This window comes from Etheostoma spectabile, chromosome 10, assembly GCF_008692095.1.
Source record: "Etheostoma spectabile isolate EspeVRDwgs_2016 chromosome 10, UIUC_Espe_1.0, whole genome shotgun sequence".
NCBI lineage: Eukaryota > Metazoa > Chordata > Actinopteri > Perciformes > Percidae > Etheostoma > Etheostoma spectabile.
Window position 1 is genome coordinate 65493 of NC_045742.1, and position 72089 is coordinate 137581.

The 72089-nt window shown below is 43.3% G+C and overlaps 2 protein-coding genes across 3 annotated transcripts; both read right to left on the reverse strand.

The window, feature by feature from the left end:
* Positions 1-7841: 7841 nt before the first annotated feature.
* On the reverse strand, positions 7842-58066 carry LOC116697284 (transcription factor COE1). Its single transcript, XM_032528622.1, has 17 exons — positions 57243-58066; positions 56282-56438; positions 55236-55276; positions 54477-54555; positions 53160-53233; positions 51609-51677; positions 29483-29564; positions 28369-28510; positions 28011-28066; positions 24307-24622; positions 17201-17289; positions 13699-13764; positions 12959-13121; positions 11631-11810; positions 9442-9639; positions 9094-9162; positions 7842-7911 (listed from the first exon to the last, which is right to left on the reverse strand). Exons 1-16 carry the CDS (start codon positions 57374-57376, stop codon positions 9095-9097), a joined length of 1914 nt encoding a protein of 637 aa, XP_032384513.1. The 5' UTR covers positions 57377-58066; the 3' UTR covers positions 7842-7911; position 9094.
* Positions 58067-64318: 6252 nt separating this feature from the next.
* il12ba (interleukin 12Ba) lies at positions 64319-67468 on the reverse strand. 2 transcript variants are annotated; one of them, XM_032528567.1, is made up of 8 exons: positions 67290-67468; positions 66620-66710; positions 66260-66544; positions 66041-66146; positions 65489-65721; positions 65180-65352; positions 64902-65023; positions 64319-64399 (listed from the first exon to the last, which is right to left on the reverse strand). In XM_032528567.1, exons 1-8 carry the CDS (start codon positions 67341-67343, stop codon positions 64354-64356), a joined length of 1110 nt encoding a protein of 369 aa, XP_032384458.1. In that variant the 5' UTR covers positions 67344-67468; the 3' UTR covers positions 64319-64353. The 2 variants fall into 2 exon arrangements, with proteins under 2 accessions (XP_032384458.1, XP_032384456.1); XM_032528565.1 differs by lacking the exon at positions 64319-64399 and having other exon boundaries at positions 64436-65023.
* Positions 67469-72089: the final 4621 nt, after the last annotated feature.

The window sequence follows — 72089 nt, forward strand, 5'->3', positions numbered from 1 at the left end:
AGTGAGAATTGACAGTGTGTGCCAGAGTGAGAGCAAGAGGTAGGGGGCCTGTTTTAGTTCCACTGTGTTTGTAAGGTCACTCAGAGTACATCTGTATGGAGTGGGAACTCACTCGCTTTCACTGTCACAACCACTCACAACAGCCATCTGTAATGCTGTTATGTGGAGCACTGTGTCCCTTTGTCCCTTACACACACACAGACACACACACAGACACACACACACACACACACACCACACACACACACACACACACACACACACACACACACAATAACTTATGCACCCTCCCACGTATATGGGCACATACATGTGCATGCAGACACACTCCAACCTGCACACATTTGCGTGGCGTCACCGTTCACACAACAACAAATGAACCAGTGCACACACACATTGACATTGTGCTAGGTTCTAATTGGTAGCGCATGTGTTTCTAATGAAAAAGTTGTTTTAGGGTTTTATTCCGTCCGACTGTCAAACAATTTACCAGTGTTTTGAAATATAATTGTGGGGACCGTAAGAGTTTCGAAACCAAACCAAAACATTGCTGCAATCCTGGTTTCTAATGTTTCTAATTTGTTAAAATATGCTGAGTGAATGACAAAAGTAGAAGCCTAACCTGCCAAGAAAAACATATCAGAGGTAGGGCCATGTGGAAATACAGAGTCTCTTTTAGAAACATGATCAATGTGACCTTTGTTACAGGAAGGAGAGGGAGAGAGAGGAGAAGGGGAGGCAAGGAGACAACCTACAGAGACAGTAGGTTCATGTTTGTGTACATGCTTATTTATCTCTATATCCAAATTGCATACAGTAAAAACAAGCAAGGGGACAGTTTTATTCTGCTTAGGCATGTGGCACATACATGCACGTACATGCATTTTTGTGGATGATTTCCTGTCAAACGCTAAGGGGAAGCAAAGAAGGATTTAATCATTTACAGATGGGAAGTATATCTTTAACTTCTCATTTATGCTCATTCTCTCTCAGGCTGGACTGAGGAGGACGTGTATCCCCCCCCCCTTCATCCCACACAATTCCAACCCAAAACTAACATACAGCCTGAAGGTGGGCTGACGGGTGTGTATGTGTGTGTTGGTGAGACGGAAAAATTTATATGGTTGCAGACTTGCAGAGCATCCTCCCACTGCTCTCTGCCTCTCTTTCTCTCTCTGCCTCCCCTTCCCTCCCCACATATCTGTTCCTCCGAAGAATAACATACAAACCCTCCGTGAAAGGATTCATGGTTTATTAAACCAGAGGTCCTTTTCCTGTTTCAACACTGAGAAGAAAAAAATAAATACCACAGTTTGTTTTTTCTCCCCTCTAGCTTGGTCTTCTATCTCTCTATCTGTTTTCATACATCTCTTTTTCTAATTTCTTTTTCTATCATCATGGTTGTGTCCGTCAAACTTTTGGTTTTTTGTTTTCAGTATGTTTTCCACCTGAACTTTCCATACTCTAACACTGTGTCTACTTCAAGTTTCTTTTTTGTCTTGGACACCAATCAGCCACACAGCCCATTAACGCAGAGTGTGTGACTGCTGAATGGGTCCCACTAGTTTGTTTGTGTGTGTGTGTATGTGTGTGTGTGTGTGTGTGTGTGTGTTTCAAGGAGGCAGGCTAGGATAACTCAGGGTAATGTATTGTCCTGGGCGTGCACCCTGACAGTTCCCCCTGCTGGTGCCTGGTCATTCATTACTCCTAATTTGACATGTTTACGGACCCCCTCCTAACATTACATACTTAAGGCAATCGACTGACCTTAAATGGAAACACCTACAGCCGTGTGGCATGTCAATACCAGACGAGGATGTTGTGTGTGTGTGTGTGTGTGTGTGTGTCTTTCATGTGTGTTTGTACCTGCAAAGCAGTGCATCAATACTGAGTTAGCGGTTAATCTCAAGGAGCAGGTGAGTTATGTCTGCAGAGAAGGTTTCCAGCATTATCAGAGTAAGTGTGTGTAATGCGGCTAAAAGGTGAACAATTCAGAGTAATGCAGGAAGTGTGTGTGTGTGTGTGTGTGTGTGTGTGTGTGTAAAGCGGGAGTGAAAAAGCCAGGTGGTGTGTGAAGCCAAGAGAGAGTAAACCTTTAAGAGCAAATATCGGTTTTGATATCAATCCCAGCTTCTCTAATCACCCCCCCCGCCCCACAACCGTTTGTGTTTTTACATATTCAGCACTTAAATACAGTGTTGTGTCATTAAATGGCCAATCTTGCATTGTCTCTCACTGATACACAACATTAATCACCAATTAGCTTGTCCAGCGACTGGCCACCTCTTTCATCAGAATATGATAGAATATAATGGTACTTAATGATGCTTAGGCAACATAATTAAATGACTGAGCTGTAGAACATGTGGAGGAACCGCGCTGCATCAATCAAAGACAACCCTGTCAATCCAGCGCTCGTCAAGAGCGCACAGAGAGTAAAGACAGAGAGTAGTTGTGTGTGCAAAAAACTGCTGGCCTCTATCATGACCTCATTAGGGTGAAATGAAGGGTGGACGTGTCCCCATCACAAGATAGCACTGGTGCTTCAAAGTGTGAATGACATTAATATGTGACTGTCTCTGCCTCTGCCTGAATGTCAGTTGTTCTATCTGAGAAAAAAAGCCTTTCTCTCTGAGGTATCTGCTTCAAGCTCTAATTAGCATGTGAATAAATGGAATAAATAATCTATATTATTCATGGATTTTCTTTTATCATTAATCAACATAACAAAAAGCTTGTCTAATGTGCTGGCTGCAGTCGCCACTGTACTGTACTGTCAGCTGAGGGGAGGAAGAGAGAGAGAGAGGGAAAGTAGAACGGTGGGGCAATAGCTTATCTTTTGTGTTATTTTTTTTCATTTTTGTAGAACAATAAAGATAAGTGTTCTACATGCTTGCTTAACCCACACAGTTTGCCAGCCTCCTCCCTTATTCATCCCTCTCCGCCAGCAGTGATGAAATCCATTTCTCTATCGCTATCTCTCTAACATCCATTACATACCCCAGCCCCTCACCTCCCTACTCATTAGGCCAACGCACAGTAAATTAGCAGCAGCAATTATAGGGAATATAAAGCATGGGCTCCCTCTGACAGGTACCACACAGATCATGGACAGACAACCACAGTCGTCTGGGTAATTACTGTGGGAAACGACCACACACCCTCGTAAGCGAGAGCGCAAACCTAAATGTGAGTGCACACTAGTTCCAGGTATGCCTGCACTCAAATATGCTCCGTCTTACTGGCAGGCGTGTTCATGCATACACGGATGCAGAATGTGAGCACACACACGCGCACACACACACACACACATACACACATACACACATACACACACACACACACACACAACACACACACACACACACACACACACACACACACACACACACACTAAGTTAGGCCGGGAACTTGCTTCCCATTGCTTCTCTTCATCTCTTATGTTGTCCATTGTGACTATTTTCCATCACAGAATATTATTAATATTCATTCCTCCTCTCCTCCCTGTCTAGGTCTACCCCCCCCTTCTTCTTCACTCCCATCCTCTCTCCTCTCCATTTCTTTCCTTTCCTTTCTTTATCTGGGATCCCCATGGGGACTCCTGTTATTCTTTCAAACACGCCTCTCCGCTCTTCCTCCCTTCATGTGCCCATGCAGGGAGGAGAATGAGGAAAAGAAGCAGGGGGAGAACGAGATGGTGAGGAACATGGGCTTTAATATATTTCATTAGGATACTACTACTTGCACAGAAGCTCCAGAACAGCACCTCTCTTGATGTGTGAAGGCTCTGCCGGGTGTATCCAGAGCAGTAGTTCTCCAGGAATAGTGTCTAATGTTATGTGTCCAGAGAGCTCCATGCTGCCCTCGGCCTCCCACTCCTATTGTGTCCTCCTCCCACACTGACCAGTCTATAAAGCTGCTGGAAGTATAGAGCAAAATGGGTTCACCTTTGTCTATGTGTATTTATGATTTATGTGTGTGTGTGTGTGGGTTGTACTGAAAGCTGCATATTGGGGGAGCGGAATCCCTGGAGTCGTGTGGTGAAACTTAGCAGTGGTGCTTTGCTCGCTAATCAAAAATATTAGGCTCCAGGACTCATTTTCCCCAGCACTGAGTGTGTAGCCTCCATAATTCAATATCCCACCTCTTACTGCTAAATCATGCACACTACAACCCACTTTACTGTTTGTCAGTAAACTATCAACTCTGTTATTTAATATATGGGAGAAAAAGCCCTGTGCAGTTACAAACCTTTGGGCAATTAAGGAGGCCAACACACACACACACACACACCACACACACACACACACACACACACACACACACACACACACACACACACACACTCAGTGTTTACAAATCCTTATGTCATCAGTATACTTCCAGGTCGTCCTACCATCCCCCCATGGCGTTGCGGAAGACTCCAGTTACCGTGGAGACCCTGGAACAGTTTGCGGTCAGCAGAATCCTGGGTTCTGCTATTTTCACAAGCTAATCCAATCGCAGCTCCCTAAATTAGATATGCAAAAAATTAAAAAAATAATTATTTTCTGCTGATGACCGGGTATGCAAATGATGACTCAATTATGGTGGGATGGTGCGTTTGCAATTAATAACCTTGGAATCATCATTAACTAATATGTTTAGGAGGAAACTTGTCAGGCTAACCATGTTCACCATGCCATCAGTAATGCATTAATGAATTAGATTCATTAGAGAAAGGAGCCCAGCGGGGGAGGGGATGCAAGGGCCTGTTTCTGACCGGTGGAATTAGTTTCCACCAGTTTGTCTCTATTCTTAGTCAACCGCCTGTCACCTATTTGGATTTGATGTTTTCAGTCACAAAGAGAGCAAAGTCACAAAGCAAACCCTCTTTCTTGATTTTTCATGAGTTGACTGAACCAAATCCTGTTTGGTGATCGTGTCATAGATATCCAATACGTGGCAAATTCCAAAATAACAAAATGACAACTGACAAAATCACAGACAAGAGGGAACTTTAATTAAACATTGTGAGAGTCCAAAAAGTTATCTTACAGCTCAATTTTCATCAAAAACAATAACAATCTATACAGTAGAATTGTTTTCTTCCCTTATATGGTAGAGCTGTTCAGTGTATTTGCAGTCAAGGACTAAACAGAGGGAAAAATAGACACCAGCTATTTGGTTTGCATCTTTTTTGTTTGTTTGTTTGTTACCTAAATACAAAACGTTGTCACCAATTACCAATATTCATAATCAGGATGAAACTCTGCTTACAAAGAAGCCATTGTATGACAACAGACCTCTGTAGTTCATTTAAAACAGATATGGTGTGGCCCCTCCCGGCCTGGCCCCGATCAGCACAGGCCCACAAGTGCCTGAAAAACACTCGTCTGTCAGCAGGCGCCTCTGTTAAAACGATCCTTTCTACCCACTTAACAACACCAGGCTTTAGACAAGAAAAGCAAATAGAAAAGCCCTATTCTCTGTCCAGCAACAGCTTGAAGACTCACGGCAGACACAAAGAAAAGACTACAGTAATGGCTGATGGGCCAAGGAGCTCCCTTTCATGCTTCCTCACTTGTTCTTGTTCTGTTTAGCTTGTAATAAAGCTGTATTGTCGAAAGGCTAATGCATGGAGAGGACTGGGGGATTGACTGTCAGATACTGAAGTTCGACCGATGACTCCATGTGTGAGATTTTAAATGTGCTGGGACAGTGCTCACATTCACTGTGCGCACCTTTGTACTATACTTGAAACAGCTCTGTTTTGCCATACTGTTGTGATCCTGTGGTTAATGAGAAATATTGTCAACATGCGGTTGAAATTATTTCATTAATCTGGAAAAAAAGCTACATAATTGCTACAAAAAAATGACAAAGTGTTTCTGTGAACACTAAAGTGCAATGAGCACAGCAGAGACAGGCCTCTCGGAGTCGACCGTCCTTCAAAGCGTGCCATTGCTGTAGTATTATAGTACATGGGGGGGGGGGGGGAGGGGAATTGTTGAGTTATGGCTCTTTGTATTCTAGTCTGGCTTCACCACCAAACACAGCGGGTTTGTGCTTTGTCCCCAAGTTCCCATGAATTCCTCTGTGGCAATAGACAATTGTGGTGAGGGTAGAAAACTGTACACGTGATTGAATGAAGAATGGGTTTGCATTGTTAAGGCATCTAGACTGCTGGTAAAGATTACAGTGACAGAAAAAACAAAGAGTATATAGATACAGTATGTAAGCAGGCAGCAATAAAAAAGGAAAAGAAAGAAGAGGAACTTAAAGAAAGAAAAACAGCAATTTCTTAGTTCTCTTGGTTTCCACACACACAAAAGTGTCACTCAAGAGAAGAACCCATGCATATTATCAGTTCAAGAACAGTATCAATCTGAAAGCCTAAAAAAAGATATAGATTTACAGTATATATTAATGTGTGTATATATTCTTAAAAAATCTACTTCAACCAAATACTCTGAATAAGATGCTACTTTTTTGCCATACAATAAACATTTTCAAAAGCAAACAAACTGACTTTTTTTATTAACTTACAAATAATACAAAAATAGACAATGGCATGTTCAAATGAAATCAACATCAACAAACGAAAGCATGATACACCAAAGCAAAACAGTCAACATACAAAACAAAAAAGATAAAAAAGTCACATTTAAATAGTGAGACAACAGGAAATAATGAAACAAACCACCATGAAATATGTTCACTTACTGTATTAAACTTACACAACACAACTAAACGAGGGTCAGAGGCAATGTACAAATAAGGGATAAGGGATAAATACATTATTTATAGGACATTTTACAGAATCCCCTTTTTGTATCCAAATTTATGTTTGTCATGTTTTGCAGATGAGATATTGACAACACACAGTAAATCTATTTTCTGTACTGAGAAGCTGCCTTAAGACATTTAATGTTTACATTTCAAACTATAGCTATTGCAAAAAAGGAAAAAAATGTAAAATGAAAAATGTAACTTTTTTTATATACAAAAATATATCACATATATCACGCATTTATTCTAATTTGATATTTGCTAGGCTCCTTCAGTACAGTGCTGGCTGGACGCACACATCCTCTGGCTTTTCAAGTTTTCACTAAAATCTCAGACAAAATGTTAATTTTGGCTAAATCATCACCTTTTCTTCACGTGACAAGCAGAAAAGCATATTGCAAACAGCTCAGTCCTCACAGTTTTATTAAATTTCAAATAAACAACTGAAGAAAAATAAAAAGAAAGGCATGTTTTCTGATGAATAAGCAACGGGTAATTTTGTAATGCCATTTTTAGATTTATGGGATACATAGCAGCAAAGTTGAGGGTCGATTTTGTTCTGTTCTGTATTTCTTTGTTTCAGTGTGTCGTTGACCTTACTTCCTCTTGGCTAGTGTGCTCTATGGTTTGAGTAAGCGGACTGAGCTAAGGAAAGCATCCTCTATTGTGACAGAGGTTACATAAACTTCATGGTCAAACCAACACTTATCGAGTTATGAATTGCAAGACAGCATGGGGCCTCCAGTAATCAAACCCAAACCTTACATGCATAAACACAAAGATAAATAAATGCTCTTTTCATGAGGTCAGTGTCACACTGTGGATAAACTATCAGTCTCTATACACTCCATCCAACGCTGTTGTTAGAGAAGCTACACTAATTCAACCAAGAGGTAAATAACATCACAAAGGTTTGTATTGTTCCTTTTTTTCTCCTCCCTTATCCCTTCAGATGAAATCCCAGTGGAAAGGCCTGAGTTTAACCGAGTCCTGTGTCTTATCTTGACTTCCTTCAGTTCAGCTCCGGAGCCCACCAGAGACTCGCCAGACTCTGCTACTGTGTCTTTTTCCTCTCAACATCCCCAAACTGCCAGCTATCCTAGACCCTCTACATGGGTGGAACGATCATCCCGGGAATCGCTGTTTTGTGGGAAAAGAGGGGGAGGAAGATGGTGAGGGGGGGTAAAGAAAGAAAGAAAGAAAGAAAAAGAGAGAGAGAGAGAGAGGTCAGTCATGTGATTGCTGGGTTTGATCTGTCATCACAACAGTCACATAACAGAAATGTGCTCCAGCATCTGGCGAACAAAGAGACTCCCCCTCATTAGCTCTTCATTCCAAGGCCCCCAAAATCAAAACATTTTTCTCTGCTGCGCCGCTAACTTGGCGCGCATCAACATCATCATTCAACTTTTCGCAGGCTTTCAGAATAGCTTCATGCAATAGCTGCCACTGGTAATTGTTAGTAGTTACATTGTGCAAAGCCCATTGTGCATCGTGGAGCATAATTCAAACGAGAGCGAGAGACACAGTGACGTGGGATGACAGAGGTGATGAAATTACCCTCAACACTTGAACATGGAAATGGAAGCCATGGGCTTATTTTACATTTTTACCTTATTATATCATGTTCTGCCTTCCACCAGCTCCAACAATTTCACCTCCTCAATCCCACCTCCCCCTGACCCCTTCCACCCCCCCCCCTTTTTTTTTACACAAAACTATCACAGGGAGGATTTTTCATGTAACATATTGGCTCCCTATTGATTCCCCTCTCTCTTCAATCCACTAATTCCCTGGTTATTTCCTAAGTGTCTCCGGCATGTTGAGATTAACAGAATGGCGAGTGTGTGTGTGTGTGCATGTGTCAGTGTGATCAGCACGCAGTGGCCAATGGCTCTCTGGGTCACAGTGGTCAGCACTCATCAACACTGTCAGAGGAAGTGCGGAAGTGCTTAGCTTGGGACTCTGATAAAGATTCCCATCCATCATTTCTCTCTCTCGTGATCTCAACACCATACAACATCCTGCCCAGACGAACAGACCCTGCGCTGCTTTTGATGGAAATGGGAGAACAGAATGACCCGTTGTGGCAAAATAACCCCCCACTACCGCCTCCCTACAGAAACACCCACAGAAGCTCAGGCAGGAAGCAGGAAGTGAAAACAGGAAATGGAACACATATGGCGTGACGTGCTGTCCCTCTGACAAGTCAAGAGTGACAAGTAAAAACAGAAAAAGAGAAGGAAGGGCTGGGCAGGATGAGCTGGTGGCGCAAACGAGCGGTGTGGGATAGTGTGGTATGGAAGGAAACAGTTAACATACTTCAGGAGAAGGCCAGGCCCTGCAGAGAGTTGTTTGATGAATACTTGCTAGAGTCCACAAAAGACTGATCTAAAGTGAGGAAGGAGAGTGGATGGGTTCAGGGAAGGTAAAGGAAGGAAAAACAAGGAGTGAAGAGGAGGCAGAAAGGGAAAATTAGAGCAAGAAGTGGGAGTAAAAGTGAGAAATTGTCATTATAAAAAGGTGAGAAAGAGCAGGATTAATGCTTGAGGAAGAGGTATACAGTAATGCTATCTTGAAAATAAACTTTTGCTAAATCACATAATGACAGTAGTTCTGAATTGATTACATGTAAATGCATGCTAGATGGCTACCTGCTCAGCAGCTTACCTTGCAGGCTGTTAGAATTACCGCTGGTGCACGTGGGCGGAGGGGAGTTCTGGGGTCGCACGACAGGGGCAAAGGCGCTCTTCTGTTTGACGGCAGCGGACACCATGTTGGCTGGAGAGAAGGAGAAGATGCCGGAGGAGCTGCTGCAGTTGGAGGGCAGGCTGGTCGACGAGGCCATGGTGGGGCTTGACGGGACGACTGAGAGAACAGAGACGGGTAGGAAAGGGGGTTAGGGGGGTTGTAGGGAGCACATTGGGGATGAAGGACAGGAAGGAAAGATGCAGATGGAAAGGGTAGAGAGGAGGTTAGAGAGAGGGCCGAGGGCAGAGGACGGGCAGACGAGATGAACAGAAAGGGACTGGTCAATGGATGATGGGTGTGGGGGGGGGGGGGGGGGGGGGGGGGATATTTTGGACTCAGATCAACTGGCTCAGACTTTTTTTGCAATTTATTTTAGTTGTTAAGCAATTACCTGGCAATTACATATTCCATAGCTAAGACAAAAATGTGTTTAGTTGGAAACTTGCACCAAAAAACAGCTTAAAGCATTTCCCCCTTCTGATCAGTCTGTTTTGATGACTCATGCTATTGCTCAAGGGGTGCAACGGCTTGATAAACATCTCCTCGCTAACTCGGGGTACTGTAGCCGCAATTTGTTTTCAAACAAGACTCTCCCAGATCACCTTCATCACAGATAATTACGCTAAATATTTGAATGAACAGCCAGAGCAAAATCTAACACATGGGTTGATAACATCAGCTTGACAACAAATACTGCTTCCTTGTGTTTCCTTGCTATCTCCTTAACAATGGCGTAATCAGTTGTTGGCCATATGTTCAACCTCATCATAACCGGTGTTATAATGTAAAGCTTAAAGGCCGCGGTCACACCAGAAAGTTGTTGGCAAGCTACTGTAGGGTTAGCCAGCTGTTGTAGCTTGATAGTTAATTTTAGAGAGAGTTGATTTAATTAAAATTTAAAGGGAAGAAAAGATGTTCAAGTTGACATTTGTGCAAACTGTAAGTGCAACTGTTCTGTGTAACGGTACAGTTAGTACACACAGTTTTTGTTTATGTACCATATGCACCACTACTGTCTGTAAACCATGACCTTGTTGTAAAAAAGTTTATACTTTGCTATTAAATGATAGCTTTCTCCATTTTGGATTACCCGGCTAACCGTTCTTTCAGAGGTTGGCACTGTCAAGACACCTTGCTATTGGGTTGGCACATTCACAGGGCAAAGCTGCACTGAAATCTTACTGTTATAAATGCTGGTGCAACCAGTCCTTAATGCTTTACATTTGTGAACATTGTCACTTGAGCTCTGGGTTAAATGTTGTGAAGATTTCCAACATAAGACAGCAAATCAGTATTTTAAAAAAAGCTTCAAGCTGAAATCTTGTGACATTTTTGACTTTGTACAAGATAGCCGTTGGCAGGATTTTGGCGTTACACTTGTCCTCAAACAAAAATAATGGTAAGGTTACAAACCGAATCCTGCTTCCCTTTGACATCATCCCATCCATCCTCCTGGCTTTGTCTTTTGTCTGCTAATACACTAAGAGCATTTTCCCCCTCAGTGATTTTACAATCAACCGAGTCGTATTTCACCTGCCCTCTGATATCTGCTTCTGGCTTTATTGTTGTTATTATCCAACACTTAGCTTTTATGGCTCTTCCTGACAAATCCTTGCAATAAAGTCATAATCCATTTATGAAGGGGCCTAACTAATCAATTAATGAAAATTGGACCTACAAAGGCAGGCCGAGGGGCCATTGATTGAAAGTGTCTGTGTGGGGCCGATGAGCCTGTTAAAATACTTGTTAACACCCAGGAATCAAAGAGCTGAAATGGAATTGCTTCTCTAGCAATTAGTTTATTGATTTAATCAAGGGTCTTTAATGTAGAGGGTGAATGTGTGTGCGTGTGTGAGCAGAGGTGGTGTGTCGGGGTGGTGGGACTAGGTGATCTGCTCCCCTGGCCAATAAAGCAGGGATTTGCGTTTGACTCTGTTCTTAAAGAAACAGATGAGCCAGCTGAACTGTATGGCTTTTCTCTTGTGTGTAACCTCCCTTAGACTGTCAACTACTTATTCTTTAATGTTTCATCTTTTTTTAACTTTCTGTGCCTTGATTATGTCACCCCCTCTTGATTTCAAGGTCCATGATGTGGTGTATTTACTCACTGGCATAGGGTGAGTTGCCTGCAGATCCATTGAGGAAGTTGGGCGAGGTGCCCAAGGTTGCCATGCCAGAGTTAGCGTAGCCATTCATGCTAGTGGAGACGGAGCTGTAGCCACTCTGCTGGGGAGTGGAGCTGGGCACATAACCATGAGGGGACACACTGCTTGTGTTCCTATTGAAACCTACGGGGAGGGAAAGAGAGGGAGAAGGAGAGACAATATGTGTTAGGGGTATAACACATGGCACACAAAGCAGAACGAGAAACATAATGCTGCCAAGTACTCTTTTCCCTACATGGCTAATGGACATCATAATGAAAGCCAAAAATAATTCTCAAAAACTCTTGGACTGCATATGGCAGAGCGAGAAAGCAGAGGAAGAAGGTTGTGACAGGGAACTAGCTGCATGCAAGTACTGAAACAAGAGGCCTTTAAACTTACTGGCTCCTCTCCAAATTAGATATATTGATAAGGCAATTAGCACTAAAAGGCCTCTGCAGCTCTCCTGTAATTTATAAAGAATGAAGCCAGTTTTTCTGACAGAACCTCTCTCTACTTTATGCTTTACAGGGGTAGTGAACAGAAAAAAGATGAAAGGAGACTAAAAATATACATTTCAGGTGCGCTGATACCGGAGAAAAAAAATACAGCTGGAATTGAACATCAGGAATTTCTGCTCTCTAGTGCAACATGGTTGCACTTCTGTACTACAGCAGCCTCTTTCTTGATAATAAGGTACCACCAATTCCCCATCCTCATCTGTTATGAGTTGGAAACTGTAGGCCAGAAGTCACTCAGTTGATATCTGTTGTTTTCTACACATCTGAGCATGTTTCCAGATGAAGATGAAGGATAGAGGAAGCTCATTGGAAGTATTGAAACATATCCAGAGGCTGGTCCATCCACCCTCCTCTACTTCCCCTGATACACGTGATGAATCACCACTGACGGCATCCACATCTCTCTCTGTCAGACAGGGGCCAACCCCAGTCTAATATACACACCCCTAGGACCCACTCATATTTCTCCATCCAACTCCATCCATGGCTCTCTTTTTATACATTCTTCAATCTCTTACCTTTGTTCTTTCCTAGACTCCAATTTCTTACTGTCGCCTCCTCCTCCTGTCCTCCTTTTTCAGAATCTTCCTTATTTGCTGTGCACACTTAAATCACTCTGTCTGAATTTCCCACATGAAAAATAAAAATCTCTCTATCACACTACTACATCTTTACTATCCATCCCTCTTTCAACAAAGAGAAAAATGTTAAATAAACCCCCACCACTTTTCCCAGGATAATAACCAATTGTTTCCTGTTGACTTTGCTCACCCTGATTGGCTGTTTGTGCCACTTCTGACCCAGTGAAGGAGTTTACGGACATCATGCCAGCATGGACGGTGCCGCTGCCAAGGCTTGCTAGCTGATTGTGCCCTCGTGGCACAGTTGTGTAGAGGGCCTCTGCGATATCCGCTGCTCGTTTCAGAATCATCTCCTATGCATTGAGGAAGAAAAAGGTAGAGCTGTGGTCAGCAGTAGAGGCAGGAGGGAAGAAAAAGAGAACATATGACCTCGATGCAGGCTATAAGCACAAACAAGAATGCTAGACCTGCACTTGAGATATTGCCCATGTAAACCTAGTAGGCTGAGTGTTTTTTTTTTTATCAGTGGTCACTGGGAGAGGTAGGATTGGTTCCAGTAAATAGAGGAAAGCCTCATTACCAGACTCATCAAATCTTTAGCCTGCCTCTTCCTCTCTTCGACCCAGTCCTTAATCCCATTCCTCTTTCTCCTTATCTGCTTATGTTCTCTTCCTATTCTCCTCTCCTCCTTATACATTCAGTTAGCCTTGTAAATCTCCGATCCTCCTCAAAAAACAAGCTGATGAATGCACTAACTTATTCCCATATGTGTGTGTGGGTCCCAGATCAGATCTTGTATGAACCATGGCAAGATGCTGCGGGGGCCAGCAGAGACACCACCTTTGGTGCTGCGACAAGTGGTACGGACCACAAACATAATTCGAGGAAAAGATATTGATGTTTGTGTACTTATGTTTGTGCGAATGTTACCTGGTTATTGTGAGGCATCCCGTACAAGGCCTCCACCAGGTCTGCTGCTCTCTTTAAGATCACCTCCTACCATCAAGCGCAGAAAGAGGAAGGGGCTTGATCAAGAGTGTGAGTTCAGTCACTTTTATTACATTTCACATCTTACATCATGCTGTGAATGCAGAACAAAGAGTGCAGGAGAGAGGAAGGAGGCAGACAGAGAAATGGAGAGGAAGAGAAATGGGCCTGTCCCGGCACTTTGTTACCAGCAGGGCAGTTTGGGAGAGCAGAGGTAAAGATACTGTTATCTGTGAATAAAACATGAGCCTATATCTCTCTATCAGTCAGCCATCTTCTACTTCTTCTGCTCCCTACTGTCAACACCAGATCATGAATCACATGATCACACATCAATCTCATTTAACACAACATATCATCAGGTTGACGGCTATACAAGTCCCCTCGTCAGCGGGGACACACCCGTCTCCTGCCCTTCATTAACCCTGGTAATGATCCAAGTGAATAGCCCTGTATCCACTTTGTGTGATAAATGTCGAATATCACTGCTAGGGTGAAAACTGGCGAGTGGAATTTCCCACATCAAACATTTATCCTTCGGTAGTGTTCGCCGTTTCTCCGAGCTCATTTTACACCGCTTATCCTTCTTTCTCTCCTCTCATTGTCTTTATTCTTTTCCCCTCCCTGAGTGTATGAGTGTGTGACTCCAGGCAGTCGTTATATGTGTGTGATGTAGACACCTACAGCCCTTTGAAACCCTTTTTAAAAGTTAATGTGCCAGGGCCAGGATATATGCTGGAGGCGCGACAACCAGAAAATTGCAGCCCCCTCCCCTCCAACCTTCCCCTCGTTTCTTTTTCCCCCTGCCTCTCTCCCACTCGCGCACACACACGCTGCGCGCTATACTCTCCTGAGTGTATCCCTCACTGTGAACAAGCCCTGGAGCATGTGTGCTCTCTGTTCCGTGACACACCGCCTTTCAATCAGAGCTCATATCACAGACACATACGCACACAGGTGCAACCGCACACTCAGCCACGCACATGTGGAGGCTGTCGAGCACGGCCAGGACATGACGAGAGGGTCAGCAAAGCAATAAAGATTGTAGAGCGCTGTCCAAGGTGCTAAATTCACTCAATAATGGGAGCGCTGCCTCTGTGTTAACCTCCCATTACTAGCACTATCTGGGGAGCAGAGAGGGATGCGGGGGGGGGGAGGGGGGGGGGGGCGGAAAAGAGGGGAGACCAGAGAGGAGGCCTGCTCGGTGTGATTGAGAGATGTAGAGGCCCTAGGAAGGTAAGTGGTTCTTTAGTATGTATGCACCGCTCCTCGCTTCCTTCTTTCTGCTTTTCCTTGACACACCATGCCACCCAGGGATTGCTAGATAGGTAGATGGATGGATGGATGGATAGATGAAGAGAGGGAGTGGAGACCAGGGGGAGGAAGAGAGAGAGGAGGAGGGGAAATGAGGGACATGTGAGGCATTAGGACACAAACAGATCCGCAGTTGGAGTGTAACGGTGTTCAGCGAGGATATGTGAAACCTCAAGTCACTTCATTTAAAAAATTGTTTTGCTTCTCTCTGCACCAGCCATGAGTTTCATAAACATTCAGCCCTCTCTCCTCAGGAACTCCTGTCTGTCTGTGCATCTCCATCACTTAACTCCCCATGCACTCTCTCTTCACCTGCGTCTCCAAACTACTTTCTCTTGTCTTCTTCTTCTTCTTCTTCTTCTTCTTCTTCTTCTTCTTCTCTTCTTCTTCTTCTTCTTCTCCTCCCATTCTTTCTATTAATCACTCTCTGGTCTTGCCCTGTCTGTACCTATCAGTCTCTTGTTAGCAAAGGGATCTGTCCAGTAGCTAAACTCAATTAGGCGGCGCTCCAGAGTCATTCTGATAAACAGATAAATGTGGTTAGCGCTGTGCTGGCTCCCTAGCTCTGCTGCTGTAAGGGGAGACCATTTCCTGGGCGCAGGGTTTCTTCCCGTAAAGTCAGGCCCACAGAGACATCAACAGGAAGGGGAACCTGATCCAGAGCAGTGCCTGGCCCCGTCTGGCAGGGCGGTCACTCATTAGCCAGCCCCAGACCCCCAGCTCCGCCACAGCCTCAGCTAAACACCCTGCAGTCTGGCTGCGCCTGAGCTACCCAGCACTCCCTCCTCACTTTGACTGCCTGACTATTAGCTCAAGCACAGCGTGGAGGCTCTTTTCAGCTGGACACAGGATCATTACCATAACCCACAGAGGTAGAACAGGCATTGGCAGATATCCTGCTTCTTCCCTACTCATGGTGTGTGTTCATTAAGAATCCCACCAAAAAGGTGCCACTAGGCCGGAATACATTATATTCCTAATCAATTTTATCTGGATTAAAAATTGACAGAACAACAAAGAGGATTTTGCTAAGCTAACCATGAATAGATATTTCTAGCACAAGAAGTTGCCAGTGTGTGCCCCTCTCTCTGATGATTGAGGCCAACAGTTGAGAGAAGTGCGGTCAACAAACAGTTATTACCTCAATAAAGGCACAAATCAATAGAGCTGAAATGAACAACCAGGCCTGCCAGCTACCAGTGTTCATTTGGAAGAAAAAGAGACACCACAGAGCAAGGGAGGAAGAGAAGAGAAGAGATGGATGGATACAAAGATATTTAGAGAGAAACAGGGGGTTGATAGGCTAAAGACCAGAACTCCCCAGGACAAGCCTTGTATCCACCAGACATGACACACAGCGAGGACAAGTGATTTCTCTATCTTCCTTCTGCATCTAGCTGGGCTCTCCATCTCTGCCTCATGGTGACTTCCCGCCACTGAATGTATGTATGTGTGTGTGTGTGTGTGTGTGTGTGTGTGTGTGTGTGTGTGTGTGTGTGTGTGTGTGTATATGTGTGTGCACACATACATACACAGAGAAGTGTATGTATGCCTTTCTGTGTCTGTGTGTGTGTGTGTGTGTGTGTGTGTGTGTGTGTGTGTGCTCGAAGTAATAAAGTCCACCCGGGGTTGACTTCGATCCACTGACCCAGCAGGAGGTAAGACTGGACAGCTATGATGGATCACCTAACCTGCTTCTGCCTCTCTCTTTCTCTCTCTCCCCTCAACCTCCTTTCCTGCTTCTCTTCCTCTCTTCCTCCCTCCATCCTTCCTTTTCCGCTCCCACTTTGCCAGTCTAAATGACCTTATACTTAGTGGAAGGATGAATAGAGTTGCTTGTGCATTTACTGCGCAAATAAAGTGTTTGTTTGAGCAGAAAATTACCATGAATATAAGATCAAAATGTTTCTGTGCATACTGCATAGTGTCATGTATAGCCTACTGTCTATAGCACACAGTCACTCCTATGCATCATGATGCCCTTGTGCCATGTCCATCCATACATGCTTTAGAACTCTAGAAATTGTCAATTTGTTTCTGTACCAGTGTTACCAAGACATTTTCCTATAAAATAATTGCATATGGCGACCAGCATAAGCACAGACCCATGAGAGGAATGGATACACTGTACCTTGGGTAATCTCTCTTGGTCTCCAGGGTGTCTCGGGATGACTTTCTGTAACCTCTGGAAGCCGTAGTCTATGGTTGGCTCATTCAGAGCTAATCACAAACAGAAAGAGAGACAGAAAGAGAAAAAAAAACTTTTAATGCTTGATCTTTTATAACGAAAATACTTACTGTTCGACTGCAACTGATAGATACAGCAGTAGAAGCAACTGATTCTCTCCAACGGAAGAAGTGACTGAACTAAGCACGGTTTTGCATGAGTATTTCAACATTAAACTAAACATGCTGAAAATGTGGGTGTTCTCCATTAAGTCTGGTGTGTGTCTTTGTTTGCCTGTGATGTAATGTATCTCTCCCTGTCGCCTGCTTTGGTGGTTAATAAAAAGACTGTCAGGAATCTGGCAGTGTGTTTGTGTTTGTGTGCATGCATGCGTGTGTGTGTGTGTGTGTGTGTCCTGTGGTCTTGCGTTGATCAGCGACTAATATAAGCAATTACAGAGACTTGTTCCAATATAACAAAGGCTTGATCGCTCCGGGGAACAAGCTAAACACACACACACACAGAGAAAGACACACACACACACACACACACACACACACACACAAACACACACACACATAGAGTCAGAGCATTCAAGCAGCAGGGAGAAAGTACTCTCCAGGCATGCTGTGGTCGTGCTACGGTAATTGAATATGAGAAGATTTACCATGAATATTTAAACATTAGAATAAATACAATGAAGATCTGGGGCTTATTGTACAAACACTTCAGAGAAGGATTGTTGGATAAGTGCTCTCTCCACATAATTCATTGCTAATGTACTCTCTCTCTCTCTCTCTCTTCTCTGTCTTTTAGCCTCCTCCTCTCTGTGTCTCTTAGTGGTTTGCCTGGGGAGTCAATGCACATACATGGACAACATTCTGGACTACTTGTATGGGCTATAGCTTATAAAAGATACTGCTACTCTTTGTGGCTGTAACATGTATGTATTTGTATTTGTATGTGTGTAAAAAGTGCCCCTAAGAAGAGCCATTATGCGTGAGGGTTGCCTTTATGTGTTTGTGCCGCCCGTCTGTTTCCCCTGTGGGTCGCAGCTTGGACGTTTCCTCAGGGCTGAAGCCCTGCTTGCCTCACATCTGAGCAGCCAGGCTGACTGGCCCCCAGAAAAAGGCCCCTAGAGGCTATGAGTACAAGCTGTCCTGCTGGACCTATAGTGACTTTACCATGGTTCCCCCTGAGCCGCTTGCTCAAACACACCCACCAGAAAACAACAAGGGAGAAACAATCGCTGTTGCTGTGTTTTGGCAACACAAACGTATTAGGACAGCTCTCCCAGCGGACTGTTCCAGTAATCCATAAGAGTGAGAGGAAGGAAAGGTGAACAGCTAGAAGCAAAGACACAGTGCACAAAGAAGAAAATATGGAGATGCCAGAGGAAGGCTCAACTTCTGAAGAATGACACACATTGCAGGCTAGCTGGTCCACTGATAAAATAAGCCAAAACAATGAGATGAACACATGCAACAAATAAAGTATGAATTATTTCTGAGGACAAATATTTGACATTACTTCCCTATTCTCTGATCTCTCTAAAGCCTTAAGGAGGATTTGCCCTGGATTAGGCCTGCAGTCTGAGGAGGGGATTGTTCCGACAACATCCTTTCTTTCGTCTCAAAGGCTTTTGTTTTTATGATGAGTTTTTTATCAGTTCTCCACAATGTGGCAAATGAGCCTTGAGTGAACAATAGCATAAAAACCCCAAGACATACATAGATACCCCCTGTTACAAATAAAGAGACAATTTTGGTAATTGAGAGAGGAATTGATATTGTCTCTGCTCATTTTCAAGGACCATAAACCCGAATATGTGGGGGACAACGCACACCACTAACTACCTGGCTGAGTCTCTTAGGGGATTATCTTGGCATTTTATGCTGTTATACTCATGCTCAATATCTCTCATTTTACAACAAGAATTAGTGCTGGAAGAGGAAAAAAACTCTCCTGCCTCGAAAGAGTGTTCTGCCGGTACACTCCAGGATTCAGAGCACACTCTCCTATACAGGTATATTTATAATCTTTAGCTGTCGCTCTCCAGAAGAGCAAATCAAAGCCAGTAAAACCTAACTGCCATAAATAAATGAATAGATGAGCAACGCCCTGGACTGGAGGGATTCACATAGCAATCACCCACATCAGATCAGATCAATGCTCATGGAAATTTCATGAAGCCTAGATTCCACACCGCTTCATATTTCACTATAATAACCCACAGAGCCGCAGGGGGAGTGTGTATGAATGGGTGGGGGGTAGGAGAAGGAGGAGAGGAGGCAAGGGTGGATGTATGTGCTTCTACGGGAGGAATACGGGGGGGGGGGGGGGGGTTGGGGTGCAAAGAGTGGGGGGGTGAGGGATAATTGGAGGTCAGACGGTGGAAGTCGTTCTGGAAACACAAGAGAGGAGGAGGGGAAAATACAGTAAGTCTCCAGTAGGCTTTCTCTTCCCGTCCATTGTCACACTGGGGGGTGTGTGTGTGAGTGTGTGTGTGGGGGGGTACTTGCAAGGTTAGGTAATTGGCTCTGAGGCTTGATGTTAACACCTTAACAGGCCCTTAGACAGTGGGTAAGGAGCTGATCATATCACAACCGTCTGTTTCTCTCTCCTTCTCACTCTCCACTCCTCAGTCTCTCCTCTTCCCCCCCCCCCTCCCCTCTGCATCTCCAGTGCTCAGGTGTGATCTCATAAGCGCTGCCTTGCGACGATGCGCTAGTGGCAGGGGGTTCAATAGCCCTGAATTACGGCTTCATTTCTCCCCCACCCTCACACAGATGAGAGGTCCCCCCAAACACCCCCCCCACCACCACCACCACCCACCACCCACAGGGTTAACAACACCCTCACCAACTACTCACAATCCAGATCAATACCTTACAATCTAATTTTTATCCATTTTTCCATAAACCAAGAGATTGTGTTTATTTGCAGAATCCGACAAGCTAAATAAAGCATCACTTGAACATGTCAGGGAGACTAATGCATGGCTGGAAATTCATACACAGAAAACAGATGAGTAGAGCTTTTTGCTCCTAAAGGAAAGGAGAGGCCAAGGAAGAAGGAGATGCAGGAGAGGATAGAGGAAAGGAGAAGCTAAGAGATTCCACAAATCAATGGAGGTGTGGCTGCTGCTAAAACCTAAGCTCTAATTATCTATTGAAAAAGGTGCATGTCGACAGTTAACAATACCTGACAGCACGGAACCTAACTGGGAGAATGCCAATTCTGAAAAATCTGGAGGAAAACATAAGAAATTATTCCCCCCCGGTGAACGCCGCTCATTTCAGCACGGTATAAAATAATTTTCATTCGAAATTCATTTACATCATCATCAGGGACCAGATGCTCCTGTTATAAGAACGGAGCACGCTAAAGAGGGAAGACAAGCCACATGGTGCAGAAAATTAATCTCAATCTCAAATAGAGGTGTGAATTTCCTCACTGATAAGACTGTGTGCAGTAAATGTGAGTGTGTGCAGCTATCTCAGCTGGCCTGTCTCCAGCTGGAGACCAGCCGTTTTAATCAACAGCAGGCGTCCACCCAAGATCAATAAAAGACAGCATTCACAAATAGGAGCAAGACAAGTAATTGACCAGCTCGTGGTTGCACCCCACTTTTATTGCCAGATGACTGCATGCTGCAATTGTGTGCAAGTGGTGTGTGGATAGACTTGTGCACGATTGCAGGTGTCTCACATGTGCATATGAATGTGAAATACATCTGTAAATCTATGTTAACAACATATTTTATCACTGATTCAGCAAATTGCACCAACATGATGATATCCACACAATCAGCATCATATATATTATTTATTAATTTAAGTGCTCAGGCACCATCTGTGCAAAACTGTACAGAGCAAGCTAATGTTTACAAGACTTGACTATGGCATCATCTGCATTTCAATCTTGTGTCTGTATTGAATAGAATGACAGACAACTGGCAGTCCTTCCTCCACTCCTAAAACTAATTTGGAGCACAGTGAGAAACGGAGAGAGATTTCAGCAGCATCTCGGCTGGTTTAAATTCGGTTCTTGACTTTTGTCTTTTACCTCATGTTTCCTGCTCCTCATCACGACAACTGAGTGATGTTTCCTACACACCCTAATCTGCACTCAGCGCTGAAAAACTACCCCTAATGTTTGTGCGTGCATGTGTGCGGATGCGTGTCGGTGTGCATGGTGCAGGCCTTAATGTGAGCCAGCAGAGCCTTTTAATATCAGCAGAAGCCGTGGTGGAAGCACTAAGCAGACAAGGCTGCATACTGAGGAGGGAGGGATTGCCTTTTGAACGACAAGATGATTCATCAACTCCACCAATCTATGGCCGGTATTCCTTTGTCGCACACACACACACACACACACACATACACACACACTCACACACGGGCCATAGTGGCAGAGAGCATTATCACTCTATATCGCATAGAGAATGGAAAAGGGAGAGCATCTCTGATGAATGTTACAAAGATAGCAATCCAGTAACAGGTGATAGACAACCAAACATGGTGATGCATTTATAGAGGGGAGACAGGGGAGAGGAGGGTGGGCAATGACCATATAATAGAGAGAGAGAGAGATGAGAGAGAGAGAGAGAAGAGAGAGAGAGTAGAGAGAGAGAGGAGAGAGGAGAGAGAAGAGAGAGAGAGTAGAGAGAGAGAGAGAGAGAGAGAGAGAGAGAGAGAGAGAGAGAGAGCGAGCTCTCAGCCCCCAGAGGTGGGTAAGGCAGAGGGCAGAGAAAGGAACAGAAGGGGGATAAGGGGATAAAAAGACAGAGGAAGAGCAGAGAATGAAAAAAAACATTCTTTATTCTTATCAGTGGAGAGCTTAATTGCCTTTGATGATTCTAATTGGAGCTTTCTGAAGTCTAATGGCAGAGGAGTCCTCAGAGACAGCAGAGGACACATTACTGTAATAGCTTCTCTCCGATCTCCCCTGCACCAGAAGTCCCTTGCTTGTCTCCTCTGTCCTGGACTACAGCTGAATTTTTTTTCCATTCAGCACTGGCTGGTTGTGAAGTATCAGTGATAAGACAGAGGAGGGCGGAGGGGGGTGAACCTATAGAAGGGTTGTGTTTGTTTGTTTGTTTGTGCGCGTGTGTGTGTGTTTGTGTTTGTGTTGGGTATGTTTTCAAAGTAGCGGTAGCAGCAGTATTGGGTACGTGTTGACTTAATTAGGTCTGTGAGCCGCTCGCTTTCCTCTCCTCAGCTGAAGTTGATTAGCAATGCCAGCTGTCCCCAATGTAATTCAGCAAGAGCATGTGTGTGTGTGTGTTCATGCACGCACATGTAATATATGAGTATATACATGTCCTGGAGTGTGGGGCTGTGTTGATGTGTGTGCGTGCTAGCTGCCAGCTGCCACGCAGTGCTGCCAATCCTCCATGATTAGTACCCACTGGCAACTGGGCTCAAACTGGTGCCAAATAGACCCAGGAGGGCAACATGGCCCATGGAAATCCTGCATCCCTCTCTCCGATCCTTCTCCTCTCTTTCCTTTCCCCATCCACCTCTCTCCACTCTCATCAATTGCTTTTTTAATGCTCCAAATGCTCTGCTTATCCTCTTGTTGTTCTCTGCCTCACATTCAGGATACCAAAGCAGGTTCTTCCTTGCTAGCAGAACATGAAGTTATGAAAGAGCTATAAAGGAGCTGTGGGAGAGGTACAAAATACCCGCAGAGCCGTGGCTGAAGTGAAGTGTGTGAAGAGTAGAAGTGGGATCTATGCCTTGACACGGTTGACTATGTCACTGTGAAGATGCCAGCGCTTGGCAAGCAGCAGCCCAGTGTGTGTGTTCAGCTCCCATCAGATGACCTCTTGCTTCCCCTCACCTGTTGAGACTCTTCAATGTGCCTCCATGGAAGCCAAGAGGCAGAGACAGGGGAGGAATTCATCCAAAGAAGCAAGTTTTGAATAAGTGAATGTGACAAGGGGAAAGCGTGGAGGGCTGGGAAGAGATAGGGCATTTATAAATACAGTTCCAACATGTCTGGCACATTAAAAGACTGCACGCACAAATGCACACATCTACACACACTTATATACACACAGCTCTATGAGTTTGGCAGGGTGCGGGCTGTTGGACAGCTCTGGCATGGCAAAGGCTGCCCACCCATCTGCCCTCTGTCTTAGTAATGCAGTTATTTGTCAATGTGCACGTGTGTGCTTGAAGTACATTCACACATACGTACAAACAAACACAGGCTGCTTACTGCAGCCTTTTCCGCAAGTACACAAACACGGAGTCATAATTATGACACATGGTCATGGATTTTGTCCAAGCACAGTAATTAGGACACACACAACATGCAGCGGTGATGTGACGCACACGCTCAAGCTCAATTGTGATTTTGTCAAATGTTGGCAAGTCCAGCCGGGGCTTATAGCCTAAGTCTATCAGTGGTTGAGATTACAGACAGATTTATGTGATTCACAACCTCCCCGGGGACCTGTGGCCTCGCATTGGTTAATCACCGCTTTACATTCACTCTCTCTGCCTCTCTTTTCACTGCGCGGCTATAACTCTGCACCGATATGCTCTGATGCAACACTTGAGTTATTCATACCCCTGCACTCACCGTCAAAAATCACAACATCCTCATGGAGCTCTTCCTTTGTGAACAGCGCCTTCGACAGGGTTAAATCTCAATAATACCACTAATCAAAAGGTTAAACCTCCTCCTGACCTTCACCTGATTCATAAAAAGAGGGCAAACATTTGTCCATCTCTAATCATGAGGCTTTTGCACTGTGGTGAGTGGTGAGTGGTGTTATTGAATTTGTAAAAATATTTCTCACAGAAACAGTGAAGAGAAAATGACCTGTACCAGGTTACATTTACCAGATATTGCATATAGTCCTAATAAAACCTAAAGTCTGTGAAGCTTTTTACAATACATGATTTTTTAACATTACTCTAAAGAAAAGTTGTTTGTAGAAAATGAAAGAATCCAGGGTTAGGAGAAACTGACATGAAGAAGTTAAGCAGATAGGTAGATTGGGGCTACATTATCTCTGTTAATTAATGTCATTAGTAAGTGTTAGGGGGCAGTACCTGTGTAGATAAAGCGTCCAGGTGTGCCTTTGCAGAACTGTTTGGATTTGTAGGACAGCGTGACTTCCACCACCCCAGGGATGTGTCTGGGTGGAGTTTGCACACGAATGGCATGGGGAGTGATCAGCTGCAGAGAGGCAGACAGGGCAGAAGGATTAATGCAATGAAACTTCATATCCAAACATGTGCTGAAGGGACTCTTCTCGGATCGCCTCAGACCTTTCCTTTGCAGCTTTTGACTTTCTTTCTTTGTATAATCAACCTGAAAATGATGTGTTAGCGCTAAAACCCTCAGGTGGCCTCGTAGCCCGAGGCAATGTCACTCTGAAGCTTAGGATGGTTATCAGTGCTGACATGGACTCTGTAAGACGGGTTCAAAAACAGTTATCGGTTTATGAATAAAACACACCTTCCTCTGCATACATCAATTACACAGTATAAGTAAACGTATAATATGCTCGTCTCTAATGCCCCTGTCTCTGTGTCTGTCAGCTGGGGCTGTCTAGCTGACGTTAGCCACATTAAAGCACCACTGTGTCTTAAACAGGCTCACTTAGTGTGGTTGATGAGCCTATTCACCGTGTGTGTGTGTGTGTGTGTGTGTCTGTGTGTGTGTGCGTGTGTGTGTGTATGATGAAGGGTCTTTGAAAGAAAACGGTAACAAGACAAAACACAGATGAGACCTCACTGAGTGCTCGTTTTCTGCACACTATAGTCAACTAGCAGTCAAAGCTAGCAGTGCTCAAAAGCTATCAATGCCTCTGCCAGCAGCTATCGTGTGTGTGTGTGTTTCTGTGTTGTTCTAACTGTCCCTTTCATTGCTCACTTAGCTACGCTTTCATTCCACCATTGTCTGGCCCCACTCACCTCTCAGCAAGATAATATAGGAGCTTTTTATAGAATTATTCCTTTACTAAAGAGAAATCTGTTTAGCTGCGCTGCTCACTGACCTTCAATTTCACACATACACTGCATTTACATTTCAGTCATGTGGCAGATGCTCCTTACAAAGAGATTCAGACTGTAAGTTGTGCACATATTCCAAGAAGGCAGATACTAACATAATAAAAGACAGGTATAGAGCTGAGAAGAGATACAACAAAAATAAGATCTGCTACAGAGAGAAATGAGAATGCAGGCTGCTTATATTGTAAAATATGTTTAATATGGGTTTACAGTAAGGCTGCGATTAATAATCATCATCATTGTTCATTAGTCAATTTATTATATATTTTTTTAGTCAGCCTGACTTTGACAGGCCACAAAAGAAGCAATGCCATTTGAAAGCCAAACTAATTTAATATCGATTTAGCATAGTTTTTACAGCAGAGTTCCCAACCGGGTGAACCCCCCCACCCCTCAGGGGTCCAAAAAATTTTTAAAAAATTTTTATGGATGAAAAAAAAAAAGATGGTGAGTAAAAAATTTTAAAAATTTCACATTTTTGCATACACCACTGTTCCACATGCATTTCCATGTAATATGCAATTTTTTATTTTTAAGAAAATATCAAAGTGATCAAAAAAACAAACCGAGAAGTCAAAAGTTGTTAAAGCCCTGTGACAGGGATCTCAAAAAAGAAATTGCTTTTTACAAAAGGTGGGAACCATGTCTAAGTAAAACCTTGTTTGATTTTGTGGTCAGGGTCCCAAAAATACACACACCAAACACACACACGGGGCTTTTACTCACTCCAGCCAGCATGGTTCCAAAGATGACCCACCCTCAAAGAATTTTTCCCCGATGATGTACAGTAGGCCCCTGGGTCCGCCTCATGGGGAGGGTTTTTAAAGTGGGGGTTGTCAAGGGTCCCCAAATAAAAAAAAGATTAAATGCAACTAAAAAAGACGCTCATACTGTAAATTTTTTGCATTGGCAAATGTACGCCCTTTTTCTTTCAACTCCCCTTTTCACTCACCATCACCCTTTTCCCCTTTTCCCAAAGGGGTCGGGGGGGGAAGGAATAAATAAGAGGATCAAGCCCCCCTTATAAAAAAAAAAACCCTGCCCTGTTGTGAGGGCAGCGGCGGGGCGCTGTTTTATCCATGGGAAAGCGGCGGGGTTAAATGTGGTTGTGGTGCTGATCAAAGGCCGCGCGGGGAAAAGCAGACCAAAAAAGTTTTCTCCCGAAAACGCCGTTTATTAAAACCCAAAACCTAGTCCTTTTCCCCGGGGATTTCATATTTGTGTTAGTACAGTTGCTACGCCCGGAAAAAAAAGATGTAATGATCACAACGGCTCAGTCTCGGATATTTTAATGTTGGTCAGCCTTTGTGTTTTTTTTTAAAAAAATTTTCTTTATTCTTAAAGACAAAATACAGGGGTTTTAACAAAAAAAAAACACATTGTCAAAAAGGGTTCATGTGGCTTTTGACCTAACAGTATCGTGGGATTTTGGAATTACAGATTACTGGATGTGATTGAAGAAAAGAACAGCATTGGGAAAATACATGTTTATACAAGCTAAACCTCCTCTCCTTAACAGATATGCAGCTTGTCAGACATGCTGTAATTCTGTAAAGCAGCATAATCCACTTTAGACTAGGCTGACTTTTTCCCTGCAGCCTAGCCTTTGCTCTTTGCCTGACTCCCTGTTCTGTTGATCCTCCCCAACAAGCTGGAATGATATTTAGCCCCCCGATACGCCTGCAGAGATCAACATTCACCAAGCAGCAATCTGGGGCTGTAATCATGGCCTAAGATGCCTCTTTTTCACAGCCGCTGATATTATGTGCGCTCCATGTGCATGTGTGCGTTTGTGTGTGTGTGGATTAACCAGATGGTGGAACGTGAAGCCATGTGATAGGATTACACTTTGGGGTGTTCCTCTGTGCCATCTGTTCAACTTTTTGCACTGCTCATCTATTTCCGCATTAAATGGGCCCCCAAAGTTGTGTATACAAACTCCATACACACAAAAAAAAAGAAACCGTTGTCTTCCTTCTTATCATTTCTTTATACTACCATACACTTTTACCCCTTTCTCTCATCCTTCTCACCCCCTGCCACCACACACACACAGCCCCAGCCCCACCCTGCCCCCCAGCCTGTTATTTACTTCCTGTTGTTACTCCTTCCAAGCGCCGTCATCAAGAGAGCAGAAAATCAGAGAAGAGGAAATTCCCAAACAAATCTCTCTGACACAAGGGACATCTGTTAGCATACTGTGTGTGCTGTCTTTTCTGTGTAAGATCCCGGTCTCGCTGACGTCTCCAATATGCCCCGTCTTTGTGAACTTTTCAAATCGTCTGTGAGACCAGTTGCAGGGACAAGTGGCCCACCTTTCTCTCTGGAGAATGGTCATTAGAAAGACTAAACCATAGCATTCAATCTTAATGCAATCCACTGTAGGCCGTCATGTAAATCCCTTCTTAGGTTTTTGTCATTATCATCCCTGAGGTTGACTTTCCTCAAAGAAAAAAATATGTTTCTCTTATTCAATGTCTGGGAAATCGAAATGAGAAAATAACTGGATTAGGGACTTGGGAATCAGTGCGGGCTCCTAAATCATGTGCACATGTCATTATGAAGTATTAAAGGTTTGGGTCCTACTGTGCATGCGGGGGTGTGTATGTGTGTGTATGGGCTTTTGTGTGTGTGTGCGTGAATGGGTAAACCTGCGGGATGGGGAGTGATGGAGGGTTGGAGGATAAAAGCAGGTCTCGGAGGAAATAAAGCCAGTGTTGGCTTTAAGCAGAACAGACCTCATAAGACACATAGTGCTTATGTGAGGCAGAGTAGAAGGCCCAGAGGCAGAGACCTGAGGGGAGCAAGCCACAAGGGAGACACTCACTAGCTACCACTCTCTCCTCTCTTAGCTAGAGTTTGAAACCCTACAAGGGGGGAAAGTGAGAATGGAGGAGGAAGCAGGAATGAGATAAGAAAGACAGCATGAGAGCAGGTTTGAGAGGGATAGAGCACAGACATGAGAGGGCTGAGTGCCGAGCCAGACAGAGGGGGAAGGGGGTGAGAAAGGGAGGGAGAGGAGTTGAACAGCAAGAAAGGAAGACAAAGAAAGCTCGAAGAGAGAGCCTGGGTGTTTTGGTCCCTGCTTTTTATTACCGTGTTCCAGGTAGGACGGTGTTCCTTCCGATGGGTCCAATCTTCGAGCTCGGCGTCCGTGTTTGGAGTTATTGTGCACAAACATGTTGTCGGAGACGGCCAGGACGTGACCCTCCACGCTCACCGTAGTTGACACAACCACCTAAGGAAAGGGAAAGACAGATGGAAAGTATGAAACTACAATACGCCTCACTTTGCTATGACATATACATAGTAGTGTGTGTGTGTTGTTGATCTAAATTATGAACAGAGCGTAATAAATTCCTGTAAAATCTTATGTGGATTGCAGACTTTTATTTTGAAGGGAACATGTTAACACCGCCATTGTTATATTTCATATTTTTCCTTAGCCTCCTAAAAAGTTGTTACTGTAGTTTTATGGGAGTAGATATTTTTTGATGTAGCATCAGTACTCAGGAAGTAAAGTTGTACTTTTTTACCGTGTCTGTTGTATTTTGGCTAGCGTTACTTTTTGCTCTCTTTGCTTGCACTTTTGGTGTTTTTGCTATACGTGCAATGTTGAATTATTATGAACCTACAATAACACAGTGGCTACAGCAGAAAACAAGCTGTGAACACAAAACCTACATATTATGCTTTATATAGTTGATATGGCAAACTCGTTAGCAAGCTGTTGCCTATTTACACATCCAGTAGACAGAGAGCAACATTAGCATGCATTTGGTATTTCTGGCCTAAGTCCAATATTAACTCTCCTTTTAGCTCTACTTTTGCTCTCCACTGACTCCTGAGGGGGATTTTTGGGTATTTAGCTGCTAAATGCTTCACTGTTTGCCTCCTAGCTGCCAACTCTGGCTGTTTGGCACTGGGTAGGTAATGTACAGTGGGGTTTTTATAGCTTTTTTCACTGAAAACAGCTGCTGTAAATGACTGTGAGAGCAGTCAAAGTGAACCAAAATGGTAAAAGGTTATCTTATAAGGATTAAGAAATATTTGTCATTTTGTAATGTTAGTGCATACTATGCTCTCTTTTCTCTCTGGATTCCCATGTCTGGTGCATTGCATAAAAAGTTATGAAAGACATTCCTAGTCAAATGTTGCCGTGGTCCTCTATACAGCACAAACTGTAGGCACGCAGGCAACCACAACTCACCTGAAAACGCCTCATGTCTCGAGGGTTCCCTGCATTCTTCAGGCAGTTCTGGTTACACTTCAGGAAGAACTTGAGGAAGAACCTGCATATGCAGAGAAATAGAGATGGAGAGAAAGAAACAAATGAGTTAGTGAAAGAACAGCTGCCTGTCACTGAAAGTACAGAATGAGCCACACAAATAAAACTAATAAAACAGCAGTGGCAGACAAGGCATACATACCACTATCCATCAGTTGTTTATGCCAAAGGGACTTTTCTATGAAAAAAAAGCTGGGGTATAAGAAAAAGATCCCATGTTTCCATCTCCGACTGTGTCAAGTTCCCAAAAAAATTACTGGTCGTGTTCCCCCCCACCCCCAGCTGCAGAGTGTGTGAGGGGGTTTTGTCTGTAGCTACTATGAGCACAGTGTTGCCTTTCCCTCCCTCTCTCAACTCAGTTGAGAGACCACATAAACGCACCCCATCTTATTAATAGGTAAAAGGGAAAGTAGGGCTACCCAATCAATACTTATGGGGAGGGAGCAGGGGGGGTCGGGGAGAAAGGGTGTGTGTTGTTTTTTGGGTGTGGTGTGTGTGGTGTGTGGGTGTGGAAGGAGAGAGGTGGGGGGGGGGGGCGGAACCTTAAAAAGGGGGGGGGCAATTCCCTTTTCAAACAATAACGGGGGCACTCTCATTCCCCTGAAAGTTTCCCCTTGAAGGAAAAAAAAAAAAAATAAAAAACCGAAAAAAAAGCCTTTACAAATAAAAAGGAACCCCCGGGGGAAAAAAAAAAACCTTTCCTCGCCTCCCCTTTCCTCCCCTCCCTTTGGGTATCAAAGAAGGCCACTAAAGCTACCGTACAAATTAAAAAGCCCCAAGAGAATAAAATCCTTTTGCCCCACTTTTCTTTCATATGTCCCCTTTTTTTATTTTTTTTTTTTTTCTTTTTCCCCCTTTCTTTGTTATTGGGGGTTCGCAGGACAGCGCGTTGGACCAACTCCTTTAGATGGACCATGCATGAAAAAGGAAAAAAACCCCAAACACACACACACACCCAACCACACACAAACTCAAGAGAAACGCAAAAGCCAGGGATTTGGACAATGCCATCTAGAAAGGAAAAAAAAGAAGAAAAAAACAGGGGGCGAAGAAAAAATTAAAGGGAAAAACCCAGATTTCGTTCTTTTCAAGGGAGCTAGTGTGCCTTTAAAAGCAATTAATGTAACACAAAAATCGGAATTTTCCCGACAATTTTTTAAAAGCATGACAGCTGTTAGTGGTAGAAGTCTTTTTAAGGGGGAAGAAAAAGCCTTGATGATGTCAACAAACTTCTTCGCGGTTTCCCCTTTCTTTCCCCCACTTTGTTGTGTTTGATTCGACGCACGGCGCAAAAAAAGCAAAAAAATGAAAAAGAAGGGGGAGAGGAAAAACGGGGAGAGAGCGGGCGAGGCAGGGAGGGGGGGAAAGAAAAAGCGAGAGGAGAGAAAGAGGAAAGAAGACAGAGGCAAGGTAGAGAGTATGGAAATCGGAAAGGAGAGCGACCCCCCGTATATTTTAAAAGTGTAGGCCAATATCTCAATAATTCATGAAGCAGAGAGATGGAGGCTTGTTTTTCCAAGTGGGTTGGGCCCCCCAAAGGGTGGGGGTCCCAAAAATTTTATTCCCCAAGGGGGGAGAGCACCCCTTTAAAGACAACGGGGGGCCAAATCCCCTGTCCCAAAATTCCCCCCTCCCTTCGCCTCTTTTGAATTCATGGCGCCCGCTTTTTCCCCAAATGTCTTTCCCCTGAGCATTTTTGTAGGGGAAAGATGAATAAGTGGGTAGAGAAAAGTTAGGGTCAGAGAGTCAGAGTCACAAATCAGGGGGTAAAATTTTGAGTTGGGTGGAGAGGAGGAAAAGGTGGAGAAAAAAGAAAAAAGCAAGACTGGTGGAATTCAGGTGAAAAAGAGACATAAGAGGAAGTCAGATCCCATTGCCCAAACCACATGTCAGCGGTTCCCGATCTGCGCCGGTGGCTCATTGATTATTTTTTAAGACTAAGGGTTTTTGGGGCCCCACGGAAAACTACAAAACGCAGATGTTTATTTCCCTTTGGTCGATCCAAACCCCCCGGAGCGGGGGATGGAATCACCTCGCCACATTACAGGAAAAAAGTGGGGCGTGTATGGGGGGGGGGGGGGGGGGGGGGGGGAAAAGCATGCGTGTTGATATTCAATAGCAAAGAGATTACCATAAGGATGATTATGGATAATTGATTGACAGCTAACAGTAAATATGGACGGATAGCTGACAAGGGGCCTATAATTCTAGTACTCACTTCAGCTCTCTATTATCATCGTTTCCTCACATCCCTCGATCATTTATTGCATCATGACTGTTGCTCTGTTACTCATGTTGACTTTGAGCTTTTTTTTCCAGACGTATCCTCACATCCCTATCTGATGAACTCAATGACACCACCAACCATTGAGGAAAGTTTGAGTTCAGATGGCGTATTCTCTGGAAATGATATCTTTAAATATCTTTAAATTGACTTTTGTTTAACAATGTGGAAATGTGGAGAAGGCTTTGAAATAGCATGTATATTAGTATATAGTGAGATCAAATGTCCACACTATTAATTAACTTAAACTGAATCCCATCTCAAAACATACATTTTCAGTTGATCTATAGAACATATTGAATATTGTTTGTGTTTGAGACTCTTGCTGGTATTAAGCTGTTTTACTGTGCAGACGCCACAGCTCCAAACATTACCCCTGCAAATTGCTGCGCCGGCCGGATTAAATGAAATAAAACCATTTTGCTCTCACGTAATTACCCCCAAATCCAGCAGCGGCTGTGGAAGTGATTTTGTGTAAATAACTGCTTGGCCTCTTGAAGCCTCATGGCATAAATTTGCAACAGCAAAAATGAACTAATAAACACATGCAGCCGGTCGCTGTAGTAATTTAATGATCTCACACTTTCATCATATCATAACAGGCATTATTTGTCACTTTGGAGCAATTAAACACAAAATCACCCTCTGCCCATAAAAAAACAAAACAAGGAAAGCAATTATAAGACAACTTTTAAGTAATCCCTGTAGCATCTAAATATTATTACAGCGGTGATAACGATTGTCTAAGCGATTAGCTAACAGCAAGGAAGCCTCCGAGGGACAATTCTGTTATATTTTCTAATAATTTTCCTACATTAGCAACAAATGATGTAAAGAGTTGTTTTCCTTGTCAAATTTAACTTTAGAACTGTGTGGTTTTATCTTCCTCAGTAGTTCTAGATTATTCATCTTCTCAGCCTTTTGTTACACACTGTGCTGTACATCTTTGCGCCTCATTTCTTTATTCATTACCCCTCCTCTCTCTGTTTTGTTCCAATGCCGGTACGCTGTAAAAATGGCTGTGGGTGCTGCCATAACTCAGCTCTCTCCTCTCCCTCTCGCTCCATCCATCTCTGCCGCACAGATCATCTCCAGAAGAAAAGCACTGTGTCTGCCTCCTAATATGCTTCATGAGGTGTGTAATTCACTGTGCTCCGGAGGGGAGCCATTTGTCTCGGGGGTTAACTAAGTGACACAACAGCACTTCCCCATGCCTGTTACCACCGTGGGACATGTTGAACTAATCTAGGCAGGTAGAGGAATGTAAGATCCTGCGCTTCAGCAATTAAGAATTAGGATTTGTTCAGGAAATCGATCCTAATGAAGTCAGAGGCAAGTTCAAATTAAGTGTAAATATTTGTAAGCAAATGTAATGTTACTGTGGGAAAAAGAAGTGACAAATAGGCGACCAAACTTAAAGTGAAGTCGGGGGCTCTCAGAGAACCCGACAGCTTCCTCAAGTGATTTTTGTGTATTTTCTTTTCCTCCCCTTTGTGTTTCACTTCTCACAGTCTTTCTTTTCTCTGTAACTCTTTCTTTCGCTTTTTCCGCTATGCATCACTGACACTTCAACCAAGAGCCTGACTGGCTTGTTTTCATGGTGACCTGTCTGGCGTGGAAGTACACACACACACACACACACACAACACACACACACACACACACACACAACACATAATTAGGGAGATTTATGAGGGGGGCCTTGCACCAGGAGCCGTGCAGGCTGACCCCAAGGGTGTAGGGGGGGCACTGGGTGGAGGAGGGGGCCTGGCTCCACAGGGGGGGACATTAATAATCCAGAACCAGGTCTGTCTCTGGTCCTGGCCATGGACCTTGGACACTAGGCTGTAACAGCCTGCAGTGGCCCAGTTTACCAGGAAAGAGAAACACCCAGTTCAACATGCCTTAATCAAATGAGATATATAGATACAGAGATTGACTACAAAAAGACAAAGCTTAAAAGAAAAGATGCAGAAAACACATAATGAACACACACACACACACCCACACACAGCTCCATTCCTTCCTGAGTGCTACCACTCAAAGTAGCAGCGCACACCTCTACTGTATATTGCCCTCATGTCTATCTTAAGTTTCATGATTTATTCAAATAGAACATCTCACTGCGCTAAAAAATTCATTCCCAGCTCACTCCGTGCATCGTCCCATCCTCCTCTTCATCTGTATCTGCTCATGTCATGTCAGCTAAATATGCCCCGTTGTTAAATATTTCTTAGAACAAATGGACCCTGGAGGAGGGAGACAGTGGGTCAGGGGGGATCCGCGCTGTGCCTTAGCCGCTTAGGGAAAGGCCCCACTTGGGAGAGATCCCTCCCCGCTTCCCTCAGAGCCGGCGCTCCAGTCCCAGCTTGGGGACAGAAGTCCCAGAGACACTTAACCAATTGTGTTTCATCCATTTCATCCAAAAAGGATCATTCAAAATTCAACTGAGAAATTGTGGAGGGATCATTTAAAGACAGGAAATGAGATCTCTCTTGTTTGTTGGAATGTAGGCGAAAGGAGTAGTGGGTTCAACAACTTGTAGCCTGATAACATTGCTACCTGTGGCCTGGCTTTACAACAGAGAACCTGGGAAAAATAATGCTACCAAATAAACATCTCTGCATGCCTGTGTGTGTGTGTATGTGTGTGTGTATCAAAGCCATGGTGAATAAGAGGCTGTCTGGCTGATGGACAAGCTTGGCAGGCGGTGCTGATTGAAACACTTCCTCTGTCGGGGACTGGCCCATTAATCTGATGGAGAGAGAGAGAGGGGAGAGAGAGAGAGAGAGAGAGGAGAGAGAGAGAGAGAGAGAGAGAGAGAGAGATGCTCCAGGCCCCCAGACCACAAGAGTAATGAAGGGTCCTGGTCCCTCTCACCTCAGTGCTGTCCTGCAGTGCTGGGACACTCTGCTACCCTGTCCAGCCCAAGTCCTGCCCTCGTGGGACTGACCAGTGAAAAATGGCCCTGTCATCAGCCTGGGTAGACGCTACCGCACAGCCCTAGGCTGTGTGTGACCGTGTGTATTCGTGTGACCGCGTGCTTATGCCCGCCTGGGTGCCTTCCCCCACGCAGTCAATTACCCTAACCGTTCTCCTCTCTACCTTAGTTGAAGACTGATGTATTCATATTGAATAGTGTTGATTTAAGCACATGTTAACTTAATGCATAATGCATTGACTATATATAGCTTGATAAAGAGCACTGTGTCAACCAGGGACCAGCCCCATACATTGTGGGGATGAATGTGCCGCTTGCAAAAGTTCTTTCTTTTTGTTCCATTTAAGCACCGTATTAAATCATAACTATGACTCTGACTGTACACAGGCTCAAGGTTATGTTTCTAAATGCAGCAAAATCAAAAATCAGAAACTTAATTAGTGTGCCGTGTTTGTTCTCAGGTGAAAAGTTGTTCCCTCCAATGAGTCTTGAGGAAGGAATATGGAAGCAGAGAGTGGGAGAGACGGAGAACATGTTAGGAGTGTGTGTGTGTGCGTATGTGTGTGTGTGCGTGTGCGTGTGCGTGTGCGTGCTGACATGTGCATGTGTGTGTTTTGGCCTTGCATCCCTCTGTGTTTATCAAACATATTACAGCTCCTTCTAGATTCCTCACCTGCACACCCCCAGCCTGCTACATATGGCCTACCAATCACAAAATAAGGAATCATGCATATATTAGCATGGCTAATGGCCTACCCTCTCCATTTAATATGCAAATTTCCTGAAACATTACTGAATGCCGTCTGTTCTAAATGAATAAATTTGAATCGCAATTAGAATAATCCTTTATAATTAATGAAAACTGTCAATTTTGGTTCATAAGTAATTTGATTAAAGTGGTGATGGGACACTTATGAAGTTCATTGGGCTGAGAACACATACTCGCACGCATGCATGCAAACAAACACACAAGCTGCATGACAACCAACAGCAGGTCCGGGGCTGCATTATTGATGAAGATGATTAATAAACTTATGAAAGTGGTTGTCACACATGCCAGACCTTTTTTTTCACCCAAACACAACTTCTTTCCACTCCTTTACGGACGTGGAGAAACAACCGATCAATCACGCCTTTCTGCCACCTGACCGAGAGGGAAAAGTGATTGAAAAGGTTTCCGGGCCTCGTGGTGCTGTGTCAGTGGCCTGTCTGTCCGGTGGGAGACACTGATGGACTGTCGAGGCAGAGAGAGCAACGCACACACACACGCCAAGTCATTACAGGGGTTTGAAACGATTCCCTGTTGTTTCTCACAGGGGATGAGCAGTGCTGTTCATACTCTGAGTTTTATCAGAGTATAATGACATGTTATGAGGAGCATGTAGTTTAAGAAGAGTGCAACCAGTCTAGAACTGTTCATCAACATCCTTTTCTTCACCATTATCTCTCTCATGCTGTGCTATACTGCCACTGACGCGTATAATGGCATCACTTAAATTAGGGTCACTCAACTGTGGGAAATGGTTGCAATGCGCATGTGGGTCTCTTTACCTTGTACCGTATGTATATGAACGTGAGTAAGCTGGTGTTTGTGTGTCGATTTGAACAGTGTGTGTACGTGAATGGCTTCAACCCAATAATAATGGTCTAGATAGTGTAGAGCCTCGCAGACTAATTAGCCCTATCACGGAAAAATAGCAGCCTGCTAATTAATGGGTATTATGGCATTTCAGAAGTCACTGCTCTAATTGGGAGGGAACTGAGCCTCGCATTTCCATACTGCAGTAATACCGGCTTTATCCACCCATCTTTCTGTCTGTCTGTCTGTCTGCCTACTTGGCATGCTTGCTTTTAAACACAATCCTCCACATGAACGCAGGGAAAAATAATTATCCTGCACACGCTCACATTTTCAAAAGTACACACAGTAATGCACAGGATGTATATACAAAGAGAACTACTTTTAGCAGAAAAAGAAAAAAATCACTACATGAAACATTTTTTGTAACCTCTGACCAATTATCTTATATTTTTATTCTGATTAAATATCTTTATATTGCTTTTAGAGAATAACGCGCCTGATGCAAGTGAATTGGTGAGTAATATAATCCATCTCAATAATTCTCAGCATTGTTTTTGGATGTCTGTGTGTGTCTCCACACCAGTTCTCTCTGACACACACGCATATCCCCTATAGATTCCTCTTAACCCTATCAGACGGTGGGACAATCAAAATAGATTTGCATTCAAATGCCACATGCTCGGTATCAAATATCAAATCAAGCCCGAATCTCTGAGACAGACAGACCTCCTCCCTGCTTCCTCCACTTCCCCTCCTGCACCTCCTCCCTCCTCTCCGGTCCCAGGGACTCCCATTCTCCCCCAGACGAGCTCTATCGAGGAGTGACAGGCTGTGGTCAGGACGTGATTGACAGCCTGTTGATGCTTCTCTTTCCACCCACACACACACACACACACACACAAACTCAACCACACACACACACCCCACACACACACACACAAAACTCACCCACACACACACAAACACACAACACACACACACACACACACACACACACACACACACACATACACACGCACACACACCATTTGCCAGTGCTCGTGCACTGGCCTGGGTGTCTGTGATAGCCCCTGGGCTAGTGCCCCGCAGGCTGCACAGCACTACACATACAAATCACAGTGTGTCAGCCTTGTGAATGGGCCCATTTTGACTTTGTCCTTTTAAAGTCAGGCCCCCCTTGAAGCGGGCTAGATCTGTATCCTGCCTCTTTTTTACTTTCGTTCTCACTCTTATATGCACGTAGAGGCAGATAAATGGGGAAACTTACACAAAGGCACAAAATAGTGGGAGTGTGCACACACCACATACACACACATGCACAGAAACACACAGGAAAAAAGGCAGATTTAAACATGGTGGTAATGGGCAGCACCTCACAGAAGCAGGGTATACATACATCAACACACAAACACACACACACACACACACACACACAACACACACATGCAATAACGGCCAAGACCCGGGGCCTAATCTCACACACTCAGCTAGCACACCTGGTTAATGTTAAGAGGGCAGTTATAGTCAATTACATTCCCATATAACACATAAACCTCCACCCCGCCTGTGGAAGGACAGTAATTGAAAACAGGCGCAGAACGCACCAGGGTCCAGACAAAAAGTCAACTTCCCACCCTTGACTTTCCCATTCACTACATGTGCTGTCCTCCCATTCCATATTCTGAAGTCTTGGGGGCAAATGTAAAGAGGAGGAACGGGTTGGGTTGCCATTTGGATATAAGGCAGCTAAAGAGCAGGAGCATATGGAGTCATATGAGGTATGGGTGAAGAAGACAAAAAGAGTGGGAATGGAGAGATGGTGAGGGCTTTGTCTCATAGGTGAAGTCCAGGGGAGAAGCAGTTAGGGTCGGGGCAAAAGGGTGGTGGACTGGTGGTGGTGTTCCATGCAGGTGGGGTGGGTGAGTTAAGGGGGACAGCAGTTGTAAGTAGGAGTTTGAGACTGACAGGTGACATTACCCTGCGTCATGGCTGGAGGGACAGAGGGACAGAGGGCACGATGGTTATCCAAGCAGAGAAATGTCAACGTCCAGACACTACTGTGACACACACACACACACACACACGAGCTGCACAGACACACAAGCACACAAAGATCCAGGACAAAAGAGTCTGGAGTCTTTGAGAGTGAAAAAGGCTGGCTACAGTGGGCAGAGATGAAGAGATTACATCCTCTCAATTTGAAAAAGGAGGAGATGAGAATAAAGAGACAAAGCAGAAGAAAAGGTGAAGAAGTCACTGGCTATACTATTACGAGTCAACAACCTTGCATTTATTCATAACGTGCTTTCTAAACATTGGCTTCCATCCTTTCGTGAAGTTGGTTCTTTCTTCACATTCGTCCCTTTCCAATCTGCTCTCTGCCGTTTTCATTAAAGCCTAACCTAATTTTGCCAAAGCTTATAAAATGTCCATATTGCTGCTCATTCGACCCCATTGATTTAGTGTTTGGTTAAATATTCACGACTGTGGATGCAATTAACATGCTGTTAATGAATAATTGATCGCATCTTAAGCGGCCATGAAGCTCATGCATATTAATTATTGAAACAGGAAATATGAAAAAAACAACTTTCCTTGTTTTGCCTGAAATCAACCTTCTTTCATTTTGTTTCATTAGTCAGGAAGGCATGTTGAGAGTATTCAAGGGGGGAAAGTGTAGCTTATGAATGTGAATGTGTGTATGGGAAGAAGACAGAAGGCAGAAAGTGCTGTTAACACTATGCAAATGCCTCCCATAAACACCGCTTTAACCGCTCTTACATGCATTTAAGCTGCCTTTGAGTACATCCATTTAGCCCATACATACATCTCTACAGTGTGTTATGTGTGGAGTACAGTGTGGGTGAGCGTTGTGTTGACAGCCTCGGTGTGACAGAGGTAGTAGCTGCCTGTTTTGAGAGGTGAGTGTTTACCAGGAGTGAAAACAACAAAACACATCTAGCGAACATGGGGGGGCTTGTCAGCGCGAGACTGGAGATCAGTCAGCCAACAGTGAGCTTTCGGCTCTCACTGTGTCTCTACTTGCGTATGGCTATAGGCTGCTGTCCCCCCGGGCACCTCCCCGGGTTCTGGTGAGTGGAACAATGGTGAAGAGAGGGAGATGGGGGTGGGAGTAAGTGACAATGTGCCTTGCACTAATGCTGTGGTGCACCTGTGGTCAGGTGAATATTCCCCTCTGTTCCCTGTGTGTAGGTACAAAAGTAAAATTGTGTGCCTGTGTGTGTTTGGGGGGGGGGGGGTTACATTCATTATCCGTACATCCTGCATTCCTAAACCACTCTAAAATGTCTTGACATAAAAAATACATCTCAGAAGCAGCCACACACTCCAGGAAAACACCAATTTACATCGTTGCTTGTTATTTATTTAGTACAGAAAAAGCTCTCAGAGGTGTGTGTGTGTTATGTGTGTGTTACCCCCCTCTATTTCCCTCTCTGGCAGCGATGTTGGTGTCTCGGAGCTAAAAGTGACAAGCCGTCAATTGTGTTCCAATATTAACCCCCCCTCAATGTCTGCGTGACCGTCTTCTTCTCTGTGATGTTGGCTTGATCAAAGAAGCAGCACTTTGAAAAAAATAACCAGAGAAGTGAAATGGAGGACACCATGCTGCTTACAGACTGATGAACGACGGCCAGACTCTCCGCAAAACACTGTCCCCCTTTCTCTTTTCTTTGTCTCTCCTTCTCAATCTTTGTCATCATCGCTTTGGAGAGGCAACATAAGGCGTTGGCTGAGGAGAATTCAGTATCTTCTATATACAGCCAGGCGGTTAGTAGTAGATCGTCGAGTGTATGGTATACAATTTTATAAAGAGGGAGAGGCTATGAGCTCAAGCTTTTCATATGGAGAGGAAGGCAGGCCTTGCCAACATTTTCCCCCTATTCTGTTCTCACTGTTCCGAAGAGAGATTGGAAGAGGGCTGGGCGGGGGATAAAAGAGAGAAGAGGACCACCAGAGTGACAGAATATGGTACAGAGATGCCCTGTGTCTCTGTTTTATCTTGTCTTAGCAGGTTCACCTAGCGGTGAGATTCCTCAAACACACCTTCAGTCATCAGCAAGGGGGGGCTGAAGGGAGAGGGATGGAAAGAGAAAAGGAAAAAAAAGAGAGATGAAGAAACACAAGAGAGAGAGAGAGAGAGAGAGAGAGAGAGAGAGAGAGATGGGAGGTGAATCTCTCTGTGGCTAATTCTCTGGGTGTGGGAAAGCAGAGCACCTAACACAGGTTGGCCTGGTTTCAGTAATGAGTTTGATTCTCCTCTCTGCCTCGTCAGTCTCACTAGGGACCAAGACTGCATAATAACATCCTTCACACACACACACACACACACACACACACACACACACACACACCACCACACACACCACCACACACACACATACACATAGGTCTATGGGGAGCTAATTATTCTCACCTGTGTTAATTATTGCTGTAAGCCAATCAGCGGACTCTGTGCTAATTAGGCAGTGTTAGGTCTGATTAGTGTTCTGCAGCAGGCCCACTCAAACTGTTATCTACCATACTAGTCCCCTCAGGCAAGAAAAGAGAGAAGAGAACAGGTGGATGCTTGCCCTGTGTGTCTGTGTGTGTGTGTGTGTGTGTGTGTGTGTGTGTGTGTGCATGCATGCGTTTATGTGTGTGTATGTGTGTGTGTGTATGTGTGTGTGTGTCCGCTCAACCTTAATAATAAATAACTGAGGGACAAGCTTAAATTTATAATAAAACAAAATCTAATCAGCTTCTTTTTGGAGTCAAACTTCTATTAAACCAAACAACACATGCAATAACTTTAACTAGTCTCTGCACTCTAAGTTAATTGGCCCTGGTTTGGGGTCATTTCTCTCGACAACCAGCCCCTGTGCCCTTTTAATTAATGAGGGCTGATCCAGGATCAGTTCTGTCACTAATGGGTCCTTTTTGCCAGGATAACTCCTCAGATTGATCCACACATCACACATGCAACCTCCGTCCTGACCCAAGAGAGCTCCTGTGTAGGTGTGTGCGTTTTTTGGCAGAGAAGCAGTGGAAGCTCAAGAAGACAGAGGAAGACAGAGAAAAAGGGAGTATAAATGGAGGGTCTGTAGATGATCTCCCAGCTGAGAGGGATGAAAAGAAAAAAAGGAGAAAAGATGAGAGGAGGAGGAGGAGTGGGGGAAGATAGAAGGAGGAGGCTGGAGGAAACCTTCCTCTTATGACACGATTGATTTTCTTTCAGAGGCTTGAGCCTGTCACTACTGAACACTTGGTCCTCCACTCATCCTCACACACACACGCATACACACTCAGGCACACACGCACACACAACACAACACCACACACACACACACACACACACCACACACACACACAAAACACACACACAGGGACACACACAAACTCCATGCCCTGACCTCCATGTGTGCCTGCTGGTCCATACTGGGTCTAATGACACCAGGGGCTCCCACAGATCAATACTAAACTGTCACTCAGCTAGCAAGCACACACACCTACATACACACACAAAACAGATGCACACACGCACCTACACACATGCGAGGTAGGGTATGCGTTTGCACATTTGTGTATGCTGGAAGCAATGTTTTCTACAACCTCAGCAGATGCCCTCCTCCCCACCCCCACACCCCCCCCCCCACACACACACACACGCACACACGCACACACACACAACTACAGCCATATTGTTTTCCTCCCCCGTTTTCTCGCCCTCCTGCTCCCTCACACTGAGAGTTTGGGTCCTGATGTAATATTGATGAGCGAGGATGGAGGCCCAATAAAAAGTGATAGGTCCTTGTGATTATATATTATATTTGATAATTATAGATTATCATTGATTTGAAGTGAATGCCTGTGCACACACACACATACATACAAAACGTTTTGCCCAGGAGGGAATGAGGCGACTAACTTATTTCACATCATTCAAGGCCATCTCTTCTTGTGTCTTTTCTTCTGTTGATCCCCTTCACCTCCTTCCCCTACCTCCTTTACTCTCTCTTCCTCCTCAAAAGCACCCATCCGCCTCTCTCCATACACATCTCAAGTGCCACTTAGAAAACCAGACTGGGGCTTGAGCCAAACTCTGCTCTCAGTGGTTCTGTGTTTGTCTGACTTTTGGTGTCTAGGAGTCGAGATCGCAGAACACAAACCTCACAAATCAACATTTTCTTTTAATACTGGACAAGCCAAATAATTCATGTGCAACTAAAAAAATCTGTTGACTGTGAAAAGCTCTGGCTAAAAACATTTGTTTGTCTCTGTTAAATCACTAATTATAGCCTGGCACAACACAGGGCAGATGCAGGCTAATTCACCATTAGGCCGTTTGGTGTTTATTAAACTTTTATAATGTGATCACTCTGATAACGGCACAATTGTTTCCCTGGGCGTGTGTGATTATACTGTTGTACCCCTATGTCGCCCTTGTAATGGCTCCCGCCGAGTGTGTGCGTGTGTCCGTTCGTGTGTGTGTTTGTGTGTGTGTGTGTGTGTGTGTGTGTGTGTGTGTGTGTGTGTGTGTGTATCTTGGAGCTTGCGGAGTAGTGTTTTCCATTTCTCATTAGAGTGGCAGAGACTCCTGCTGCAGGGTCAATGGAGGGGGAGAGGGTGTGTGTGTGTGTGTGTGTGTGTGTTTGAAGGGGAGTGGGGTGGTAATGAGCGCAGGAACATAATACTACAGCGTCCATTAATGCTCTGAGGCAGTGACATTAGGCATACTTAACTAATAGAGCCAGTCTCTGCAATTACCCACTGTTATCTCTGCAGCTTTAGAGAGGAACCGGCTTTAATAAATGTTTGTAGTGATGTGATAAATGCCAGGTTTGCTCATTTGTAATCTACACTGCGGGACAAGAGGAGGCGGGTGGATCTAATTGTTTTACTCCTGATTCGGCAATGTGGTTGAGTTCAGAGAAGAAAAAACGTCTTTCCTTTTCCGCATATTATCCTCCAGGTACATCTTTCTCTCTCCTTGTTGTCCATATATCTCTCTACGTCTCTCTTGACTCTCAGTGGCATACTGTTACAACTGTCCTGTCAAACAAAGAAAAGCAGTCCATACCCGACACTCACAGTCACATCTCTGCCTCCTCTTTTTCCTCTCCACTCATCTTTCTTTCATCCTGGCAGAGGCGCGGCCCTGGTTGTGTGTGTAAACATCTTTTCATGCTAAAACGGGCGTCATGACAGAAGAGAGACAAGACTTATTAACGGCATGCTTCTAAGTTTGTCTTTGTGTTTGAACATGTGCATATGTGGGCTACATGGCTGTCTGTACAATTGTGCAATAGTGTGTTTAATACATTTTCCAGGGTCAGAGGCAGAAACATAGAGGAGGCAAAAGCCTGGGTTTTAAGTGTGCAAAAGCAATTTAAGGACTACCATAACCTACAAGTGAATAGATTTCACGAATGCAGACTTTAGCCTACTCCTTTCTGAATATCTACCATAAAGAATAACTGTCAATTAACAAGCAAGTAATCACTTGCTACGGATAATCCACCAAGTTACACCTCCTTGAATATCCCTCACTCTTTTGGCAGTAAATCTTCTCTGTTTGTGTGAAGACAATAACCAGAGGAAGAGAGAGAGAGCGAGGGAGTGGTGTAGTGAGAGAGAGAAAGAGTGCATGGGAGGGAGGCAGATGAGAAAGCTGAGCTGTTAATTGTTTTCCAGAAAAAGGTTGCAAAGGTCTGCACATCTGAACTGAATGTCACCTCATGTAAATCACAGCCTCTGCTGGGGAAGCCAATAACGGGGATAATTAGCGGGACTCTCTCCTGCACCGCACGCACACATCGAGGAAGAACGCGCTGCTGAGGAAGACGTTCAAACGTAGGGGAATATTCCATGTGTGATTAACCAAAAACCCTTCAGAGTTAAATCTGGAGTTTTGAGTGGGAGGAAAAAAGGAAAAGACACATAGCCAGACAGGTAGATAGATAGAGAAAGGGAGAAGAAGAAGAAGAAGAAGAAGAAGAAGAAGAAGAAGAAGAGAGACATGTGGATGGAGAAATATCAGAGACAAACATTAGGAGACGCAGAAGAAAAGGAAACGTCTGAACGTTCCTCCCAACGAGGTCAAGCCACTCAGTAAACAAACCAACAAACCAATGTTAGCAGTACACACACACAACGGGGTGAGGCGGTGTAAAACTACAAAGGGTCTCAGTCGATTGCCTACGCCTTACTTTGTCTCCCCTCATCAGTTACCTAAACACAAACAAAGGCCTTTAAATTCACCTCGGCTTTTTGAAGTGGAACAGTGACATGTGCTTAGGTCCCATTTGTTGATGATTAATGCCAAGTAAAAAGAATATATTAGAATTGAAAGAGTATATCATTCTTTTGATCGAACCATGCTTTTGACCATAATTGTCTGCATGTTGACGTCACTGCTTTACGTTTAATTATGGCAGAGCTAGTCCCTTGAACATTTTTTTTTGTCTTAACAGCACAGCTCAGAATAGTTAAGCTCAATGTCACAAAACTTATAACTATATATATATTATATATATATATATATATATATATATATATATATATAATGATAGGGTTACTAAATAACCTATAGGTGCCAGAGTATGACTTAAAAAAAAAAATAAATCTGAAATCAGCAGAAATCTCCCATAATATTAAATCTGATCATATCCTATGTTGCAGAGTCCCAAGACCACTATCACACTCCATATCTCTCCCTCCCTGTCTCCCCCATGCAGTGCCGGTTTTCCTTCCATTGTGGCGTGTGAAACTGAACGCGCCTGGCCAGCGATCCATTCTTCCTGGACAGATTGATCGAGAACAATCATCAGACTATACATCTTGCTCAGGCGCAGTGGGTCACTAGCACTCATCCTGGACACCTGGACTTACATCCTGGGCTACAGAACTGATGGTAAAGCACCAAAAGAGGGGCCGGGATGGAAACTGGCTGATAGGAAGTGAGGCGCCAGGTTGGGGGGTTTGTAGATCTGGCATGAGGCAATCGGTCTGGGTTCTCACTTAGCAGAAATAATCGGTAAACAATGAATCATCAGTGAGGGCTGAGTTTAGGATGGTTGGAAGCTATGCTGCTCGATGACACACCAACTCAGCCTGCTGGGAGAGTATCCTTCACTGAGAGGAGCTGCTGTGTCCATTCAATTACGAGCAGCAACACAGGCAGCCATGGAACACATTGGCTGTGAAGGAGCACTTAGTGGGCCGTGCGCTCAACTGTCCACACACATCAGAGCTTTGAGAAAACAAAGCATTGCTCATGCCACACACACACATTACCATGCATGTCCAAATGTATAGCATCACACCAAAAGGCACGCGCTTGCACTCTTCACGCCTCATTTGAAAAGCAAATTGAGCACATCTTTGAGGGCGAGTCACGGACTAAATCCTGGAAAACGTTACCCTGTCCTCACTCGCAGCACCTCACACATGTACAATAAGACTTTTCTTATGGTAAATATAGGCCCATTCTATTTAAGTGTCCTCCTATCTCTATCTCTCTGTCCTGCAATTTCCAACACCAAAAATGTCTTAAATAGCTCTCAGAGAAGTAGGACGCTACTCATTTGGGTCAGCTCTGGCTGGCCAAACCCCTTCATTCTGGGACAGAACAAACACTGACACAAAGGCAGTGGGAATGGCCAAGGAGGGCGGCCAGGTCAAGCAGGGAATGGCAAGCAGTAATGACAAAGCAGTCTGTGGAGAAAAAAAGAGCTACAACAGCGCTATATACAGTAGCGCTCGTCAAAAAACCCAGAACTTTTGTTGTTTTGTCATTTGTGAATTACATTTTATATGACCTAATAAACTCTTTGTTACCTGCATTCAGCTGGAGAGCATTAGTTTTACAACCAACAAAGGTTATAGGGAAAGAATTAAAAAGACAAATACACACACAAAGTTAAGCTTTAAAAATGCTTATTTCTAGTGTGTTCCCTCGTTGTTTCCTCAGCAGAAAAACAAAAACAGCTTCTGTGATATTTGATATTTCATTTCATGGAAACAAATCCATGTTTACTCTGAGAATGATGTGTTCATTTTTGGTGTGGAGTTTGCAACTGAAAGTGAGCCAGTTGTTGGGGGTGAGAGTGCTAAAGGTTTGGATGAGATAGAAAGAGGCAGCGCTGTTTTAGAGGCTTCTCGACCTCCAACTCTCTGCTGTCAATCAGCGCAGCCGTCCGTCCCCTGGGGCTGCGCTTTCCTCCAACCGGGGGGGGGGGCGACCCCGCAGGGAAAGAAAGAACACAACCAAACAGATGCAGAGAGTTGCCGGTCAGTGTGTGTGTGTGTGTGTGTGTGTGTGTGTGTGTGTGTGTGTGTGTGTGTGTGTTTGTGTGCGTGTAAGTGTGTTATATTTTTGCCCGCCAGTGGATTCTTATAAGTGCATGTGTCCTTCTGCATGTGTATTTGTGTACTGTGTATGAGTTTGTCTGAGGGTGAGAGCTGGATCTGTGTCTATGTGTATGGGTGTGTGTGTGTGTGTGTGTGTGTGGTGTGTGTGTGTGTGTGTTTATGTGTGTGTTTTCTTATGTGAGGCAGATTTGTGAGGCAGCCAACACCTGAGGGAGCGGAGTTCTGCCTGCATATCGATGAGCCAGCAACTCTGCCTCTTTGCCCCTCAGCCCTGCTGCACACACACCATAACCAGCTCAGGGCCAGGCCTTTTCAAAGCCTCACATAACATCTAGGCAGTTGCAGTCCCCCAACACTGCCCAACAGAAACAGCACATCAACGTGAAAACAAAATTAAAAAAAAAAGTATATTTAAAAAACAAAAACAAAAAAGGCTGTGCCCAAAACATCTCTCCTCCCCCAAAGAGAAACACCAAAAGAGAGATTCTGTCTCATTACTCTGTTCCTAGCTTCTCTTTGTCTCAGAGGGAAATGTATAGCTATTGAAAGGTGATCAGAGACACAGTAGGATACCAACTGGGACAAACAGACACAATAAAAGGGAAAATGAATGAGTATCCTGGATCAAGTAAAGCGGACCCAGGACTTTGGAAGAAGAAAAAATTAATTAAGAAAAACCTTAACAATCAGACGTTAGAAACATCAGCAGTCCAAAGAATGTAGGATAGCTGTACTCTAAGTGTGTTTTCACCTTCTCACTAACAGTCATGGATATGAAAGTGAAACTAAGCTGAGGGGACGGAAGGCGCTGCCAGGAAACCACATTAGCATCAAATGCAAATGAGAAGGGGGCTAATGGCTGGACAGGTGCAGACTGGGCCTCTAAATGACACACATGCACACACATGCACACGCGCACACACACACACACACACACACACACACAACACACACACACACACACACACACACACACACACAACACAAATCAGATGGATGAATTAAACATGGGTGGGCTCGGCTTGGGGGGCTGGCAGGGCTGACATAAAGTCAATGACATACATTATTCACTAGCGCACGTTAGCCCAGCCAACGCAACACATGACCTCTCACCCCAGGAAGTGCATCCAAACATAACAACCAAAACAATGAGGGGGTTCCCCACTACAGAGGGTAACAAAGAGGGGGAGAGTGACAAACAAGCTATGCATCAAAATGCATTAGCTCGGAAAATGCAATCCTCTAGACATTGCGAAGTTTACTTTTGCTTCCAGATGTGTAAAAATGTGGTGTAAAACCAAAGCAGGTGTAGACTAACGGCAGGCGGGAGATGAAGCAAAACCTGGTCCAGTACCAGTACTAACTACCCACCGTGAAGCTGAGACTCACTAGCTCACAGAACAGGAAACTGTCGGACATGACATCACCCTCCCCGGGAGGAGCACTTCCTGCCCGACATTCTTCACTCAAGACCCAAACACACACACACACACACACACACACACACACAACACACACACACACAACACACACACACACACACAACACACACCACACCCACAACACCATATACAACACACACCACAGGAAATGGCCTCTAATCAACACACAAACACCACACACTCCTGAGGAAATAACCACTGATGTGGATACACAAGCACAGACACGCATGCAAGGAAATGGCCTACATCAACGGCAGGCTGCAGGAGTGTGTACAAACACAAACACACACCAGCACAAACTCAAAAACAGCCATAAACCTGAAATAACATTGTTGGTGCATGTAAACTTGACACCCACCACCCCTCCCTGCACTGGAAAGGGGGATCATGGGAAATTCAGGGCTATCCAGTGGATCCTTATCTGTAGCCACAGAGTTTCTCCCCCCTGCAAAGAGGCTCTCCATGCCTGAGAGACACCCTGTGGCAGGCCTGGGGGAGCTGGCCGGACAGGAAAGGGCCACGGGACACAGGTGGTAGTAGGTAAGCAAGGACACATGGGGCCGGAGGGACAGTCATACCCCCAAAAAATTGAGAGATTTGTCCACAATAATATGGATGCAGCAAATAAATGAACAAAACACTGTTGTGAGGTGAGACACATTTAAGAAAAGCTATAGAGTGGGATAGCAAAGGTGTACACAGGTGAAATGGACATGTGATTGTGACTTGAGACCCATCCAGGCGCATGATTGACTGACTAGCAGTGGCTGCATTTGATTAACCCCACACTAACTGGAAGAGATGGAGACAGGTGGAAGTGGAGGTGTGAGGGCAGTGGGGGTGTTTGAGGGCTCCCCTCATATTATCCTGCCTCAAACATGTTTCCCTGGGTAAAATACACACTAGCTTCTCACCTTTTAGCTGCTTGCCTGCCCAGTGTCAAGCACAGCCACAGCATCTTATGCCAAGGTCTCTCTGAATGTCCAACAATTCACCACATCAGAGGTTCTATGCACAAAATATGGCATGAGTTATCTTCATCTTCACGACTGACTGAATCAGATCAGAAGGACCTTAAAAAATGCTACATATAGTATAAACATGTAGTCTTAAACTATAAAGACCATGAAAACAGGGCAGATTGTGGTTTCTTTGAACTTCAGTACAAATCTAAAAAGTATTCAAGTGCTTTTTGCTATCATAGCCTAAACAAATATGCTTCATAATTAAAATCTGCACCATATTGCTCCTTGTAGATGCTTTTAAGCCCAAACAATTTCTCCTTTCAACAGGAGGTGATCTAAAGCGATGGGTGAGCAAGATCCTCCCAGTGAGCGAGTACAGTACCCAGAGCGCTGCCGATCCACACTGTACCAGATTTGTTCTCCTAACAATCAAATAAGTTTCTCATTAGCTGACTTCATTTTTTCTCATTCCTGCGGTTTTGCTGCAGTGGCCTGTTTCTCCCATCTTAACGAGAGAGAGCTAATTAGGCAATCAGACCCATTACTCTTCCAGAAGAGTTAGAGCTAGCCCAGCTAATTAGGCCTGTAAAATCTAATCATCTCTGCGAAACAGCAGAGGGCTAACGAGCCCTTATTTAACGAACTAAATAACTTCAAGGCTGGAGAGGGGCTGTTGATGGTATTTCTTTATGAATTTGAAGGAGGGGAACTCGTGCTAATTGAGTCAGTTTCACCCTCACAGTTGTTTGTTTGTTTATGAATCCCTGATTATTACAACTGCCAAGAATATATTGGTACTAAATGAGCAAACTTATAAACCCTCCTCTCCTTATTCCCCTTCAGTCCTCCCTTTAAAGCAAGCCAACACCCCCATTCACTCTCCTCTCACCTGACCTATTTTCCTGTCCAGAAAGAGTGCTCACTGAAGAGGAAAACAGAGATATTGCTGTTGTTTTCCCTCCCCCTGTTCTAATTTGTTGTTCGTTAATGCTGCCCTCACACCTGAGCCATTGGGCGTCGGGGGAATACCGCCAGCAAGCATCTCCAACACATGCTCAGTGTGGGAAGCTGTTCACAGCAGAGATCAGCCTGTTCCACCAAGGTGGCAGTGCTCAAATGAGGCAAACTAAAGGGAAAGTGGAATTTGTCGCCAGGGTGGGGTCTATAGAAACAGAGGGAGAGAGTGCACAGATTCAACAAGTTTGCACACACACGAAAAACAACAATCTGAAATATGGAACAGAGTGATGGGCAGGCGTGTTGTAAGAGGCCACGTGGTGGGGTGCAGCTGTCTCAGGGAGCGCTGAGGTGAGGCCTTCCGCTTCATTGGTGCGGAACAGGGGTGGCACACACACACACACACACACACACACACACACACAGGTAAAGAGTAGCTTTTGACAGAGCAGAAGCGAGCACAGGACAGCTGTGTTCATCAGATAGCACAGGTCACTGCCTCATTAACACTCCCACAAATACACTCAAATGTGACAAATTCAAATCAGACATAAAACCTAAATAACCTATGATGCACTACGTGATAATGCAGTTTTATGGAAAGGTTAAAAATAAAATAAAATGCAGCACAGAAAAATCACTTTAGCCTGAAATCTGCACTCCAACATTTGGTTAAGTATAAACAAATCATTTTCCTCACGCTGTATGTCCACGTGCACATGCAAACAGCACAGACCGGACTGTAAATCTACAGGGCTTTTTTTCCAGACTGTTCGTAAATCCTGTGAGCTGCGGCATCGGTCAGAGGTAGTTTATGATGGCAGGAGAAAAGAAAAGTGTGTGTGCGCAGGCCTGTGTCTGCCGGTGTCAAACAGCTTTATAGAAAAAGATTTATACACAGAAACACACACAGAAACACACACACACACACACACACACACACACACACACACACACACACACACACACACACACACACACACGCCAGGCTGTAGCTGTAACCCTAACTGCTCTTCAGCTAAGTCATCAGCCCGACCACACAAACACTGTTTGACCACACTTGAAGCAGGGCTAAACTGCTCTGTGATTGCTCATCCACTTTACACACACACCACTGGATTATTATTTACTGCTGTATCACACATTTTGCACACATAGACGATTATAGTTGCTATGGCCTGCTTTATTAAGCCTGCAAGTGTAGTTTTCCCAGCCCAACAACATGTCCAAAATAGCTGTCAGCCAGCTTACCCCATTTGAAATATATATATATATATATATATATAATATATAATACATATATACATATATATACATATCAATATATATATATATATATATACAAAATTTGCCATTTTTCATTTCTATAGTATGTTTGTGCTACATGTGCTGCCTGTGTATTCTGCACACAGTTCCGGTCCACACCCACGGGCCGTCACATGTGTTGTGTTTGAGATGACAACGCAGCATCATGTCGGCCGAGGTTAAAGGGCAAAGTTTGCTTACCTGTCGATGATGACAGGGTCGGATGGGGTCTCGTTCCTGTTGCCACAACTCTTTTTATCACAGCATCGACTGCAGGGAGGTGAGAGAAGAGGGGGCAGAGACAAAGGGGAGTTAGTTGCAGAGATGTGAACCACAGAGAAATAGATCCAAGGCACATCACAGAGAGAGGGAGAGGAAGTCAGAGGAGAGTACAGGAAAGAGAAAGAAGAGTAAAGGGCGTGAGACTTTGGCAGAGTTTCAGAAACAACGTGAATTGGATTTCTGCTGGGCTTCCCGAGTTAAGACGGTGGCTCTAGCGTTACAGTAGGTGAGATCAGTGGGGTGATTTTAGGAGAAGTTTGGGGGAGGAGCAGAGCTAAAGCAGTGAGCTTGAACGGGGCTGGATACAATCTTGAATTAGCCTCTGGGGCTCAGGTTAGCTCCATTTCTGTCAGACATCACACAACCAGACATCTTATGTTCTCTATTTTTCCTCAGTGCTCGTCCCCTCCCTCTATCCCGCCTTTCTCTCTCTTTCTCTCTCTCAGAAGTGGGTCACAGAGTGGTCCCACTGGACCTGGGGAGTAGTGCATGCTGGGTAGAAGGGGGTTGCATACTGATGTGACGAGTCTGAATCATTTGACTGCAGCACAATGTAACAGCGTTGGTGTGTGCCGTCAGCCCCTTATTTCCCCCAAAAAGTATCATTGTGTCTACCTTTTCTTCTCTGTCTGCTCGTCTGTGTACAGTATGCACGTCGGTGTGTACCTGTGTTTGACTACAGGCGTACTGTACTGTATGTGTGTGTGGAAGGAGATGGAGAAAGACACCGAAGAGAGGGAGAGAAGGGGGAGGAAGATTTACCCTCCCCCCTACTTTCGGGAGTCCCTCAGGACAGGAGGCTTGGAGAGCCAGATCAGATTTCTGATCTCACCCGTTTCCTGCAGCATATGAAAACAAGTGGTCTAAATTGCCTTGTGTGATAACCAGGAAGTGGCTACACTTAGCCACCAGCAATTTCTCTAAATCTAACTTTACATGTATTTCTAGAAGGCTGGTTTGTGACAGACAATCAAATGCTGTGTGATGCATTTATTGATTGTAAATGCATGTGACAGCCTGTAAGATCTCTGCTTTCTTTAGTATATTTGACTGTGTGTGTGCAAATGTGTGTGTCTATATTTTTTGTGTAATCCGAGTCCGTCCCCCTCAGCACATAGCTCATTGTCAGGACACAGCAAACTGCATGTATTACACAGACTAAGGAGGATGGGTTTGAGTAATGAGCTTTTCCTTGTCCTAATTAGCTGAACATGAGAGGGATCCACACACATATACAAAGACCCATGTACAAAGACACACACATCTCTACCTAAAGAAATAGGCCACGGCCCATCTCCCCAACCCACTTTAAGGAAAATGATAAGATTTCTGTTGTAATTTTGCAGTGCTCCTCATGTCTTTTCCCCTTCTTTACACCAACAGAGACACCTACAATGTGAGAAAAACGTTTGTCTTGATCCAGACCATAAAGCATTGGCTGGACCTGCAGCTGGGTGTGTTTTGTCTTACCTGCACATGATCTCATGGGTCAACAGGACCCGACACATCTCTGGGTTTTTATCCTGGCCCTCATAGACAATAGCCTAAAGGATGAAGAGGAAAAGAAATTACAGAAAATTCAAATAACCATGAATCATATTTTTGTATATGGCACGCTGAAAGTTGAGAAAGTGAGCCATGATTCAGGAGCAAATTAAAAACAGAAAAGTGTGTCTTTCATCTGGGAGTGGCGTTGTCTATCTGGCAAAAGTGTGTGTCATGGGAATCCAGTCCTCGTGAACAAGAACACTCTGTTCTGAGAGACAGTAAGAGAGAAAGTATGTGTGTGTGTGTGTGTGCCCATGCGTGTGTGTATTCCTGCGTGTGCATATGTGTTTGTGTGTGCACTTATGTTTATATGCTGTGTACAGTGAGCAGTTGGACTGCCAGACTGGAGTATAGTGCACCATCTGGTCCATACAGCACACCGTCCAAAAATCTAGTCTGGTTACCCCTCCAACCCACTCAAAATGCTCTCCAGGGCTGTGATCACCCTGCACACACACACACACACACACACACACACACACCACACACACACACACACACACACACACACACACCACACACACACACACAATCCCCTCCTATTCCTTTCATTCTCTCTATATACCTAAGGGCACTAGTGGCAAAATTGCCAAAACAAGACCTGATTTCAAAACAGCGTTGAAGAGGCTTTTCTTCATATCTAAGTCAACATAATAGAGAATCCCCTCAGTGTTTGCCAGCCCACGTGTGCTGCTCTGTATTTCTTTGTGTGATGGAATTGGCCATCACACACTCTGGGATAGCTTGTTCTGTTTCACATTGAGGAAATGAGGGTCAAGGTCCTCAAAGAGTAAGCTGGTATGCATCACTGTCTATCTCAAACAATAACACTAACACACAACTTCTTCTGCACCTCATATTCACACACCATAGGCGCACAATCACCCCCACACACACACGCACACATAAATACATAAATATATATATATATATATATATATATATATATATATATATATATAATATATATATACTGCCTGACGCTTGTAAAACACACACACCATCCCCACTTACTGGCTGCAGTGCAGAGGTAGACTATGAGGACACATGTCCTCTACTTTTCCGGGCCTCTGTAAATGTATTCCACAGGTAAGACAGGTCGTTTATCAAGCTGGCTGTGCTGTGCTGAAGTTGAGGGTCTCAGACACAGGCATGCAGCAGGGGTAAGGGGGGGGGGGGGGGCAACATTCAGACCAACACAACCACCAATTCTTCTGTAGTTCAACGCAAACCTCTTACCTGCTTAGTCATCGAGTCAATGAGACGAACATACAAGTCCTGCTCTGTCCTGATCCCTGCAGAGAGACAGAGAGAAATGCTTCAAATGGAACCCGGAGGCTTCACATCACATCTCAGGCTACGCTTTCGATCACAGGCTTTATTCATTCGGACTTCCCGGCTCAGACGCCTTACAGAGAGGGAAGGAGTCCAAACTGCTACTAATGACTTGGAATATGTTGGAAATGTTAATATACTTTCTTTACCTCTGTTGATTTTATCTCTAAAAACATCTATTAAGAACAAAATTGGGAAAATGGACTTAGCAGGAAGAACCTGACAGTTTTCTGATTTAATATCAATATAATTGAATTATATATGAGCATAAAACGTTGAAAAAGAGGAAGGAAACGTTTTGTTTTGCAAAGTTAGGTTGTTTACTACTTACTGGAGAAAATATATGTAATGTTAATAAATAATATATAATAATAATAATAATAATAATAAATAATAATAATACATAATAATAATAATAATTAAAATAATAATAATATATATAAGTAATAATAGATGCCTAATAAAATAAACTGATAAAAAAGTAATGTGTACAACAAAATTGATCATGTATAAAGCCCTATAATTCAGGTATGATAAAACATAAAACTAAACGAAAAGAGGAGGTCATCCTCTTTCACTCCCTGCGTTTTTTATACTTATATTATTTTCGTTTTATAACAAACACCGAGGACAGCCGAACTCACCGTTACGAGAGGAGCTGGCAGTCTGTAATGGATCCCGTTGTTGTCTTTCCCCCGTGTTTCCTATCGACATACAACAACACACACACACACACACACACACAAACAACAACACACTAACACAAACAGCGGTGTCAGAGCAGGACCAGCATCTCCTCCTGGACGTGCACTGCGTCCATCATCGTGCTATTTGGACCCTACTGCGTGTTCCAGTCGCTCTAGACTTGGTTAAGTCATCCACACAACCAAAAGAAGAAAGGTCTGGTTTGGAACTTCAAACACTTTTCAGGACGTTATTTGACCAAATCTATCCTGCAAACTGACTTTCTCAATAATCTGATATTTTGGAGATACTACATCAGTTTAGGCCTGTTTACAACTTTATTAATTTATAATAAACGGAAATTGTTTAGAATGTTACTAAAAGATATTTAACAAATTCAAAAAGAATATATTGACGTGTATTAATTATATATTCAATAAACCATACAGTTTATGTAATGTAATATTAAAATGTGTTAATGACACTGACCAATAGTTGAAGTACATTTAGATCTAATAAAAAATAAGTCGATACCAAATGCAGATGAATAAAACAAGCATTTCCAGTCAAACACTCACTTTTAACGCCACTTGCAAACAGATCAATGTTACACTTGATCGACGTATCAAATATTGATATTGATGTTTGTTTAGGAAATTAAATATCGTGTCTGACAACACCTGCAGGAATAAGGCAACACGCTGCGCTCAACTGTCATACAAATATCAATCAATATCTTGTTGTGGACACTGGCGCGCTTGATTTACAACTTGAAGCAAATTCGTTTAAAATTGACTTCGAAGGATTTAAAATTATAAAGAAAAACTAAATTAAACAGAAATGAAAACCACATCTAAGAGCCTCCGGGATCCATGACCCTGCTCTGTGCTAATTCATCACTTTAACTCAACAGTCCAGAGCGCCAGGCCTCAGTCCATGCTCCGCTGCAGCAAAAGCTTATTTTAAAGATTTTATTAAAAACTATCACGTGGTGAAAATATTTTTTGTGACATGTGCAAACTCACCTTTTCCTTCTCTACAAAGTCAATGTAGGTGGTTCTCTCTATTTCCACCGGCTGACCCTGCCGGTCGTACAAAGCCAGGACGAAGTGGAAGAAGTTGGACTTGCGGAGGTTGGAGGGCGGCTGCTTCTCGAAGTGTGCCCGAGCTAGACCCACTCCGCTGCGGACACAAGCACAAACCAGCACCATCCACCACGAAGGCAATTAAAATAAGCGCATTCAATACAAATGCAACATGACACATCTGCTTTTAAAATTAAATCTTCCGTTGCTTATGTTTCAGTCAATGTCCATTTCAAAATCCCCACGTCATTTTATTTAAAAAAAAACAACATATTTATAATGCGCACAAAGGCCCATTAGTTTAATTAACAATAACATAATCAGACATTACGCTATAGGCCTAAACGCATTAATTATGCTAATATAGATTAAATAATAAAATATAATTGCTTTCATGATAGCATGGCTGCTGTTGATAGCAGTGTGATATTTAATTTTTAAAATGACCAACTTGTTTTATAGTAAATCATTCTATTTTATAATTTTAGAGAAAATAAAACTGTAGAATTCAAGCTGGACAAAAATATTAGTGTATGCAAAAAGTACCAAAAAAAGGAAACTACCACCGAAGTAAGGTGACGATCTCACACGCACTCTTACAGCACACTTTCCAAACACAGAAGTTAATCCAAGCCCACATTTAAACCTGGAAACCTAAAAGTGCTTGGAGGTAACTGTGCTTTCAGTTCGGAAATATGCTAAACCACTCGGAGCCACATACAGCATGATCGTGTTGGAGTTAGAGCTAAAAACTTTAAAGCCAGCAGGAACAGTGGTTATCCAACTATAGTCCTCTGGGAACGCTTGCAGCCGCTCCGTCTTTAATACCGCACTTTTGAACGTGCTCTCCCCCGGTCTCACGCCCCGGTGCAGCGCAGCGCCAAGGCCGCCTCAGGCTCACCTCTGGGCGGCTGTGTTGGAGTCCAGCACTCCGGCGCCCTGCATCCATGTCCGAACCGCGTTCATCCCGGCCACCATGGGCTCTTCTTTCATACTACTCCCACTCCTCTGGATGCTCTCGTGGATGCCAAACATCAAAACGCACCTTCACACTGTCGCTATCTCTCTCACTCTCTCTTCTCTCTCAATCCTGCTCTCCTTGGCTCCCTCCTTTCTCCTGCCTCTCCTTCTCGTCTGTTTGATCGCGCTGTCAGAGGAGCAAAGTGGCGTGGTCTACTTCACTTGGCGTTTAGTTGCGTGTGTGTTTCTCAAAGTAAACAAAAGATGCGACATGTGGAAGGAAAAGGGGAGCTGTCAGCATCCAGGGTTAGCTGCACCTCATGTCAGCGACTCAACAAGAAAAAGAGGGAAGCAGTAGGTGTGAAGATGAACAACGTTGAGAGCGATGAAAGGGGAGCGCAGGATGAGAGGGTGGCGACAGTCCCCCGGATCAAGGTGCAGCTGACAAAAACTGTTGCAAAATGTTACTTTTCTGCAACAAACAGTCCACAGTGTCAAAGAACCCCAAGGAGATGAAACGCGCTCACCCTCCTTCGCTCCTTCTATTTAAAGTCTTCTCCTCTGTTCAGCTGAATGAAACGGAAGATTACGCGCAATTAAGAGGCAGTCCCGGGCAACAGCGACTCCGCTCGTCGTCAGCTCGTGCTCAGCTCCTGCTCTGGTGCTTTGCGCTCTATTCTTCCCTGAGGAATCACTTTAGACCATCTCTGGGATGCCAAACAGGAGGGAACTAGTAGGTGAGAGAGGCGTGGTGGACAGAGCAAGCAGGAACGCCCCCAAACTCAGTTAATAACACGGACAATCAGCTGTCCACCAACCCGACCAGCACGCTGCCCGCCCGCCTGCCTGCTGTCCCCGCCTCGTCCCACGCAGCGTCCCGCCCCAGCCACTTAGCCAGAAGCTGTGCACGGCGTGCACGCGCTGTGTTTGTATGTGTATGTGCGCGCGTGCGTGTGTATTCTGCTGTGTCTGTTTGTGCACGTGTTTAGAGTTGACTATCAGACATGCAGTTTTCCCCTGCGATGCAGGGGCAGAGTCGAGAGGAGACCCGGGCCGCTGGGTGCTCTGTGTGCTGCAGAACAAGACCATCAAACGTTAACAGTTGGGCCTCATTATGGGACAAAAAAACATGAACAGCACCATCAGAGGAATCCATTTGAAGAACCGTCTGTGCGCGTTTAATTGTACTGTGTCAAATGAATTCACCACTAACAAACGAACACCCGTGAATTTCCCACGTTTCGCATGATTGTTTCTTTGAAAGAAAAATACAAAAATCACGTAATTTCAACATTTGAAATAAAATGTTCATGTCGTGTTTTCCCAAAAGAACTGAATCAACCAAGCGCTCATTCAGAGTAACAACTCTTGCAGATTATGAGCTTAAGAAAGTTTCAGCTCACAAAAAGCCTGGCAGCCACTGCGCACATTTTTCTGTTACAGCCCGATGGTTTGAAATTAGCTTTGATTAGATGCATCACATAAATCTTGCGGGACTAAGTGCTGAATCCAACATAAATATGAGGATTATAGCTGTGTCCCGTTGTCCCAAAATTGCTCAATAACAGAAAAAGAAACAACACACAAACATGTGAAATAAAATGTGCATGCATGGTTGCTAACAGAACCATGAAAGTGCACGGTGGGCTCACATGCACAACCCGAGCAATCATGCAGAGACTGGGCATGGTACAGATCTCCACATGCTCTCCAGACCTGGTTTCCCCAGTCGTTACAAAGTCATTTCTAAATTGTCAAATTTAATTGTCTAGGGGCCATGTGTTCAAGAAGTACTGTTTGGTTCATCATAATGAAATGGGCAGAATGAGAGAGTCCGTTTGACGGTTTGTTTTATCAGGGGGACATCTTTGAAAATTAAGATTTTATCAGGAATTGTTGAAATGGATCAGTTTGACAGAGATTAGTAAAACTGCACAATTAAGAACACAATTTTGTGTAATAGGATTTTATTTCTGTAATCCTAATCATCTACAACGAGTTTTACTTTCATTTTTAACAATTATAAATTTCTTTGAGTTAGATGTCATCCTCCCCAGTGCAGCCAGCAGTCTCAGAGAGAGAGAGTCTCAGCGGAGTCTAATAAACGCCATAAACGGTCAAGGTTGGACACCACACCCCCACAATCATCTCATCATTCTCTATAGATGTTTATGGATGTCTCCTGCTGTGGGAGGAGAAATGGGAGCACCCCACCACGTGAGTACACAATATCATAAATAGTGATAAATAAAAGCAACGTGGGATAAAATGTCTCTCATACTGCCACACGCATACAGGCGCGCCCACAAACACACACACACACACACGTTCAGCGCTATCCTTCAGCACATTTGCTTGATTGTGGCCGAATCTCTCGGTCGGAATGCGGGCCAGCGCGAACACCCGAGCCCTCCCGGGCCCTTGGGGTGGCATATATTTAAATCCCCAACACACACTGTTAGCCCAAATATCATTGCCTCAGTATCCAAAAACAGAGATGTCAGTGGGGGCCTGATGATCCAGCCATGTTAATACTGTGATTTATGAACTCCATGGCACCCAGTCATAAAGGTTTGCAAAATATCTCCGACTATTAAGCACAGGCAGGAATGCGCAAGCCATGTAAACCACGTAAAAGCGTGTGTGTGTGTGTGTGTATGTGTTTGTGTGTGCGTGCGTGTGCTTGTGTGTATGACTTCCATTCAAGTGTCTACATATGGGAAGGCTAGTAAAAACTCTGCGTTCCAACTCTAACAGACATTTTGAAGGAAGTGATCAGAACGGAGTTGTAGTACAACCACCAGATGGTCTCTTAAATCAAAAGGTTGGGCCTGATGATAATAATGGCCTGGTTGAATTGAAGACTCATAAAAATGACTAGTTGTAAAAACCAGGCATATGCTTATGAGAATGGGCCTTATGTCCAACAATATGTTATCTAGTCGACATAAAAAGACAAATATAGATGTTAATAATTTAAATATGTGGACAAGATACAAATAGTTTATAATTTCTTCGATACCTACATTGAAAAAAACAGTGTTATCGTGAGTGTGTATAGTTTCGAAAACGTGCAAGGAAATATTTTACCAATACTAAACTGAATTAAAAAAAAAATTGAATATTAAATCAGGGACAACAAACTTGTGTACTTGTAAGTCATAACCAATTGTAATTCATTATTTTTCTCCCTCAGTGCCACGCATATGTGGCCCCTCCTGATGATGACCTCTCCAATTCCACTGGTGGACTCGAAGACCTCGAAGACAGAAACATTTGGGGTAAGGTTGCCATCTAGTGGCATTACAGGACATTCCATGACTAAACGGACAACATTTCTCGTCCTGTTTAAATCACTTGTTTTCTCAAAAGTAGCACCTGCATAGTAAGAGGAAAGCAGGTAAATCCCATCAGTCCAAGTTGTTGTTTCTCTGCTACCATTAATGAACATGGTCAACAAATGTGGACAAACTGTGGACCCATGAGAACAAGTTGGAAAGGTAATTTATCTCGTAGACGCCACCAGAAGATAAACTGTCTAAAGCTGTTCTTCTTAAGGGGGATTTGCCAGATGCTCTCAAATGTTCTTGTTTTTTAAAATATTTTTCTGAATGAATTCATGTCTTTGTTTCGAGTTTTTGAAGTAAATGACGGGTATGGATTTTTTTAGTTTTTGAATGGAAAACTTATATCTTCTGACTAACTTCTCCATTTGCTTTAGACAGTTCAGTTCAGCTGTGTGTTCAACAAAATGATGTCTGCTTTAGATTTACCCAGCAGCCCCTTTTGGAAATACATGATCACAGTCTTCTAACCTTTTTCATGCCACCCTTTTCTGAGAAAAAGAAATTATTCACTTTTCTTGCATCAAATATCTTCACAATTCTCACATATGTAAAACATATTTTGGTCTTGTAGTGCTACTTTTTAGTGTCAAAGCATGACATCATAAAAGCTTTGAATATTTTCTTTTAAAGACATTTTATCTACAAAATTGAAGTGAGCTTTTTCCCCTAGTTTCATACTCAGCACTTAAAACCCTCTGAGCCCGAGACACTCGCCCTCGTGTAAAAATAGCACCTCTGATTTATAGTTGAATAATTTATCAACCATACAAGCCAGCGACTTACTAACGGTTGCGTCTGAAAAGTAACGAGTTAGCGGTTCCGGCGGTCTCTTCCGGGTCTTTCTAGCCTCTACAGGGGATTTTCTATTGAGCCTGGAACTTCAGCCTCTTTGGGCTTTAAATTCACACTGTTACATCCAAGACTGATCCACTTTATGTCCATAATTCATGCGTTTTGGCTCATTTCTGCGCTATCTCGCGGCTCCGTCTCTACTCTCTGTTGTTTAGGGAAATAGAGTCCCCAGTATGCCCATATATGGGAGACAACGTCACCATCTTGTACGGAAGGCCAGAGGGGACAAAAAGGCCAATAGGCTGTATGGAAGGCCAAGAGGAGCACATTTTTTACACACATTTGCTTGTGTAGCATTGCTGTGGGTGTAATATCAATAAATATGACATTATTGTGTTATTATTGGCATAAGTCAATGTCATGAGAACAAAAGCGTCTGGACTTTCTTTGAAATAATATATGTATTTTGTCAACTGTATAAGTTATAATGATTATTTCTTCACAGTGTGACTCCCAAGACATATGAGAAGTGTTTTAGAATGGAAAATGGCTTATTTATTATTTATCTGTCTGTGATATCAATACATATCTGGAAGATTCATGTTCCGTTTTATTTATTTATTTATCTTTAAGGCCCTACAACCATTTTTAACATGCAAGTGACCTCACTGCAACCCAAATATTCTAATAACCCAGTTTGTCCTAAAAAAAATGATGTTCATATCTTGACTGTAGACAACAGGGTTGATGTTTTACAAGCTTTTATATAAAATAAATCCAGACGGACAATAAACTGTAAAAATGGCCTCAGGTCTCAGAAGGTTAAAAGAGATGATGATTTCGGTCACAAAAACTACCACTTCTATTCAGCCAAAAGAGTTCAGTAAAGTGTTGTCATCAGGCCTGGGAACCCAGGGACCACTACACATGCTGCGTATTGACGGCTGCATTAAAACATTCAACTCTTTGACTTCATTTATATTCTTTGACTTCCAATATTCAGAGGCACGTTGTACACAATAGACAAGAGCCAACTGACTCATCGCTGCTCATAATGTCCATTATCTTCATCCCTGTTTCAGCTGCCTGCCTACAGCACATAACCACTCCCCTTCTTTTTATGCATGGAGAGCTTTGTCCTGAGACATACTGCTTACGCCTATAAGCCCACTAGTTGGACACTAGTGGACTCAGAATGGACTCAGAAAATAAAGACACTGGTTCATGAAGCTTCATTCGGCCATCACTGGTTGCAGCCCTATACTGTTTCTTCATTATTTAATATCAGAACTAAACATAAAGGTAAATGACCTCACACTGATCTGCGCCATGATCTTTCATTTGAACAAGGAGACTTATGGACATGTACGGATAAAGAAAAAGATGTCCACATTTCACTTTCAGCAGTGCCACACTGCATGCATTACAACAGTTACAGTAGATTACATTGTTCTTCCATTTATATGGGGAAATAGAGGCAACAAAGTAGAAACATTTCCCAAAACTTGTGCTCTCTGTACCATAAATCAAACAAGTATGTATGTAGTATGTGTGGTTTATCAGACCTGAAAGTGGTTACATCACTTCTCACACATCCTCTTCTTCTCTTTCTGAAGAGGAAGTGGAGAGACGGTCCATCACAACCTCCTGACCGGCCAAGTTACAGACCAATACTGGGAAGATGGCCTTATGTTGCTGTGTAGGAGAGATGTTGTTTGATTGGGCTTTTCATGGGGGTGTATAGATCTACCAACTTCAAAAACAATGTACTGGCATTTTGGGTTGTTTGGATTTGCTTTTCATATCTGAAGATATGATGCTGTTTGGGTTAGGGTTAGTGTGATTAAACCTCAATCACTCTCATGGTAAGGCTGAGTAAGACATTTCCTCTGCGGTCAGAGGGAAAAGTGCACTGAAGATGCGAGCATTGACTGATGCTGTTACAAAATAGCAGACACATCAGCCCCTTTTGTGACTAAAATGCCCTTCTGTTAGCACCCACTATCAATACACTGCACGTGAGAGTCTGCTCACAGGCGCGGATGAAACAAAGACTATTGAGGAACTCTGAGAGCTCAGTTTCAGTACTGTACTGTAGGTAGTCAATAGACCACTATGGACCATTCCATTACCTCATTTAGATCAGTTTATATGCTGCAAGTTGAAACCTGGATTTTCAAATTATTGTTTGCCAGCTGCAATGTAAAACTATGACTAACTACTTAAAAAAATTGTTTCACGATGTGAATCAGTCCCAACACTGTGATTTGGTGGTATGTCTGAGAAATTTCTAGTTGTACAGGGGGAGAAGGACCAAAAGAGCAAGCGAGGGATGGGAGAGGCACAAAACAACACTAAACTAGATGTGTCTCTCATGACAGGCAATAGAGGAAATACCAACTGTTCCAGGTCTTCCTCCAGAAAACAGGCAACAGACACAGTCCAAAGCTAAACAACAGTTTGGGAACTGGGAGTTTCCACCAAAAGCCACACTCTCACTTAGGGACAAGTCTTAACACTCTGAGCAGCTGATGACATTAAAACCCTTTGTTTATTGGTCATATAGAAACAGCTATTTTTTGCTTGTTTCTCTTCTCTAATAAAGGCCTTGTTAAAAGTGATAAAAACTGTGGTATAAAAACTCTGTCCAAAGTTTTAATAAAGACAATGTTCTCTTTCAAGTCTAAACATCACTTCTTCTAATTATGGCTGAGGCAAGGATGAAGCTGCTGATTGTAACCGTGAAACAAAGGACACAAACAAAAAAGAATGTATTCAATATTTTATTTCTTCAATTACCATTAAGAATATTAACATTTACAAGCAGCTCGATACAAGATAAAATGACTATAAATATATAAAAGCAGTTAACTAAACATAACATTTTAAGAGATTCTCTTTCTTCTGTTAAACTCATGTCTTGCTTTGCTGACGTTTGTTCTTCTTGTGTCTCCTCAATCTGTACTGGAATATAGTACATTAGGAAATGAGGTTGAAACAACTCTTATTTTACAATTTCTTTCAAACAATCAAGTAAAATGGTTTAATTTAGCACTTGTTAGAACTTACATCTTGCCAGTTCCTGAGTTTTAGCTTGATGCTGTCAAAAGGGTTACTATGTAAAACAGTCTCTTAATGAGAGCAAAATCATGTAAACTTGTAATAAAGAGTAAAATACATTCTCCCATTTTATCACCGTCATGTACCCATTTGTTTTTTTAGAATATTTGGCATCAAAACACACAAGAGAAAGTAGTGAAAACATCTTTTTTCTACAGACAATCTGGCAGAGAATTAAAGCTACTGAGAACATTTGTACACAGTTTGGTTTGGTTGGTCTAACCCTAACCACGGGGGGGGGGGAGTCAGTGACTGGCAGAAGGGGGAAAACACTGAGAAGAACTGATAGGTATTATAGGGGGAATAAATGCTCTAACCTCACACGACGGGGAGGAACTAATCTGATATAGCTCCACTCGCTCCATTTGGAGTTACAGAGAGCATCCTTAGCCCGGACACAGACAGCCTTAACCTTGTGCTTGACTTCAAACTGACAAATGTTGGTAGAGGGAACGGTCCAGGTCTGAGAAATAAAAATAGCACATATGAAATCACATCTTTTTGCATGTGTATTTCTATCATGGTTTGTGGGATTTCCCTTCATCTGACATTTAATTATTTTTAGCGACATGTCTTTATTATTTTCACTCCACAGTTCAATTCACTACCCCCCTCTTACCTTAGTGGCTTTTGAGTCAGGGCATGGGTTGTCACACTTTTTACATCGCCGCCTGAGCTGTGCAATCTCGAAAATGAGAGGGAAGTAGGAGTAGGGGCTGCTCCAGGAGGTTGGGTAACTCCACTCTATCATCGTAGTGTTGACTTTACCAATGCTCACCTTGTCGGGTTTCACTATTGAGGGGGGGAGAGCAAAAGATGAGATGTAGATGAAGACAGAACAGAGACAGGAACAGAGAGAAATACAAACAGATGAAAGAAAATGCTGTATTGTGTGCAGAAAAATAAAAATGTCACAGAGATGTCTCACCTATCTCTGACAGGTAAAAGCGTTTAGAGTAGATCTCCAGCAGGAAGTGCTCCGTCCTCAGGTAGACGGTGATGTGGATCTGCTGGCTCTCCTCGGCATAGGGGCAGTGCTGCTCCTCCAGGCACACGATCCTGTGTCCGCTGTCGTCTACTGAACAGCTGAAGTTACTCTGACCTGAAGAGCATGTCCAATGCTGGCCGCTTTCATCCACAGAACACTGGGTGTCAGATACACTGTATTAAAAAGCATACATATTTTACTTTTTATTGCGACAACACACTGATTTTGTAGTTTTGCTTTGATTTTAATGGAGGAGCTGTAACAACTTATCATGGGCAAACAGTTGAAGGAGAAAAACATATATAACTCAGGAGCTTTAACAGCTGTATTATTTTTACATGGAATCTGATCCCAAGACAGGACCTTGATCCCTAAATGACATGAAAAAAGTACTTTATTATGTCACTGTGTAGTCTCAGCTCTGACATGAGTCTGAACACTGTTATTGTTGGAGAGTGAGCGAGAAAACATTTCGGCAGATTGAGAGCTTACCGTTGAACATTGATGAATGCTACTTTGCCAACGCGACTGCTGTGCCAGGTCCACGAGCAGTGGAACTCCCCGTTGTAGTTTTGAGCGGAACACTTTAAATAACCTTCTAATGAGAGAAGTAGCATAAAGATGCAGAGATGGGGAACATCAAAAAACTAACAAGATGATTAAACACATCTCCATATCTAGCTGATTTGGAACATTTAAATGAGACAGTACCCTTGTCACTTTTGGTAAGAATTCTCCTGTTGGCTTCGACCTCTTGGATCAGAACCACGGTGTAATTGAGGAGTGATCCATCCTTGCTGTGGCAAGTGTAGTTTCCCCCTCCTAAGCTTTCTTCTAGCTGCAACAGATATATGTTTCCCCTCTGTTCTTCCTCCCACCCGTTCTTTTTCCAAAAAATGTCCCCATTTTTTATGTCTCTTCTCATGAGCTCGTCTGGTAGCTCCAGGCAGCTCAGGGGCTGCTGGCCCTCCGTGCCGTCCACCTCCACAACCAGAACTAAAAGATTAAAAGTGGTTTAGAAAGAATATTTAAACTTGGAATGAGTAATGTTTTCAGAGAGATGAAACATACTGTGGGGCAGCAGAGTCCAGTGGTTTGTTGGATTTTGATGACTGACTTGCAGAAATGCCCAGACAAACAGACAACAGACAAACACCGTCATCTGAATGACACAGAGAAGACAGAGAGGGAGAAAGTGAGATTTTGACAGAAAGAGAGCACAGGGGACTCTCTAATGGGACAAAGACATAACATCTTGAGGTAATGATACAAAAAAGCAATCAATTAATATTGTAATTAGTAAATGTATAAAATAACAGATAAAGTATGTAAATAATAGCTAAATAATAAATCAAACCAAAATAAAGAAATAGAAAATCTGAACTGAAAGTGTTGCCTTAAATCACACTCGCATCAATCTGATCTAAATCAACTCAGAACCCTTCACCAAAGTTACGAGGAGCCCCTACCTACAGTATGTCTACATAACAGAAGATTGTCATGTTTTCATGATACTGACAACATGTTTCCATCATGGTATTCTGAAAACATCCAGATCAAGTGCACATACTACATGTTTATTTACATTCCCCTTTCTATTTTTTCATTTTAAAACTGCAACTACATATGGTTCAGTTATTTTGCGGTTTATAATGGATTCCTCTTGCATCTTTTATTTTTATTTTTTTAAACTAAAGTTAAACAACTAACAACTTGAAAAATTAATCAAAAGCCCTCTTACCTTGGCTTCCATCTCTCTAACTCTGCGGTTCCAGGCGACCTTTATGTCCGACATGCTGGCCAAACTTCCCCATATTGACTATAAAAAATTCCAGAGGAACTTCACTTTCCAGCCAGTCGTCTGTACGGACAGATGTATTCAGCATCCCTTTACTCACTTCCACTGCCTCACTTAACTTCTTTTTTACTCTCTCTGATGATATATTGCTTGGACCTTCAGCTTTTTGTCTGAGAAACAATGGCAGTAGGGGCTGTCATAATTCCCACAACACACCCTAATGTTTCCATATCACAATGGAAATGCACTGACATGATTACTTGCAATATAAAAATACCTGATACATGTGTGCTACGTCACTGTGTTGCATCACATCAGACACACACTGTTACATCAAAAACAAATCTCCACTGCCATATTGGTCTGTCAAAAATGTTTCAGTCTTTCTTCTTCAAATATTTTAAAAAGAAACATTTGAAATATATTTTTACAACGTTGTTATGTTATAACATCTATGAGAACAGAAAAAACATAATTAATACTTCCATATTTTCCATTTGTGTTATACTTGATTTCGACTGCGATTTTGGACCCTTTAGGCTCATTTCATCTCAGCCCTTCTAAATCAGTTTTAGCGCATCAAGTCAGAGTTTGCAAACTTGTCTGTTACTGACAGAGGACCAACAATGACAGGTTCAAAGGGTGTAAAGGTCCTACGACATGGTGCTTTTTGAATGTTTTTATATAGACCTTGGTGGTCCCCCTAATACTGTATCTGAAGTCTCTTTTATATAGACCTTAGTGGTCCCCTAATACTGTATCTGAAGTCTCTTTATATAGACCTTAGTGGTCCCCTAATACTGTATCTGAAGTCTCTTTATATAGACCTTAGTGGTCCCCTAATACTGTATCTGAAGTCTCTTTATATAGACCTTAGTGGTCCCCTAATACTGTATCTGAAGTCTCTTTTATATAGACCTTAGTGGTCCCCTAATACTGTATCTGAAGTCTCTTTTATATAGACCTTAGTGGTCCCCTAATACTGTATCTGAAGTCTCTTTTATATAGACTTCTGTGGTCCCCAATAACCGCATGTGAAGTCTTAGGTAACCTTGCTCCTCATGACCTCATAAGGAGGAAGATTCCAGATGGGCCCTTCTGAGCTTTCATTTTCTCAAAGGCAGAGCAGGATACCCATAACTCGATTTACACCTATCACCATTTCTAGCCACTGGGGGCCATAGGCAGGCCTGGGGACAGTGTATTAATGTTAAAAAAACGTCATAAAGTGGCATTTTCATGCCATGGGACCTTTAAAAGAATTGCGCTCTCTTAGTAATTGGAGAAGTTAGATTTAACCATTTTTAACTTACCCAAATCTCTGTTTGGTTTGTGGTTTTGGAGGCAAGGGGGGATTTTTTTAAGTCTCTGTACTTTCCTGTGTAGTAGTCATTTCAGCTCTCTTTAGACTTGCAACACTGTAAACACAAACAAACTACTAATTACTACCCAAAACGGATTTGTGTAATGATTGTGGTCGATTATACCACAAAATATTTTCAGGTACAGTGATCACTGATTACCTACATATTACTATGTTATCTTTTGGTCTCGGTCTCATGACTGTTTGTGGTTGGCTTGATTTAGCAAGTCAGAGCTCAAATAGAACATTATATCATTATGACTCTCCTTTTCCTTTATATTTTATATGCATGTTTTTACGTATGATCTATCTTCTGCTCAATCACTGGCATTTGTTATTTTCTTTTTCTTGAATTAAAGCAACAATGTTGCAAAGGATCAGCTGAGGATTTGTGTATGAAATTAATAAACTTTTTCTTATTTATAAAAATTGCTCATAAACATGATGTTGTACTGTTTGCATATTTCAGAAGACCTCCACAGAAAATTACTATTTTTACACATTATGTTTGACAATAGGTTTTTGTAGAATCTTCTGTGTAGTGTTTCTGTCTGGCCACTAGATGTCCCCACGGGGTTACAGGTGAGTGCATGATCTCATTATGGTTTCCATTTGAAATGAAAAGCTGTTTAATCAATTATAGTAATACTTCAGAAAATAATCATTATTGTTATTTGATCAGTTATGCAGTCAGCACGAGCCACGCAAAAGTATAAAAACATCTCACATGTAATACTATTGTAGATAATAAGGTAGAACTTGCACTTTGTGTTTGTACAGATTCAGATTAAATGAAGTTCGGCTGGTGTCCTTATTGCTCAAGTGTCAAAACTAGATGCCAGCAGCTGCTGAGAATTACACGGCTGTGCAAGAGGCTCTGTGTTGGCCTGTGATCTGTGGCTCTGCACTGGAATGTCTCCTAGATGCCAAACCAAAACAGCTGGAAAGAAATCAGTGCAATGATCTCATCTGTGTGATTGAAAGTCAGGAAACAAAGAAAAAAAGAGATCACAGTAAGGATGAGGTGTGTGTGTTTGTGTGTGTGTGTGTGGTGTGTGTGTGTGTGTTGGGTGGGGGGGGGGGGGGGGGGGGGGTTAGAGAATGAGAGATTAGAAAATGAGTCGATGGAGGTACAGAAAGGTCACATCCTATAAAGTGGTGGATTCTGCACCCTGGTCTACGGCTCCTCTATTATTAACAGAGCTCTTTGTGATTCTGAGCCAAAACAGATTTATTTTTCAGTATGGAAAGACCTCACTGGCATTCAATTTGTCTTGGCAGGCTTTTTTGAAGTTTATTTTGTACGTGTGTGTGTGTGTATGAGTGCATTTGTGCGTACATGCGTGCGTGCATGCATGTGTTTCTGTATATGCGTTCATGCAAATCGTGACATTTCATAATGGCTTGTATGATATCTTATTTGAAGTCATGCCCAATTTTTTATCATCCACTTAATGTCCAGCATTCCGAGCAATTAAGAAAACTATATGGTTACGGTAACAATGTGTATGTTGTTACTTGACTTACGTACGGGATGTTAGTAAAGTACGTACGTTACGTAACTACAGTAAGTCAATAATAATAAATAAATGTTGACTTTTGCTTTCACATGGGACACGCACAGCGGGCTTCAGTGAAAGTCCTACGTATTTGGACCCATCCATCCATTCCTCCTCCTACTCTTTATCCTCTGTTGCCTGACTTCTTGTAGGGCACCTGCACATCCTGGCTCTCAATTACGCTGTTTATTTAGCCTCCCATTAAATAGAGCATTACGTTTTGTATGGACAGTGAATAAAACAGCCGGACCTACAACACTCAGAATACACCCTCATAGTATATGTTTGTAAAATACAAACAACCTTGCCCATTTACCTTGCATGTCACCTTAAATAATTGCTAATTATAGAGTATCCCCTGTGTCCTCTGTATGACAGATTTGACAAGTGGAGGCATTCATCGACTCTATTAAATGGCCCTGTCTTCTTTTGCACATTGCATATTTGACCTCCCCAACAATAAAGAAAGTTGGCACTTTCCCCAACAGACGGTTCCTTAGTCAATAAATGATCTTAATTCTTATTAAATGTGCCTATTTAATCAGTAACTCTTTTTTCAAGGCTGTCCAGCACAGGCAAACAAATACCAAAGCATGTTTCAGAGTAAATAAGTGAGTTCCAAAGTTTAATGTGATTTTCATTGCTTCAAGAGTAATTAATGGAACAAGCAGCATCCTACAGTCTCTATCGTCCTCTCTCAGGGAAGTATTGGCTGGTGCCGCACCGTTTATCGTCCTCTCTCAGAAGAACTGGGTCAGTGAGGGGTAGCCGGCTGGAGAGAAGTGGTTGGTGGAGGGATTTTTTTATTTTTATTTTTTATTTAAGGCATTATGTAACCTTTTCACAGACTACCTACAACGTTTCTTTTGCTATTGGAGGAAAATAAGTTCCATTTCTTTAAGTTTTATCACAATTTTCAAACCAAAAACTCATTAGTGAGGGAAATATAGATACAAATACAAAATAGAGGGATGAAGCTTTTAACAGATCAATGTCATTTAAATGGCCTGATGGTTTGGCTTTACAAAGATGGCCTTTGTGTTTTTCTTTTTATGCCAGGATTCTCGAGACGAATTGACAGTTCTCTCAATAGAAAAGAGAGGAGGACATGAGCAATCAATTGAAGAATCCAGTGATACTAGAAAATGTTTACGGCATTGATTTTCTTATTGTGCATTGAGAAGCAAGAGATAAGTAAGGCAAAGTGCACATTGACGGCTTTGTTGTAAAGACACAAGGGAGAGGTATTCATTACCCCATGGTTGATATTTTATGAAATATTATCACCGTGATTGGTATTTGTGGATTGCCTTAGTTTGAAGAGGAGGGGTGGGGACACAGACAAGAACAAAGTTCTTAGTCACAGTCCTCCCTTTCAAACGTGTGTAAATTCAAATAATGACAATTTGTCCAAATCCATATAAAAGAGAGCAATTGTTATTCCTTATATTACTATAACACTTGGGATTATTACCGGTTTAGCCAAGGCTGGATATTAAAATGTGCAGGAGTGAATCTGGGGCCAATATATTTAAACTCTGAATGTACTTCTTTATTCCAAAGAAGAAGAATTTCCCATTCAAAGAGCCCAGGGTGTGTGGGATATAGCTTTCTTTTTGACTCAATTTGTGGGTGGTACTGCAACATAAAAACGGAGCTGGTTCAAGCACAATATATTGTTTCTGTCTGATAAATTTATCAGACTGTCTCATGAGGTCACTGACTTTTGCCTGTGTGTGTGTGTGTGTGTGTGTGTGTGTGTGTGTGTACTTACACATAAAACCAAAGAGGAAAAAGAAGCTAAGTGACTCACTGATCATT

Coding starts and splice junctions, on each gene's coding strand:
- il12ba (XM_032528565.1), bottom strand. CDS start 67,343: ATGTCGGACATAAAGGTCGCCTGGAACCGCAGAGTTAGAGAGATGGAA. Junction 66,711..67,289: donor TTAGAGAGATGGAAGCCAAG/GTAAGAGGGCTT, acceptor TGTGTCATTCAG/ATGACGGTGTTTGTCTGTTG. Junction 66,545..66,619: donor CTGGACTCTGCTGCCCCACA/GTATGTTTCATC, acceptor TTAATCTTTTAG/TTCTGGTTGTGGAGGTGGAC.
- LOC116697284 (XM_032528622.1), bottom strand. CDS start 57,376: ATGTTTGGCATCCACGAGAGCATCCAGAGGAGTGGGAGTAGTATGAAA. Junction 13,122..13,698: donor GGATGCCTCACAATAACCAG/GTAACATTCGCA, acceptor CTCAATGCATAG/GAGATGATTCTGAAACGAGC. Junction 9,640..11,630: donor AGGCAACTCACCCTATGCCA/GTGAGTAAATAC, acceptor CTGTTCTCTCAG/TCGTCCCGTCAAGCCCCACC.